The following is a 60,948-nucleotide window of genomic DNA, read 5'->3' on the forward strand; positions in this document are numbered from 1 at the left end:
CTGTGAATAGTCGCCTACTTTCCTCGTAAGGCCACACAGCGCTGCTGAGGAACGCGCTGAGTTTTGTCGGTGATTCTGCTGCCAAAACGCAGCAGAATCACCGAATTAAACGTGTGTTTAATTTCACGGGAATTATAAGGTCCGTCCATTGACGCTGGCTCGGGGTTTTAATGCGAGCGGAGGCATTGTTTCTTTAGGCCACCCAAAAAAACTCTTTCCAACTAGACTTTTGCCCGTCCAAAGACGGGTGTATTGGCGTTGTTGTTGTTGTTGTGTGTGTGTTTGTTGTGTAGTTTCTGGCGTCGTCCACAGCACAGGGGCACGAAGCGTTCCCCTTCACAGCCACGGCCGGGTCCCAAATGCGTCGCTGCGCTCTCGCCCCTCGTGGCGGCGAGACGACGGCACGCGGCGGGAGGGGGGGGGGGCACGTGGCGGTGACTCTCAACTGGGGGGGGCACGTGTAACCCTGGGGGGTAGGGGGGGGCACGTGGCAATGTCCTAGGGGGTCACGTGAGGTGATTTATAAACGCGATAAACTATATAGTGCACGAGAGTCATTGGTGAATGATCACGTTGTATGAAGTCTGTCAATATAAAATAACTACGATAACATTTTAATCCATACGGTAGCCTAAAACGATATAAATTAACTTTCTAAACTCGTCGATCGTGAACAATGCGGGTTTCCAAGGGTAACCAGCGAGCGAGAACACCTTACCTCACGCTTGCAGTGACTTAGCTAGATTGTAAATGTTGTGGCTTGGCTCTCCAAAACACTGGTGTGCTGTACTAGTATACTACACTATACACTACACTATACATTACACTATACACTATATACTACACTATACACTAGTGCTGTACTCGTCATGAATTGGCACGTTTTGTTTACGTGACAACCCTTACTAGTTGGCTGTGTCGGGTGGTGGCGGGTTTAACGACACATTTGTATATTTACGCGATCTAATCCCAAAAAACCTCTATTATGGATGATATTGGTCGCGAAGCCTCCTCCTGCTACTGCTGCTGCGTGTTAAACTGACTTAGCTAGTGAGGATACCTCACAAATGGACAACTTGTTAAAATACTGAGGTCCTTTAATTCGCACATTTTATTTCTCAGAACCGTGTTGGGTCAGGCAGGGGGGGGGGTACTCGCTGGAAACAAAATGAAACAAGGGAGCAACAGTAGCAGCCAACACAGATGGAGAACTACTGCGCTCTGTCGGACACACGCGGTGATGAAACAATAAGGATAAGTTGTACCCTTTCCGGCAATAACACAGGAGGTGTTAATATAGTTGTGAAGCTTTCGTGACTGCAAGGATTCATACTCTTTGGTTTTTTCCGTAAAGTCACGTGGGTAATAAAATAAGCAATAGTTCTCTCGCTGTGGTGGTCCCCACCTGAGGACGGACGCTTGTGTTGCGCCCGAAACGTCGTGATTTTATTTAGTTGTTTTCATTTTTTTTACCTACGTGGCTTTACCGAAAAAAACAAAGAGTAGGTTTTAAGATGTTTAAACACCAAATAAACACTTTATTACAAATGCATCGAGTCTGCATTACGTACTAGTGACACAAACATGCGTACAAACATGCCCTGATCATTGTTATGTACGCGTTCCCTTGGCAACTGGTCGTGCTGCTTTGCCCTCGGTATGCCGGTGAACTCCTCGCCGAGGATGAGGTCAACAATTCCAGTTGCGGATTCTGCAGTGAGGCCCTGCTGGATAACGTCGGCGCAAAGAGCCTCGCCTGTCTATTATTGAGTGCAAAACGTGGTGCAATTAATGTTTTGTTTTTCGTTACTTAATTATCGAGTTACATGAGAGGGCGGTGGCGTGAAGTGGTGAGCGCACTGCTGTTGTCTATGAACCTGGCGACCCGAGTTCGAGTCTGGCCACGGCCTCCATCCCGTGGCAAGTGATGACCCGCACTGACCAGCTGCAGGGTGAAGTTCGGTCAAACAACCCCTCGTGACCAAGCACGTGCGTGGCGAGGCCTTCGTCCAGCAGTGGGTTGACAATCGGGCCGTGCGCGGGGGTTCAAAGGCCGCCACCTCTGCTCCAGCAAGCGCCGAGCGCTGCGGAGCGGATCGCGTTTGTCAGCCTGGAGCCGGCGCTTGTTCACTCCGCGTTCGTTTGGCAGCGGCCAGTCTCTCCAGAGGAGACCCGCGGGTTCGTTCACGCGGGATTCGTGGACAATTTCCACGCGCAAACAAAAAAAACGATGGTGCCAAGTTGAAACCTTGCCAATGAAATCTCGAATTCACGACCCTTCTGAGTGTGTGTCAAGCACTTTAGAGCAGCAGCGCTGGGAAAAGTTTCTGGAATACATCAATTCCGCGAAAATATATATACACCGTACGGTGTTTCCGATAGTGGCGGCTGAGAGTTCATTACATGCCTCGTCAGCAACGGATTAAAGATTTATGACATCAAATATTTAGCGACGGACGGACTGTCTGCCCGCCTGTTCAGACAGCGTGCACGCAGGCGCATGTACTCACACGCACGCACTGCCCCCATTTCACCTTACTGACTGATGCAAACACAAAGATCCCCCTGATGACCTTAACAGATCATCATTGCACCTCCTGTGCCAGTACCTAAATATAATAATTGGGGTTTTCCCATTTTGTTTTGGCAACAAAACTGAAACCTTTTTACTAGGAATCATGTCTGCATTACCCACAATACTTGTGGTCAAAATGCAAACAAAAAACATACTCTGATAATATATGCATTGTCCTTGAAACTGATTGGTCCACACCAGAGACGGCTTTCTTTTGAGCCTCGTCTCAATTGGTGCGTCCTCTGGTCTAGCAGAGGTTGGTCACGCGTTGATTTACTCTCCAACGCATCGGTGTGCTGAAGTAACGAATTGGCACGTTCTGTTTACGTGACAACCCCTTACTAATTGGCAGAGGTGGGACAAAGTCATTGTTATGCAAGTCCAAGTCGAGTCGCAAGTCATCAAATTCATGACTCGAGTCTGACTCGAGTCCAAGTCACATGACTCGAGTCCACATCTCATAGGTGGGACAAAGTCATTGTTATGCAAGTCCAAGTCGAGTCGCAAGTCATCAAATTCATGACTCGAGTCTGACTCGAGTCCAAGTCACATGACTCGAGTCCACACCTCTGCTAATTGGCTGTGTCGGGTGGTGGCGGCTTTAACGACACATTCATATTTACGAGATCTAACCCAGAACATCTTTATTATGGATAATATTGGTCGCAAAAGCCTACTGCGTGTTAAACTGGTGGTGGTGGTGATAGGGATTGGGCTAGGCCTGGTCGGGGCAGGGAGTAGTAGCAGCAGTTGGATAGGCGAGATAATTGGATACATTTTTGTCCGTAGCTTATCATTTGCAAAAACAAAACATGGATAGGTGGAATGTCTGTATTGCAGCTGTTCATGTTATTCATTGCATCTTCGCCACGGATAAGCAACACACTCCCAATGACTTCCAGGGCACGACAAATTGCCACATTTTGCAATTCCCCCCGAGAAACTTGGCGTGCCAAGTGGCCTCGAACTCCAACCCGGCACCTACGTTTGTGAAAGCTGCCGCGCGAATTGGGTTCGATTCCCCCTCACGGTCAACACCGGCCCTCCCCTAGGTCGACTCAGCCTCAAATTAGTACCTGGTGCGGTGTGTAAACATCGCCACGGGGGAGACAAAGGCGGCCGGGCGTGGTGCTGGCCACCCACCCACTCGTGTGCCGTGCCCGCAATCTTTGTCATTGTATTTGCAATAGACGGTCACACGAGGACACTCAACTCACGAATTGTCTCCTCTCCCCAACCCTCCTCGCTTCAGCCACAGCACACAACGACCACGAAGCCCCCGAGTGTCGGTGAGTTGGCGACGGTTGTGTGGTGGTGTCAATGCCCGGGTGGTCGACTGAAGGTGGACGATAGGCACGTGACATAAAGTCGGCGACATCTGCCGCACGGGCAGGAATACGGCTGTTTGAGAGATCACCGCGGCGCCACCGGTCACCGCGCTACGAACGTGGCATGACCCGGACTGTCCGAGAAGTGGCATCTGTGTTCGGGTGACAGCACTTCATTTGTACTGAGATCTGATACCGACATTGCGTTGGTGAACGTAATTGCAGTGGATTGCAACGCATTGACGCACCGGGGCTCACTGAGATACCCGTATGGGTGAGGTCTGTGGAAAAGGTTGCAACGGCCCATGGGAAGCGGATATCACTGATCTTCTGAGGTTCCCCTCTGGTACATCCAATAAGAAACGGAACTTTCATACCCGCCCTCTTAGACAGAATCAGTCGAATCAATATTTCTAAACTTCAGAGTTGGAAGTGAGCCAAGTCAAGCATTGAATCAAATATAACCGATTTTTTTTGAGTCACGCGTGGGCAGTCTACGACCGTGAACTCGTGACACTTGGCAACCCCGTTTAAACACAGGCAGCTGAAGCCCTCTCTCTGGTTTCAAACCCAGGAACCCAGCCGCGGCTTACATCAGTGGGCAAGTGATGTCGCCTGGGTGTCTTCGGAGTTATGGCGCTACGTAAAGGGAGAGTAGGACCATTATTAGTATCATATCTTAACCGGTCCTGGATCCGCCAATTTCACCAACCTTTCACAGAGCATCACGGTGCAGTATGGTCGAGCGATCCTCATGACTTGGCTCCCCATGCCACCCGCCCCCCCTCTGCACAGTGGTTGTTGTTGTTGCTGCCACTCACAGTGTGGTTGTTTAAGCGGTGGCCACAACCAGAGAGGGGTGCCTGGAACCGGGGTTCCTCTGAAAACGCGGTCGGTGCAAATCGGCGGCAAGCGTTTAAAACCCACAGCACACGCGACTCGCGAACAACAGGAGAGGCACTGTTCCCACCCACAACACGCGAGACGCCTTTGTTGTGTTCAGTTTGTTGTCCTTCCCCTCACTACACCCGATCAGCACGGTCGGCTCCTGTGCGAAAGAAGTTCAACATACGCACATACAATGCCTTGCATGCACGCCGCGTGACCGCCACATTGCACGGACAGTGCTCTCAGCCTTGCCTAGACCACCAACTCGAAAGAGCTGACGGTGCGGCTGTTTTATTTCTCAGGCCACCAACTCAACGAGGTTGACCGTCCCTTCAGGGAAGGCTGAGAGCATTGTTTGCTTGGTGGGGAAGCCGACAGTGTGTTTTTCGTATGGACAGACCTGCCTCTGCCACGGGAACGTGGAATTTCCACAATTGGCTTCCACAAATGAGCAGGAAATCGCTTTGACTTATAACGGCTCAACTCGACTGCAGTACTGCACAGTGAGATGTAGTGCAGGTATTACTGCAGGTGTGGAGTTGCTTTATATTATCGTACCAACTTGGATATAAAAACAAATTTGCCAACATGATCGGTGGAGGAAAAAAACATCACCGCGTTTGCTCCTAAATGACACATTTCGAACATTCCGTGTGTCAGACTATGGCATGTTTGGAATGTTTATGATTTACTGATATTTTCCTGGCACCCGGAGAGCCAGGCTCGGGGCATGCATCACGGTTCAATGTTAATTCCCGACTTGTGAAAAGTCACAAACAATTAATTTTCAGTCTCGTTACACAAATTCGTATTTTGATCAAATTTTTATTTAGTTTTTCACGATTTCCAACTCGGGGTCACGCGTTCAGCTTTGTCTGTGTCTCGATTCCCCGTCTGTCTGCTGCAAGGTGGCGACCTGGTATCCCGTAAGGTCAATCCAACACGAACGACACTTTATTGCAAAGTTGTGTTGCCATGAAGGACTCGTCCAGGAGAAAACCGGTTCAATCCATTCCAGAATGACTCATTGCGAAAAACTTGGCGATGATAATGTTAACAAAATCATTGCTAAAAGCTGTTTTCCTTCTCCCATTCCACGCAATGGCATCAACACGTTCGCACACCCCCTCACGGTAGCGTCACTACGCCGGACGTCATCTCGCTGTGCGGCCCGGGAGGTAACATTATCATCGCTGGTTCATGCGAACGTCGGCCCGCGTGTCGGACAACAGTGCCGCGTCCATGCGTGTGCATGGTTTTTTCTTCCTTGTTGATAATGAAGCGGCAATTGCCATGCAAGTCAGGCATAAAACATCTGTACGTTCAAACAACGAATGGGCCGATTCGACCTAAACAGGGTGCTCAAAAAATTATGACGCTTACATGGGACTATCGTTTTTAATGGAAAAATAATGGATAATGCACTGCGACATGGTAACCAATGTATGTTAGTAGCTTCAGAAAGTCAAAGAGTCTCCACTTGTTCGCCATCGTTGTCAACACATTGCCTGGAATCTTCTCCAGGTGGTCTCCAGAGCCCGGAGGCACATTGCTCGTGGTGTTGTTGCAAATTCTCAGAGGTGTTCACAATTTTTTGAAACCGCCACACATTTGAAACCATTGGTGTTTTTGGAGCACCACGATGATGATGGGGTGCGTCAGGGGCCGCACTAAAGGCCACCAGGGGCCACCAGTGGCCCCGCGGGCCTCGCAATGAAGAACCACTGCTACGCAGAGTGACCACGTTCTTGATTGCTCACGGAGATTATAAGCTCACGCGACTGACACATGAGAGACATTCGCCGGGGATGACCCATCGACTTGGATTAGAGCCCACCAATACCTCAAGTGTAATCGGCTTGACCCACTGATCCGCTTCTTAGCACAAATCCTCAAGAGGCTGGACACCCCTTTCTACGAGAGTGCATTCGTGTACACGGAGTGGCGGTGACGAGCGGCAACAGGCGCGACGTCGCTAACTTTGTGTGCGCCCAGACAAAACTGGCGGTCGATAAAACCAGGAAACAAAGGCCGGAAGGCGACAGTCGTGACTGTGGGGCCCTGGCAATGCTGGAGGTCCTCATGGAAGCACGGCTAAAGCTGGAACATGCAGACTATGGTCATACTGTAAATAATGCACTCCACTACGCGTTCTGATTCCCACTCCCACCCCTCTCTCAGAGATGATGCCCGGTCATGCATAATGAACACATTTGTGTTGTTGTTGTTGACGTTACGCTTCGTACGAGTGTACTGTCACTGGTTGCTGGCATTGACGCTTCTAGAATCAATAATATTGATTTGAAAAAGTATGTCACTCTCTCTCTCTCTTGTTTTCTCTCTCTCTCTCTCTGTTTCTCTCTCTGTCTCTCTGAAGCTCCGAGGCTGCAGGAACGTGCCCCTCAAGAGTGCCCCAAACACAGCGCTCTACACGTGCTGTGTCAAGGCGCTCTACACGTGCTGTGTCAAGGCGCTCTACACGTGGCTGTGTCAAGGCGCTGCATTCTCGGGACCTGGCCGACCTACCGGACACAAAATGGAGAGACCATTTCTCTCCCCTCATTGCGGCCGCCCCCAGTGGAAACAAATGTACAAGTCTCCCCCTGTAGCCAAACGCTGCGGTGACCTCCAGTGGAGGTTGGCACACTGCACGTTGCCATCGGCCGTGTGGCTCAGCCGAATCTCGCCGGGGGTAACAGACTTTGTGCATTCCCTGCGGTGCCAGGGAGGATCTGCCCCACCAGTACTTGCACTGCCAGTGGCTCAAACCAATGTTCCGCCTTTTGGGGGACATCTTCAGGAAACTGGGGGTACCCTTCTACAACAGCAGCTTCGTATATGGGGTGGTGCCTTACCTGGCTAACAAGTGCCATGACCTCGCCAAGTTCGCCTGTGCTCAGGCGAAGATGGCGGTGTACAGAACGAGGAAAAAGATGGTGGAAGATGACACTGACGGCTGCTCTGTGCTTCCAGTGTTCAGGGGCCTGCTTAAGGCGCGGCTCTGGCTGGAGCACGCGTACCACACACGTGTCGGTGATGTGCACGTCTTCTTCGAACGCTGGGGAGCAGGACAAGCCCCTCTCTGTACCAGCGTGGACGGCACCCTCGTGTTCACCTTCTGAAGCGCTCGCTCGTCACCGTGGCGTGCGCGATGACCACCACCACCACGTGGCTTTTCTTTCGTGTTGTGCGCGGTGCTTTTAGCGCCACATCGCGTGGATTTGTAGCGTTTATTTTCATTTGTTTGCTGGTGACTTTGTGTATTTCATATCGGAATCGCCTCCAGTGCTGTTGCTGCTGGCGGCAATAAAAGTTGTTTAAAAGTCGTCTCTCTCTCTCTGCCTCTCCTCTCCGAGCAGTTCATTTGCGCGCTCGTGTCCTGACTGTAAACGACGTTTCGTTGACGTGGTGCCGGTTCGTCACGAGCTGCTTGAACTCCGTGAAAATCCGTGAAAAAAGAGCTTCATAGCTCATCAGATTCCCCCCCCCCACCACCTCCAGTATGAATTTATATTCTGATTCCGATTATCTTGGTCGGGAGTTTGCGATTCCAACCCCCAAGAAATTCTCGGCTGTTTGCCGGCTCAGCGTTCCAGACGGGAGTGTATTATCGTCAGGCCTTGGACTTGAATGTTGCAGGTCCTCTGAGCCACGCCGCTACCTCCAATGTGGTCTCCCGCAAGCCGCGCGAGCCACGGGCTGCACGGCCCCAGCTGCCCTTCTTGGCAGCGGTGTCTTTACATGTCTTTTTAACTAAACAGATTTTATTTTTTATTTTACCAGGTAAGGCCCACTGAGCTCTACAGCTCTGTTTCAGAAGCGACCTGGCCACAAACGGTAGCCCAACCAGGTGGCTGAACGCGTGGAAATGTACAGCAGCCAAAAACTCTAAACGCGTGGTGATGTTGATTGTAAATGTGGAGAGAATGTTGCAGGTCGCCGAAGCCACGCCGCTATTTTTTTGTTTGTTGTTTTGACGACTTTCGCGCCGCGGATATGATTTTGAACCCCCCCCCCCACACACAAACACACAAATGTTCTTAGGTTTTTTCGGTAAAGTCACGTAGGTAAAACATTAAAATTAATGAAAGTAAAATAAAATAAAAATCACGACGTTTCGGAGGCAACACAAGTCTCCGTCATCAGGTGGGACCGTCACAGCCAGATTTGCTGCAACTCTAAACACACAAATGTGCCCGCGAAAGGGCGCGCTACGGTGGCAAAACGTGAGACCAGCACGAACGAGACGAGGCATTCGGATAGAACGACGACGTTGACGCTTTCACTTTTGGGGGGGAGGGGTTTCAGAGAAAGGGGGAGAAAAAAAGCCCAAATCGGAAAGTCACATTTTTTTTTGGGTGGAATGGGTTATCAAACTATTTTCGAAAACAAGTGCGGTTTAGGGACGAGAAGTCACGGCGGTGGAAAATTCCCAACCCCCCCCCTCACCGTCTTGTGCGCCCGCCAAAGCAAACATTTACAAATTGCGGCGCTTTATTTATATTTGTTAAACAATTCAAAAATTTGTGGAGTTTTTTGTGCCATTTCCTCGTGGTCACGGTCCTTGCTCCTGTCCCCGAAGGCCTGAAAATCGTCAACTCCACGGTAATCTTCGTTTTTTTTGTGTACCGTCCCACCGTTTAAGTGTATTACTATTCGTTTATGTGTAGACAATTATTTTAAGTGTGTAGTGGTGATACGCGCTGGGGTAGGGATCGTGTGCCAGCGCGTAGTGATTGGCTGTGTGTGTTGGTGACGCGCGCTGACGGTGAAGGATCAGGGGTCAGCGCGGGGTCGGGGGTTATGAGGCAGTGATTGGTTGGGTATCAGTGACGCGTGCTGACAGTGATGGGATCCTGGGGCAAGCGCGCGGGGATTGGTCAACTAAGGGGGATGCTCACGTCGAGGTCCGCATACACTCCGTCTCCCGTGAGCGGGGGCTATATAAGGTGGTGCGCACAGGCGCACGGGGAGGGAGTGACCAGCGAAGACTGAAGACGGAGGAGGAAGAGACAGGGCCCTGCGGCACCTAGTCCCGCTGTCCTGTAGGGGCCGGGGCTCTGTGTGACCCAGAGGCGGAACCCTGGGACCCGGGGCCGAGCGTCCGTGAGAGGACCGGCCCTTGGGACTCAGAGGTTGTGGCCCACGCCCAAGCTGGGGTGGGCCTGTAGGCTCCACGGACGTTACGGGGCGGAGTGCAGTGTGAGCATGCAGTGTGAGCCATAGTAACTACACGTGTCAAGTGAAGTGTGTGTAGTCAGAGGCATAGTAACTACACGTGTCAAGTGAAGTGTGTAGTCAGAGGCATAGTAACTACACGTGTCAAGTGAAGTGTGTGTAGTCAGAGGCATAGTAACTACACGTGTCAAGTGAAGTGTGTGTAGTCAGAGGAATAGTGACCACACGTGTCAAGTGAAGTGTGTGTAGTCAGAGGAATAGTGACCACACGTTGTATCGTGACAAGTAAAGGTTTAATAAAAAGTGTGCTACCCGTCAAGTGGTTTCCTGCCGTCATTCCAATACTTCAAGTGTATACAATTTTTTAGTGTATTACTATTCGTTTAGGTGTATACTTTTATTTTAAGTGCCTGGGAGACAAGACAAAGATCCCCCATGTAACCATAACAGACTGTTGGAACACGGCTCTCCGAACCTCCGAGCAAAGTCTGTGGTAAACCTCCTCATTCTCTGACGTGGGATGCTGTAGACCAGGGGTCCTCAAACTACGGCCCGCGGGCCACATGCGGCTCACCGAGGGCATGTATCCGGCCCATGGTCACTAATTGGGCTGCGCTTGTGAGCACTCATTTGGCTGCGCTGGTGAGCACTAATTGGGCTGCGCTGGTGAGCACTCATTGGGCTGCGGTGGTGGGCACTGATTGGGCTGCGGTGGCGAGCACTGATTTGGCTGCGCTGGTGAGCACTGATTGAGCTGCGGCGGTGGGCACTCATTGGGCTGCGCTGGTGAATGGTTCAATGGGCCAATTGACTGGACTTGCCCCCCAGGCCTAAGGCTGCCAGCCCTCCCCTGGCTGTGCTTGACTGGCTCTCCCTCCCTCAGCTCCCTCACTTGCCCCTCGGCTCCACTCCCAGTGATATTCCTGTGTGCTGAGTAAATGATAGAGGGGTAATAACAGAGTGATCTCTGATCTCTGGAGGGGCTGCCTGCTGTTTTCCCGTGCTGGTCAGTGACAGACAGCCGAGGAGTAGGAAACCCAATTTAAATGACAGTAAGTGCATTTATATTCTGATTGCTATTGAATTATATGAGGTTATATGTTGTATGTTGTGTAAGCCCCGGTTCATACTGTTGCGATCTCTGAGCAGTGCGAGTTCAGCCATATGCTTGTATGGCTGAACTTGCATTAGATTCGGAAGAAAAAAGGCACATGTGCCTTCTTTTTTCCTGCAGTGAATCGCATGGGTCTTCTCCCCCATGCGATCAGATTCCTATGCGAGTTCGCAGATCGCACTGCGATCTGTGAACAAAACTGCAGGTGTAATTAACTTTTTAATGGCACCCACACCAGTGTGAGCCTGGGGTAAAAGCGGAGTTCCCCCAATCAGACTGCATTGATGGGCAGTGCAGTCTGTATGTCTCTGTGTGGGCAAAGTTATTGCTGGTATATTGTTTTTGTAGCGCTGTATATATATTGGTATTTTACTAATAGCAATTTTGACTCCCTAGGAAACAATGATGTCAAGAAAGAGAAAAATTGACTCGGAGTGTAGGATATTCAAAAAACAGTGGACTTATGATTACTTTTTCATGCAGTACAAGGAAAGAGCTGTGTGTCTGATATGCCAGAATATAGTGTCTGTGTTCAAAGAATACAATTTATGTCGACACTATGAAACTCAACATAAAGAAAAATATGATTGTTTGGTCGGAAAAGTGAGAAAAGATAAAATATTTAAACTGAAAAATACATTAACAACTCGGCAAAATACTTTTGTGAAGCAGAAGCAGCTAAATATTTCATCACTGCGAGCAAGTTTGCAAGTTGCCAAGCTAATAGCGTGCACTGGCAGACCATTCGTTGAGGGAGAATTTGTTAAAGAATGCCTTCTTTCTGTTGCCAAAGAGATGTGTCCAGAGAAGGCCGATTTATTTAGTACAGTGAGTCTTTCAGGACCAACAATTACACGGAGGATTGAAGAAATGGGAGACAATTTCCATCAGCATTTGCAAAACTCCACAAAAAAACTTTCCTATTTTTCCTTGGCACTCGACGAAAGCAATGATGTTCGTGATTCTGCACAACTTCTAATTTTTATTCGTGGGACGAATGACTATTTCGAAGTCACAGAAGAGCTTGCTGCACTGCAAAGCATCAAAGGAACAACTACAGGAGAGGATAATCTATGAAAAGGTTTGCCAAACTGTGAATGGTTTGGAGCTGAACTGGGCTAAACTAGCCAGTGTGACAACTGATGGTGCTCCTAGCATGGAGGGGTCTAAGAAAGGAGTAATTGCTCGCATTAACCAAGAGATGGACAAACATAACCATTCTCATCCAATAGCCATACACTGCCTCATCCACCAACAAGCGCTGTGTAGTAAATCACTGAAGTGGGACTGTTAACTTCATTAGAGCTCATGCACTTAGCCACAGACAATTTCAGGAATTTCTGTCTGAGCTAAATGTTGACTATGAAGATGTTCTGTACCACACAGAAGTCCGTTGGCTGAGTCGAGGGAGAGTTTTGAAACGTTTCTATGACTTACTTCCACAGATTACAGCTTTTCTGTTTTCAAAAAACAAAGAAGTACCAGAGCTCAATGATGCAGAATGGAAATGGCACCTTGCCTTTCTGACAGATGTAACAGAGCTACTCAACAGTTTCAATGTGCAACTTCAAGGAAAGGGGAAGCTCATCTGTGATATGCAATCACACGTCAAAGCATTTGAAGTAAAATTAGGCCTCCTCATCTAACAAGTGAAGGAGGAAAACTTCTGCCATCTCCCCACAACTCAAAATCTGTTAGCGGAAAAACCATTGGTTGCATTCCCAAACAAAACATGTGTGGATTCACTGGAAAAATTGCAAAAGGAGTTCCAATTTAGATTTAAAGAGCTTAATCTCCTTGAACAGGACATACAGCTTTTCCGTAAGCCATTTTCTATTGACATTGAAAATGTGGATACAATTTACCAAATGGAACTGGCTGAACTGCAGAATTGTGACTCTCTGAAAGACGCATTTTACAGATGACAAGTCGATGGTCAGTGGACAGATCAGCTCCACGGTCGGTCCTGGTGTCAAGGACATGGGCCTGCATATGCTGTTCCGTCACTATGTAGTCCTGCAGATGTTCTTGCTTGGACCCGGCATGCATCCGTGATGTTGTGTGGATGCGCCGATGACAGGACAAGCCCAAGGGCTGCACAGAAATCTAGCAGCCTCCTACCGTTGCTATTAAGCTGATCTGGCCCATGGCTTCCAATCACTCCAGACCAGGTGCCAGCATCATGACCAACTCGAGTATTGAAGCTAGCACCTGTGACAGGAGGTCATAGAAGGCATCTGACTCATCGGCCTTGCCTGCATCCCTCCACGGATGTTCGTCTTCAGTGGGGGCAAAAAGTAACCACGACCACCACTCCTCGACTTTGGTTGATGGGAAGGAGAGCCCAAAGTAGCCTGGGGCTTACAGCTTCCCACACATACACCACAGTCATACACACACCACTGTCACACACCCACATACGCGCACATTGATGCGTGATGTATACCACTGGCTCACATTGGGTCCACTCTCAGCTGTCACAGCTGCGAGTGTTGTGCGAGTGAGTTTTTATTCGGGCTACAAAGTAAGCAGACGATATGCCTCTCACGAGTGACCGTCCCCACGTAAGAAAAGTCCATTATCCTTGTTATTACATTGCTGATTAAACAACCTGCAGAGCCGCACGGCCTTCCGCGGGTGCCACACTTACAGCGGCGCTGTTTCAAGACAGGCCAAACTCTGTGAGTGCCACGCTTGCTTGAACCAATGTTGACGAATACCGACGTTACAGGCAATGGGGCTCTCTCGCTTCATGCTATTGGGGGGGCAGGGGTGCAACTGTGGTTGGGGGCAGTGCCGGATGAAGCGAGTGCGGGGCCTGTCGCACATCTTATCAAGGGGGCCCTAAATAAAACACGTGAATATTAAAACACACACATTTTTTACTTGCGTAGTAAAGTAATTGTATTTTTTCATTTGCTATACAGCCGGATAATACGACAAATCGCTAACCTTAAACACCCAGTCATTCGTAAAAGTTGAAGGCAGTATAGTACTATAGTAATAGAGCAAATACAGAGTCACTGAACCGGAATTGATAGCTTGAAAGCGTTTAGTGCGGGGCCCTTGAAAGTGCAGGGCCCGTAGTAGCTACTACACTACTACACGTGAGGTAGTGTAGTAGGTACTACACGTGTAGTAGCTACTACTTATATAGCTACTTGTGCTACTGAGAGAATCCGGCAACTAGGTGGGGGGTTGTGTGGCAGCGATTGCGAACACATCGAGGTCCAGCCGGCCACAGCCCCCCCCCCCCAGAATTAACAGATAAACAACAACAACAATGTTAAGAACAATTGTTGCAAAAAAATGTGGCAACAATAATATAATAATATTTCGTCATATTGTCGTGTACGAGTGGTGAAAGAAAAAACACATCCCGTAGCTATTGCAGTAAAAGTGAGTCGGGAGAGAGGAGAAGGTTGGGATGGGGGGGGGCACAGGAGTCTCTTGCACAGCCCCCCCCCCCCCACTGTTGACATCGGTAGCCGATGTCAGTTCGAAGCGCGATTACATAACACGTGACTCACAATAGCCACGAGGGGACAACAGCAGCAGCAGCAGCAATGCGTGCTCGTGATCGGACGAGGCATCCTCATCCTCGATTCTCACGGCCGAGATCCCACCCGCCCCACGGCCCGTGGCCTCGCGCCAGCGGCGGCGACCAACGCGGCGCGAGAAGTGAACATCCACATGACCGGGGCAACATTCAATCATTGACGCGCCTCTCCCCTCGCTCACGACCGCGCGATTACATAAGAGCGAGAGCCCTTTTGGGGGAGGTGGAGGGGGGGGTCCTGGTTGTGAGACATTCTCGGTGACTCGCGTTTCGGGATCCGAGCCGGGTGAGAACCCGAGGACACCGGGCTGAGTCGAACCCGGGATGAGGCTCAGGGGCAGGTTCTAATGGACGCCGCTGGTGTCGGCCGTGAGCGAGAAGTGACCTCGTCTCGCCGGGATCGCGAACCGCAGCGCTGCCGCTACCCGCTGCACGGAGGCAACGGGTCCCCCGTGTAGCCTCGGCGGGCTGTAGGGGCAAGTGCTGTTAGCGAGTAGCACCTGTGAAGGCGAACACGGCGCACGAGGGGGTGGGTGGGTGGCCTGCACCACGCCAAGGCCGCCTTTGTCTCCCTAGTGGCGATGTGTTTACACACCGCATCAGGTACTCGTTTGAGGCTGACGCGACCTAGGGGAGGCCCAGGACCGGTTCAGATAATCGTCACTGGTGTTGGTCGTGAGCGGGAATCGAACCCGGGTGGCCAGGTTCGTAGCGCTAACCGCTACACGACCGCTCCCTGCTGTACACAGAGACACATTCACATACCCCGAGACACACACACAGAGACACACACACAGAGACACATTCACACACACACACACACAGACACACACACAGAGACACATTCACACACACACACTCAGAGACACACACACACAGAGACACACACAGAGACACATTCACATACCCAGAGACACACACACACTCAGAGACACACACACAGAGACACATTCACACACACACACACTCAGAGACACACACACAGAGACACACACACAGAGACACATTCACATACCCAGAGACACACACACAGAGACACACACACAGAGACACATTCACACACACACACAGAGACACACACACAGAGACACATTCACACACACACACTCAGAGACACACACACACAGAGACACACACAGAGACACATTCACATACCCAGAGACACACACACACTCAGAGACAACAACAACAACAACCGCCATTCGCCACTAAGTGGCGGTGACGTCACCACGACGCTTGTGCCAGGCCATGTGCACCTTGAGGCCACGTGAAGTGTCGAACGCCCGCTGGCAGGAGGTCACGGGGCAGACCCAGCAGGTGCCACGGGTCGACTGACCGAGATGACCGAGATGACTGGCTGATGCACCACCTGTGCCCCCTACTGTGCCAACTTGCTGTGCTTTAGCCACCCGGCGCTCCGCTCGTTGTTGTGAGCGTCGCTCCTCCGCCCTCCGTTGTTGTTGGAGGGCGACTGCCTCCAACTGCCCAGTAGCGTCCTTCACGAGCCTCCTCCACTGAGGCCGATCTTGACACCGCTGGTACCAGTCATCGGCAAGTCCACTCAGCTCCACGTCCTCCTGTACCACATCACTCCATCTCTTCTCTAGCCCGTGCCGCGCCCGTTTAGCCCCCTCGATCCGGCCGAACAAAAGCTGTTTAGGCATGCGGTGGCTGGGCATGCGGGCTACATGACCCAGCCAACGCAGCCTTGCCTGCCGGAGGAGCTCACTGATGGGACTTTGCCCAGATCTTTCAAGGACTTGTGAGCTCCTCACACAATCCAGCCTGGTTAAACCCAGGATGGATCGTAGGCAGGCCAGCCTAAATGTTTCCAACCGGCGAAGATGCTCCACTAGGGGGGTCCACGTTTCGCAAGCATAGAGAAGGGAGGGAATGACCGTGGCCGAGAAGACCTGAAGCTTCGTGCGGAGCGACAGACCAGGTAGCTTCCACACAGCGTTACGCAACCGATGAAAAGATATTGCCGCTCGACTGATTCGGAGTGAGACCTCTGCTGATAAACTGGAGCCGGTCATGAGCACACTGCCCAGGTATGGGAAACTCTCTACTCTCTCCACAACTGCCCCATCACCGATTGGGAGTTGTGGGGGTGGAGTGCCCGATGGTACAAAATACCCAGGCAGGTGCTTAGTTTTGGTGGGGCTGATGGTAAGGCCCCACCTCTTAGTGGCACGCTCCAGTCTCAGCAGCAGCGTCTCCAACTCCTCTTCTGAATGAGCAGCTATTACCAAATCATCGGCATACATAACGTGGTTGACCAATAGGGAGCCATCCCTTGATCGCACCCGGGCGTCGATCAGCCTCCCATTGTATCTGTACCAAATGGTAATTCCCCCGGTACAGCTATTGAAGGCTTCACGAACTACGCAGTCGAAATAGATGTTAAATAATGTGGGAGCCAGAGGACATCCACTCAGAGACACACACACAGAGACACACACACAGAGACACATTCACACACACACACACTCAGAGACACACACACAGAGACACACACACAGAGACACACTCAGAGACACACACACAGAGACACACACACAGAGACACATCCACACACTCACACTCAGAGACACAGAGACACACACACAGAGACACTCAGAGACACACACACACAGACACATTCACACACACACACACAGACACACACACAGAGACACACACAGAGACACTCAGAGACACACACACAGAGACACATTCACACACACACACAGAGACACACACACAGAGACACATTCACACACACACACAGAGACACACACACATACACACACACAGAAACACACACACAGAGACACACACAGGGACACACACACAGAGACACACACAGAGACACATTCACACAGAGACACTCAGAGACACACACAGACACACACAGAGACACATTCACACACAGAGAGACACACACACACACAGACACACACAGAGACACACACACAGAGACACACTTGGATAGAGTCCCACTCGCAAGAGAGTGACCCGGGATACGAAAACATTACAAGAGCAATAACAGGAAGTCAAGGTACAGCAACGAAGCAAATATAAATCTACGCAAAAACAAGCACTTGACAAGATGAAGATGAAAACCAACATCCAAGAACAGTGTGTGAAGGGCGACCCGTGCCGTGTAAAGGACACGAATTCTCTGGAGCCTCTCTCTCTCTCTCACGATGTGATGCCAGGAGCGTGATTGTGATGCATTGTTGCGAGGGGAAGACCCAACGACTATTCTAAAGGAGAGAACAAATATATCTGTCAATTGTGTTCAAAAGCGACAGACTACGGTTGCATTAAATATCACTGTGTAACAAAAACAAACTTTGTTCCTGGGTAGTAAGTGCTATTTCCTAATTGCTTATGTCTCAAAAGTACAGGAAATGGCTATTACAATATTCCCCACAAACTTTGCTTTTGTGACCAGGACAGTGATATGTAGAAATGTACCTATTTTCAATGAGAACACGTGGTGTGCATTAGTGTCATTCCTTCACGTAAAGTCCTGGTCACAAAAGCAAAGTTTGTGGGGAATGATAATAGCAGCCATTTTCTATAATTTTTGAGGCATAAGCAATTAGGAAATAACACTTACTACCCAGGAACAGAAGTCGTGTTACATCGTCAATTATGAATGTTGGGAGCCATTCCACGACATCCACGTGGTGGCAACTTGTGTGGAGTCTGCAAGTTCCACGGGACGAGGCGCGCTGGTTGGGGCAGTCGTCACTGAGATCCGCCTGATGGTCTGCACCGCTTGCACCGATGGAGGGAATATCCCACAACACAACTTCTCCCTCCACGTGGCATTTGTTGGCACGCGGCTGGGGGCGGTCCCCACTGCCGTCAGGGCTGCCGAGAGAACCCCCCGGGGTCCATACTCTTTGGTTCTTTCGGTAAAGTCACGTGGGTAGAAAAATAAAACAAAATAAAAATGATATATCACGACGTTTTATTATTACACGCTTTTTATTTAACTCACTCTGTCTTTTGTTGTTGTTGTCGTATCCTCAAATCGTGTAACTCAATTTTAACCCACTTCCCAATGTGGTATCGACTGCAAACTTGGTATACTTATGTCTTACTTATGACAATACTATATTCTATCATTAAAATGTAAAATACATCTTTTTAAACCATCTTTTTAATATGTTCTGTTTCGCCTTGCCTCCACGGTAAACTCACGTTGGCTATAAATCACCAGTCCTATACGTTATGGCAAGCTTCGGGGCCACTTCCTGGAGTCGTGGAGTTCTGCCATTACTCGTTCGGTACATTTCATTAAAGCGTGTTTTTTAAAAAGTACTGTATTTTTTTCATATTACTTATTTTTCTACCTACGTGACTTTACCGAAAGAACCAAAGAGTTTGGATCCCTGCAGTCACGAAAGCCTCAAATCAAGATTGGAGACCCCCAGGGACGTTTCTTGGCCGGGTCTTCAGCGCGGTTCTTGGTTGGGACCCCCCCACCCACCCAGCCACCCCTACCCCGCGTCTCACTCCGGCGTCTGTCACGGGGCCTGTTTGACCCAACAGGAGAGTGGAGCCGCTGTGACCCCAGAGTGGGCGAACTCCATTTCAGACGGGAGCTCGTGGGGATTTGATGTCGAAATGCAGCGGAGGCGAGATTTGGTTCGTCCAGGATCTGCTTGTGCTCCCCCAAGTGTTGCAAGCCTCCCGTGGGATGTTCTATATGCAATATGCACTACGATCTGTGTTTACAGGAGCGTCTACGGCAGCCGATGCGGAGATGAACACGACTCTCTATGCTCATACGAGAATGGAGACACTCTCACTCGACTCTTCAACTTCGACTCTGTGCCACGAGTCAAGGCACCAACGGGAACCCTGAGGCCCACCGGAGCTGTCACGAAACGAGCCGGTTGTGCTTACAAACAACAATAAACAATAAACAAGTTGGGGGGTAAAAATAACAGCGGCAATCGTCGACAGCCCTCCGTCAACCCGCTGACAGATGAAGTCCGTGCTCGCAGTGTCGTCCATTTGGTTGTTTGACCATACTTCACCGCGCTGGTAAGGGGCCATCCATAAATGACGTCACGCACCTAGGCGGGTGGGGTCAGACATTTGTGACGATGTGTGACGAGGGGTGGGGGGTGAGAAATGTGACGTCACATAAAAATGCGCAACTTTAAATAAATATAAACAACACGTTCGACTTAATTAAATAGACTTTTTAATAAATGTTTTCTCCTACAACATCAGAGTGCAGCGCCACATTAAATACGCACTTCAATGACGATAGTTTAAAGCGATTTGAAGCATGTTTAATTTGGGGGAGGGGGGGGGCAGAGCTTTGTGACGTCATACTTGAGGGGGGGTCTGACTTTTTGTGACACCGTGTGACGAGGAGAGGGGGGTCAAAAATCATCCAAAATCGCGTGACGTCATTTATGGACGGCCCCAAAGTGCAGGTCAGTGAATGGGATAACCAGGCCCGGTTCAAATATCGTTTGCCACTGACGGTTGAGCGTTGGCAGGAATCGTAAGCAAGGCACGCATGTTGTTGTTGTATGTACGTCCAACTTATACTGGTAGGAACGAAGTGAACCAGCCTACAATAGATTACATCGTCCGTCCGATGTCCGATTAGGTGTAGCAACATCGCCCCCTACTGCAAACACTTGGCAGGACCCTACAAAAACCTTTAGACTCGGTGAGGCTTTCCTGGCTAAACAAGTGCAACATTCCCTTATAATTCCCTGAGATAGTTTTTAATTCCCTGCGATAGTTTTTAATTAGAACATTTAAATTTAAAATTTACTCACAGCGGCCTAAAGCCTACAGCTAGGCCTAAAGCCTAGAACTAGGCCTCAAACTCTCCCTTCGTATCGTACCCCTGCGTGTGTGAAAGGGAGTTAATGTTTAACAATGTTACATTCCCTGATGTTTTTAAATAGAAACATTTACATTTAAAGCTTTTACATTAATAATTAAAACATTGAAATTAAAAATTAACTCACAGCGGCCTAAAGCCTACAGCTAGGCCTAAAGCCTAGAACTAGGCCTCAAACTCTCCCTTCGTATCGTACCCCCGCGTGTGTGAAAGGGAGTTAATGTTTAACAATGTTACATTCCCTGATGTTTTTAAATAGAAACATTTACATTTAAAGCTTTTACATTATTAATTAAAACATTTAAATTAAAAATTAACTCACAGCGGCCTAAAGCCTACAGCTAGGCCTAAAGCCTAGAACTAGGCCTCAAACTCTCCCTTCGTATCGTCCGATTAGGTGTAGCAACATCGCCCCCTACTGCAGTCTACTCATCATACCCAGTCTACACTTGGCAGGACCCTACAAAATCCTTAACACTCTCTGAGGCTTTCCTGGCTAAACAAGTGTCATAATACATTATGTTTATATTCTTTGGTTATTCGTTCCTACCAGCCCACCCCGCAGGGACCTGTTTTCGCTCCGTGCGTAGCCAACGGCACTAATCGTAGGCGCGGGGGAAAGACAACAAACTAAACACAAAAAGCAGTTCTAAAGAAATTAGCGTTCGATCGAGATTTCAAAGTGCATATCTCCAGGAAGAGCGTTCCAGATGGCCACAGAAACGCACCTGAAAGCGCGTGATGCGGTAACCGGAGTTCGCGAGATGATTTAAACTCCTTGAACTTCTTTCGCACAGTACGTAGCCAACCATGCTGAAAGCCAATACAGCAAAGATGTGGACTCCATCTGTCTGTGCCGCCGGTGTGGAATACGGTGTTTCTCCCTCGCACATGCGGATGTTCTCCCAAAAGTATAAACACTCATTAGTTGCCTGGTGGCATCTTAATAACTAGAGGACTGAAGAACGTGGGCAATTCTTGGCGCGTGGCTGCTGCCTTCCCGCTCGTCGCACCTCCGAGTCGATCTCTCTCGCCCTGCGGGAGCGAGAAAACTCTGAGGAGTGGCGCCTGCAGCACATTACGAGTTGAGAATGAGTCGTCGTCGTCGTTATCATCATGAGAGCCTCCTGCATTTTATTGGAGAGAAATCACTTCAATCTTAGTTTCATGCGAACTTCCATCAAACCGGCCACGCTAAACCAATTTACACATCATACCCAGTCTACTCATCATACCCAGTCTACACATCATACCCAGTCTACTCATCATACCCAGTCTACTCATCATACCCAGTCTACTCATCATACCTAGTCTACTCATCATAACCAGTCTACACATCATACCCAGTCTACACATCATACCCAGTCTACTCATCATACCCAGTCTACACATCATACCCAGTCTACACATTATACCCAGTCTACTCATCATACCCAGTCTACACATCATACCCAGTCTACACATCATACCCAGTCTACACATTATACCCAGTCTACACATCATACCCAGTCTACTCATCATACCCCAGTCTACTCATCATACCCAGTCTACTCATCATACCCCAGTCTACTCATCATACCCAGTCTACACATCATACCCCAGTCTACTCATCATACCCAGTCTACTCATCATACCCCAGTCTACTCATCATACCCAGTCTACTCATCATACCCAGTCTACTCATCATACCCCAGTCTACTCATCATACCCCAGTCTACTCATCATACCCAGTCTACTCATCATACCCCAGTCTACTCATCATACCCAGTCTACACATCATACCCAGTCTACTCATCATACCCAGTCTACACATCATACCCCAGTCTACTCATCATACCCAGTCTACTCATCATACCCAGTCTACACATCATACCCAGTCTACTCATCATACCCAGTCTACACATCATACCCAGTCTACTCATCATACCCAGTCTACACATCATACCCAGTCTACTCATCATACCCAGTCTACTCATCATACCCAGTCTACTCATCATACCCAGTCTACTCATCATACCCCAGTCTACTCATCATACCCAGTCTACTCATCATACCCAGTCTACACATCATACCCAGTCTACTCATCATACCCAGTCTACTCATCATACCCCAGTCTACTCATCATGCCCAGTCTACACATCATACCCAGTCTACACATCATACCCAGTCTACTCATCATACCCCAGTCTACTCATCATACCCCAGTCTACACATCATACCCAGTCTACACATCATACCCAGTCTACTCATCATACCCAGTCTACACATCATACCGAGTCTACTCATCATACCCAGTCTACTCATCATACCCAGTCTTCTCATCATACCCCAGTCTACACATCATACCCAGTCTACACATCATACCCAGTCTACTCATCATACCCAGTCTACTCATCATACCCCAGTCTACACATCATACCCAGTCTACACATCATACCCCAGTCTACTCATATTACCCAGTCTACACATCATACCGAGTCTACTCATCATACCCAGTCTACTCATCATACCCAGTCTTCTCATCATACCCCAGTCTACACATCATACCTAGTCTACATATCATACCCAGTCTACTCATCATACCCAGTCTACTCAGCATACCCAGTCTACACATCATACCCAGTCTACACATCATACCCAGTCTACACATCACACCCAGTCTACACATCATACCCAGTCTATTAATCATACCGAGTCTACACATCATACCCAGTCTACACATCATACCCAGTCTACTCATCATACCCAGTCTACACATCATACCCAGTCTACTCATCATACCCAGTCTACTCATCATACCCAGTCTACACATCATACCCAGTCTACTCATCATACCCAGTCTACACATCATACCCAGTCTGCACATCATACCACAGTCTACACATCATACCCAGTCTACACATCATACCCAGTCTACTCATCATACCCAGTCTACTCATCATACCCAGTCTACACATCATACCTAGTCTACACATCATACCCAGTCTACTCATCATACCCCAGTCTACTCATCATACCCAGTCTACACATCATACCCAGTCTACATATAATACCCAGTCTAAACATACCCAGTCTACACATCATACCCAGTCTACACATCATACCCCAGTCTACTCATCATACCCAGTCTACACATCATACCCCAGTCTACTCATCATACCCAGTCTACACATCATACCCAGTCTACTCATCATACCCAGTCTACACATCACACCCAGTCTACACATCATACCCAGTCTACACATCATACCCCAGTCTACTCATCATACCCAGTCTACACATCATACCCAGTCTACTCATCATACCCAGTCTACACATCATACCCAGTCTACTCATCATACCCAGTCTACTCATCATACCCAGTCTACTCATCATACCCCAGTCTACTCATCATGCCCAGTCTACACATCATACCCAGTCTACACATCATACCCAGTCTACTCATCATACCCCAGTCTACTCATCATACCCCAGTCTACACATCATACCCAGTCTACACATCATACCCAGTCTACTCATCATACCCAGTCTACACATCATACCGAGTCTACTCATCATACCCAGTCTACTCATCATACCCAGTCTTCTCATCATACCCCAGTCTACACATCATACCCAGTCTACACATCATACCCAGTCTACTCATCATACCCAGTCTACTCATCATACCCCAGTCTACACATCATACCCAGTCTACACATCATACCCCAGTCTACTCATAATACCCAGTCTACACATCATACCGAGTCTACTCATCATACCCAGTCTACTCATCATACCCAGTCTTCTCATCATACCCCAGTCTACACATCATACCCAGTCTACATATCATACCCAGTCTACTCATCATACCCAGTCTACTCAGCATACCCAGTCAACACATCATACCCAGTCTACTCATCATACCCAGTCTACACATCACACCCAGTCTACACATCATACCCAGTCTATTAATCATACCGAGTCTACACATCATACCCAGTCTACACATCATACCCAGTCTACTCATCATACCCAGTCAACACATCATACCCAGTCTACTCATCATACCCAGTCTACACATCACACCCAGTCTACACATCATACCCAGTCTATTAATCATACCGAGTCTACACATCATACCCAGTCTACACATCATACCCAGTCTACTCATCATACCCAGTCTACACATCATACCCAGTCTACTCATCATACCCAGTCTACTCATCATACCCAGTCTACACATCATACCCAGTCTACTCATCATACCCTGTCTACACATCATACCCAGTCTGCACATCATACCCCAGTCTACACATCATACCCAGTCTACACATCATACCCAGTCTACACATCATACCCAGTCTACACATCATACCCCAGTCTACTCATCATACCCAGTCTACACATCATACCTAGTCTATTCATCATACCCAGTCTACACATCATACCCAGTCTACTCAGCATACCCAGTCTACTCATCATACCCAGTCTTCTCATCATACCCCAGTCTACACATCATACCCAGTCTACATATCATACCCAGTCTACTCATCATACCCAGTCTACTCAGCATACCCAGTCAACACATCATACCCAGTCTACTCATCATACCCAGTCTACACATCACACCCAGTCTACACATCATACCCAGTCTATTAATCATACCGAGTCTACACATCATACCCAGTCTACACATCATACCCAGTCTACTCATCATACCCAGTCTACACATCATACCCAGTCTACTCATCATACCCAGTCTACTCATCATACCCAGTCTACACATCATACCCAGTCTACTCATCATACCCTGTCTACACATCATACCCAGTCTGCACATCATACCCCAGTCTACACATCATACCCAGTCTACACATCATACCCAGTCTACACATCATACCCAGTCTACACATCATACCCCAGTCTACTCATCATACCCAGTCTACACATCATACCTAGTCTATTCATCATACCCAGTCTACACATCATACCCAGTCTACTCAGCATACCCAGTCTACTCATCATACCCAGTCTACTCATCATACCCAGTCTACACATCATACCCAGTCTACACATCATACCCCAGTCTACTCATCATACCCAGTCTACACATCATACCCAGTCTACATATCATACCCAGTCTAAACATCATACCCAGTCTACACATCATACCCAGTCTACACATCACACCCAGTCTACACATCATACCCAGTCTACACATCATACCCCAGTCTACTCATCATACCCAGTCTACACATCATACCCAGTCTACTCATCATACCCAGTCTACACATCACACCCAGTCTACACATCATACCCAGTCTACACATCATACCCCAGTCTACTCATCATACCAAGTCTACTCATCATACCCAGTCTACTCATCATACCCAGTCTACTCATCATACCCAGTCTACTCATCATACCCAGTCTACTCATCATACCCCAGTCTACTCATCATACCCAGTCTACTCATCATACCCAGTCTACACATCATACCCCAGTCTACTCATCATACCCTGTCTACACATCATACCCAGTCTGCACATCATACCCCAGTCTACACATCATACCCAGTCTACACATCATACCCAGTCTACACATCATACCCCAGTCTACTCATCATACCCAGTCTACACATCATACCTAGTCTATTCATCATACCCAGTCTACACATCATACCCAGTCTACTCAGCATACCCAGTCTACTCATCATACCCAGTCTACTCATCATACCCAGTCTACACATCATACCCAGTCTACACATCATACCCCAGTCTACTCATCATACCCAGTCTACACATCATACCCAGTCTACATATCATACCCAGTCTAAACATCATACCCAGTCTACACATCATACCCAGTCTACACATCACACCCAGTCTACACATCATACCCAGTCTACACATCATACCCCAGTCTACTCATCATACCCAGTCTACACATCATACCCAGTCTACTCATCATACCCAGTCTACACATCACACCCAGTCTACACATCATACCCAGTCTACACATCATACCCCAGTCTACTCATCATACCAAGTCTACTCATCATACCCAGTCTACTCATCATACCCAGTCTACTCATCATACCCAGTCTACTCATCATACCCAGTCTACTCATCATACCCCAGTCTACTCATCATACCCAGTCTACTCATCATACCCAGTCTACACATCATACCCAGTCTACTCATCATACCCATGTCTACTCATCATACCCAGTCTACACATCATACCCCAGTCTACTCATCATACCCAGTCTACACATCATACCCAGTCTACTCATCATACCCAGTCTACACATCATACCCAGTCTACTCATCATACCCAGTCTACTCATCATACCCAGTCTACTCATCATACCCCAGTCTACTCATCATGCCCAGTCTACACATCATACCCAGTCTACACATCATACCCAGTCTACTCATCATACCCCAGTCTACTCATCATACCCCAGTCTACACATCATACCCAGTCTACACATCATACCCAGTCTACTCATCATACCCAGTCTACACATCATACCGAGTCTACTCATCATACCCAGTCTACTCATCATACCCAGTCTTCTCATCATACCCCAGTCTACACATCATACCCAGTCTACACATCATACCCAGTCTACTCATCATACCCAGTCTACTCATCATACCCCAGTCTACACATCATACCCAGTCTACACATCATACCCCAGTCTACTCATAATACCCAGTCTACACATCATACCGAGTCTACTCATCATACCCAGTCTACTCATCATACCCAGTCTTCTCATCATACCCCAGTCTACACATCATACCCAGTCTACATATCATACCCAGTCTACTCATCATACCCAGTCTACTCAGCATACCCAGTCTACACATCATACCCAGTCTACTCATCATACCCAGTCTACACATCACACCCAGTCTACACATCATACCCAGTCTATTAATCATACCGAGTCTACACATCATACCCAGTCTACACATCATACCCAGTCTTCTCATCATACCCAGTCTACACATCATACCCAGTCTACTCATCATACCCAGTCTACTCATCATACCCAGTCTACACATCATACCCAGTCTACTCATCATACCCTGTCTACACATCATACCCAGTCTGCACATCATACCCCAGTCTACACATCATACCCAGTCTACACATCATACCCAGTCTACTCATCATACCCAGTCTACTCATCATACCCAGTCTACACATCATACCCAGTCTACACATCATACCCCAGTCTACTCATCATACCCAGTCTACACATCATACCCAGTCTACATATCATACCCAGTCTAAACATCATACCCAGTCTACACATCATACCCATTCTACACATCACACCCAGTCTACACATCATACCCAGTCTACACATCATACCCCAGTCTACTCATCATACCCAGTCTACACATCATACCCAGTCTACTCATCATACCCAGTCTACACATCACACCCAGTCTACACATCATACCCAGTCTATTAATCATACCGAGTCTACACATCATACCCAGTCTACACATCATACCCAGTCTTCTCATCATACCCAGTCTACACATCATACCCAGTCTACTCATCATACCCAGTCTACTCATCATACCCAGTCTACACATCATACCCAGTCTACTCATCATACCCTGTCTACACATCATACCCAGTCTGCACATCATACCCCAGTCTACACATCATACCCAGTCTACACATCATACCCAGTCTACTCATCATACCCAGTCTACTCATCATACCCAGTCTACACATCATACCCAGTCTACACATCATACCCCAGTCTACTCATCATACCCAGTCTACACATCATACCCAGTCTACATATCATACCCAGTCTAAACATCATACCCAGTCTACACATCATACCCATTCTACACATCACACCCAGTCTACACATCATACCCAGTCTACACATCATACCCCAGTCTACTCATCATACCCAGTCTACACATCATACCCAGTCTACTCATCATACCCAGTCTACACATCACACCCAGTCTACACATCATACCCAGTCTACACATCATACCCCAGTCTACTCATCATACCCAGTCTACACATCATACCCAGTCTACTCATCATACCCAGTCTACTCATCATACCCAGTCTACTCATCATACCCAGTCTACTCATCATACCCAGTCTACTCATCATACCCCAGTCTACTCATCATACCCAGTCTACTCATCATACCCAGTCTACACATCATACCCAGTCTACTCATCATACCCATGTCTACTCATCATACCCAGTCTACACATCATACCCAGTCTACTCATCATACCCAGTCTACTCATCATACCAGTCTACTCATCATACCCAGTCTACTCATCATACCCCAGTCTACTCATCATGCCCAGTCTACACATCATACCCAGTCTACACATCATACCCAGTCTACTCATCATACCCCAGTCTACTCATCATACCCCAGTCTACACATCATACCCAGTCTACTCATCATACCCAGTCTACTCATCATACCCCAGTCTACACATCATACCCAGTCTACACATCATACCCAGTCTACTCATCATACCCAGTCTACATATCATACCCAGTCTACACATCATACCCAGTCTACACATCATACCCAGTCTACACATCACACCCAGTCTACACATCATACCCAGTCTACACATCATACCCCAGTCTACTCATCATACCCAGTCTACACATCATACCCAGTCTATTCATCATACCCAGTCTACACATCATACCCAGTCTATTCATCATACCCAGTCTACACATCATACCCAGTCTACACATCATACCCCAGTCTACTCATCATACCCAGTCTACACATCATACCCAGTCTATTCATCATACCCAGTCTACACATCATACCCAGTCTACACATCATACCCCAGTCTACTCATCATACCCAGTCTACACATCATACCTAGTCTATTCATCATACCCAGTCTACACATCATACCCAGTCTACTCAGCATACCCAGTCTACTCATCATACCCAGTCTACTCATCATACCCAGTCTTCTCATCATACCCCAGTCTACACAACATACTCAGTCTACACATCATACCCAGTCTACTCATCATACCCAGTCTACACATCATACCCAGTCTACTCATCATACCCCAGTCTACACATCATACCCAGTCTACACATCATACCCAGTCTACTCATCATACCCAGTCTACTCATCATACCCAGTCTTCTCATCATACCCCAGTCTACACATCATACCCAGTCTACACATCATACCCAGTTTACTCATCATACCCAGTCTACTCATCATACCCAGTCTACTCATCATACCCAGTCTTCTCATCATACCCCAGTCTACACATCATACCCAGTCTACACATCATACCCAGTTTACTCATCATACCCAGTCTACACATCATACCCAGTCTACACATCATACCCAGTCTACACATCATACCCAGTCTACTCATCATACCCCAGTCTACACATCATACCCAGTCTACACATCATACCCAGTCTACTCATCATACCCAGTCTACTCATCATACCCAGTCTACACATCATACTCAGTCTACACATCATACCCAGTCTACTCATCATTCCCAGTCTACTCGTCATACCCAGTCTACACATCATACCCCAGTCTACACATCATACCCAGTCTACACATCATACCCAGTCTACTCATCATACCCAGTCTACTCGTCATACTCAGTCTACACATCATACCCAGTCTATACATCATACCCAGTCTCCACATCATACCCAGTCTACTCATCATACCCAGTCTACACGTCATACCCAGTCTACACATCATACCCAGTCTACTCATCATACCCAGTCTACACATCATATCCCCCGTCATGTACAATAAAAAAGAGAGAGGCAGGTGGATGCGAGAAGAATAAGTATAACCCGTAAAAACAAAGTTTTTCACTATAAATCCTTTATATGCGCGGCAGCGAACTTAATATAAAGGATTTAAAAATATATTCGCCTGTGGAGGACGTGGGGATCGATCCCGCGACCTTAGGCATGGGAAGCGAGGGCGCTACCAACTGCGCTACTCCGCCACGGCCTGTGGAGGGGTTACGCTCTGGGCTCTTATATTGTGAATGAGTTCTATTTGAATATATGTAAAATAATTTTTTTTTGCCTAAAAAGTGTCAAATTTTGGGATTTTTTTTTCACGAACATTAATTGTCTCGCACAACGAGTCTGTGTGGAAAATGTCAGCTCGATTGGATCACGAGAAGTGGGTTAAAAAACGACCGAAAGATTTGCACGGTCGTAAGCAAGCACGCAAGCAAGCAAGCAAGCACGAAAGCAAGCAAGCGAACTTAATATAAAGGATTTAAAAATCGAATTCCACCTTCACATTTGGGCGGTTTTAAATGAATCAATAAAAATCCCCCCGCGGCCTTTGGTGTCTCGCGCCATCCCGCCTGGCCCCGTGGCCTGCGAGCGAGTGAATGATTCGTTCGCCATCCAAACTCCGCGGGGCCTCTCCCGCCTCATCCCGGCACGCCCCGCGCCTCCCACACCGCCACCACCGCCCCCCCCCATCCACCCCGGGGCAGTGATTCGCGCATAAATAAGCAGCTGAGACTCGCCTTGCTGCAGCTCAGTCCGCGCCCTTCCCACCCACTCCTGTCAGCAAGCAGCAGTAGTAGAAGCAGCAAGCAGCAGTAGTAGCAGCAGTAGCAGCAGCAGTAACCATGCAGTCCCTCCTCTTCCTTTGCCTGTGTCTGGTGGGGACCGCCCTGGCTGCGCATGGACACCGTATGTATTATCATCATCATCGTCACCACCACCACCCTTCGCACGCTGTTGTCATCGCTGCAGTGGGGTTAAGACTGATACGTCCATGCCATGTCGGCTTCTTTGAAGGCGCTTCGCTAGCGCCTCTCAGCAGTCACGGCGTTTGGTTGATACATTTTGTAATTTTATACTCGTGGCAATACTCCACCCCCGGTGATCCCTTGAGATGGGACCTCTCTCATTCGCAAGTGTGTCCGGGCTGTCAGAGGATCCCCCCGTGAACGCTTCGAGGAGTTGTGGGAGCGAGGGATGCGGGTGACGAGCAGGGTGGGACGTGTGTGCATGGCAGTGTGTGTGCATGGCAGTGTGTGTGTACATGGCAGTGTACATGGCAGTGTGTGTGCATGGCAGTGTGTGTACATTGCAGTGTGTGTACATGGCAGTGTACACGGCAGTGTGTGTGTACATGTCAGTGTGTGTACATGGCAGTGTGTGTACATGGCAGTGTGTGTACATGGTAGTGTGTGTACATGGCAGTGTGTGCACATGTCAGTGTACATGGCAGTGTGTGTACATGGCAGTGTGTGTACATGGTAGTGTGTGTGTACATGGCAGTGTGTGTACATGGCAGTGTGTGTACATGGCAGTGTACATGACAGTGTGTGTGCATGGCAGTGTGTGTGTACATGGCAGTGTGTGTGTACATGACAGTGTGTGTGTACATGGCAGTGTACATGGCAGTGTGTGTGCATGGCAGTGTGTGTACATGGCAGTGTGTGTGTACATGGCAGTGTGTGTGTACATGGCAGTGTACATGGCAGTGTGTGTGCATGGCAGTGTGTGTACATTGCAGTGTGTGTACATGGCAGAGTGTGTGTACATGGCAGTGTGTACATTGCAGTGTGTGTGTACATGGTAGTGTGTGTGCATGGCAATGTACATGGCAGTGTGTGTACATGGCAGTGTGTGTACATGGTAGTGTACATGGCAGTGTGTGTACATGGCAGTGTGCGTGCATGGTAGTGTGTGTACATGGTAGTGTGTGTACATGGTAGTGTACATGGCAGTGTGTGTACATGGCAGTGTGTGTGCATGGTAGTGTGTGTACATGGTAGTGTGTGTGTACATGGTAGTGTGTGTACATGGTAGTGTACATGGCAGTGTGTGTACATGGTAGTGTGTGTGTGCATGGCAGTGTGTACATGGCAGTGTGTGTGTACATGGCAGTGTGTGTGTACATGGTGGTGTGTGTGTGCATGGTAGTGTGTGTACATGGTAGTGTGTGTACATGGCAGTGTGTGTACATGGCAGTGTGTGTGTGCATGGTAGTGTGTGTACATGGTAGTGTGTGTGTACATGGTAGTGTGTGTGTGCATGGCAGTGTGTGTACATGGCAGTGTGTGTACATGGCAGTGTACATGACAGTGTGTGTACATGGCAGTAGCGCTGCGCTACGACCAACACCACCAGTGACGCATATCTGGACCGGTTCCTGGGTCTCCCTTCGAGTACCTGGTACGGTGTGTCAACATCGCCACTGGGGAGACAAAGGCGGTCGGGTGTGGTGCTGGCCACCCACCCCCTCGTGGGCCGTGCCGACCTTCATCGGCGCTCGCGAACAGCACTTGCCCCAATAGTCCGTTCCAGGCTATACGGGGGATCTTTGTCTTTGTGTGCGTGTAGAATGCAATGAAGCAATTTGCTACCAGTGTAGAATTCTTCTTTCATTAACACGACGGCGTACGCCTTTGTATTATTTATATTGCCCGTACGTTCGTACTTAGTGGTAAGTATAGATGTTTATATATACACACAACACAGCCGTTCTCTGTGGGTCTTTAAACAATTGGCTGGCGGTCCGCTGATGGCAGTCGTTTGACAGTAGAATGACAGACCGGATTAGTAGCAGCAGCAGCACCATCACCATCACAAGAAGATCAATCTTCACTTTAAAAAGCGCCTTGATTGTCGGAATATCTCAAAGCGCTGTAAATATCAAGAATATAAACGACACTGACAAGTCTAGATTCGATTATACCACTGGCTCAGGGCTAGAAGGAGAGATTTAGAGATTGGGCGCTGAGAAAGGCTCATTGGGAAGCTTTGATTTATTTTCTTAAAAACACGCCACGAACAGCTGTCGATCGCTACGATTGCGTCTCCATGCGATGGTGAACGCTGTGTTGCGGCGGCTTTGCGCCGTCCCATTCACACAGCAGGGCGCTGATGCCCCCCCCCCTCTCTCAGGGGCACAACTATGGGGGGGTGGGGTGACCTGCCCCCCCCCCTCTCTCAGGGGCACAACTATGGGGGGGTGGGGGGAGTGACAGCGTCACGTGACCCACAGAGGCCCAGTCGGCCCCAAGGAGGACCCCGAATCAACAGAGTACAAACTTGTTAAGAAAAGTTATTCCAAAAAAATGATTCCAACAATTCACCATGAATGCCAAAGCAAATATTGTTACAAATGAAAAGTGACATTTCCGAAAAATATACGCAGCGTAAAATATCGTGGCGCTCCTGCCGGTCTTTGTTACCGAACACCAGGGATTTTTGCCGACATGTGCATGAAAGTAAGACGCATGATAACTTCATTGCGAGTATTGTAACCTTTAAATCGTTTAAATCGTTTGTTTTAATACTGCCACTGTGAGACAGTCTTCCTCGAAACCCCAATACATGGTGCTACTAAAATAATATAAATGCATATTGTTGTATAAGGGTTTAAAATAAATGTATGTGGCTATGTGAGTAACAGCGAGTCGCATCTTGCATCGCCTCCCACGCCGACATCGGCCACTTGCTGCGCCTGCGGTGAGAGCTGCCACGGGGGGGCTGTGGGGGGGGGGGATATGCTGACTCACACCACCACCACCACCACCCCACCCAGTTCAGTGAACAAAGCACACGCGGGGCTTGCATCATGGGTTCAGTCGGCGCCGTCTCCCCCGTGACCTCTCTTTGGGGGAGGGAAAAAAGGGGCTCGGTTCATTAAATTGGCGGGGTCACCGGCCACGCGGATCCGGGGCTGCACAAAGCACACACTGGACATCGTGCTGCAATATCGACTGGGTTCTTCTCTTTCATTTGGGGTTAGATGGCGAAAATATAAATGTGTCGTTAAACCCGCCACCACCCGCCACTGCCATTTAGTAGGGTTTGTCACTTCAACCAAATGTGCCAATTCGTTACTAGGACAGCAACACCGAGGTGCGTTGGAGAGCAAAGCCACTGGAACATTTACGATTCGAGTAGCGTGACGTTCCGCCGGTGATGACAGCAACCAGCATCATCAGGCGACAGACAGAATTGTGGAGCGATCCTCCTCCTGTTTCGGTCTTAAACAGAGGGATACATGTGATGTCGTCACTTGGGAGCCATTCGCGCGACCTAACCCAAAAAAAAAGAAACCTTGGCTATCGATAATATTCGTCGCGAAAGTCCACGCGTTGAATCGTTCTCTCTCGTTTCCTCCTCTCCAGTGAGTGCAATGCGGTTGTTGGGTTGTCACCGCTAACTCACTGGAGCGTGACTTACTTACAAGAGACGAACAATTGGGCCACTCTCTCGCAGTGCCGTGGTGCGAACGTGATTCGTGTCTCAATGGGCTCCCGCGTGGTTTTGCTTACAGAGATTAATGAATGCCTCGGACACCGATCCAACGCTCTAAGCGTACGTTTCATGAACGGTCCTTTATGTCAATGCACTGCAAGGTCAAACCGACTGCTTTGTCTGCCGACCCAGTGAACGTGCCAACGTTGCATCAACGTTGGCGTGCGGTTGGAACCGTTGGCCCAACGTTGCGTCAACGTTGGCGTGTGGTTGAAATCGTTGACCCGACGTTGTTCCAACGTTGGAGATAATGTTCCATGTGGTGTATTCATAGCCTTGTTCATTTTAACAAATGCATTACGGAAACGCGTGGTTGACACCGTGAGTGGGCGTACTGCTTGCTTAAGGCCACTTGGCGTTTTGGGGCTGTGCTCGGAGAAAACGCAGAGAGTTCAAAGTGACTTCTTGCTGCCATGACCACTGAGGGCGCTGCTCATCTTCTTTCAACAGCGAGCGATGGGGTGAAAAAAATCCACATTCCCATGGCGAGGGCAAGTCTATCCGCAAGGGGACAGCGACAGTTAACATCCTCACAAAGCGGTACTCATCTTTAACAGCCGTGGAGGATGGACTGGGTCACCCCCCCACCCCCACCACCGCGGCGTAGTTGTCATTCACCCGCACCTCCGATTAGGGGCCATCCCAAATGCGTACGCTGCGTATGCGGGGGGGGGGGTCTACTGACAATGTACGCATATGACACGGGGGTGGGGGGTGGGTGAAGCCTCGATAATAATTTGTCTACATTGGCCTTCAAATTACTCTTTGGTTCTTTCGGTAAAGTCACGTAGGTATAAAATAAAATAAATCACGACGTTTCGATTGCAACACAAGCAATCATCATCAGGTGGGAAACCCACAGCAAGAAAAACTTTTTTTTGCTGAAGTGGGAGACATGCCGATTGCTTGTGTTGCAATCGAAACGTCGCGATTTAATTTATTTTCTACCTACGCGACTTTACCGAAAGAACCAAAGAGTATGGATCCCTGCAGTCACGGAAGCTTCAAATCTGGCCTTCAAATGAGTTCGACAGTCCGGCGGTGGACTCTCTGTTTGCTTAAACACGTTAATGATTAATCCGTGATGTTTTCTGCGTGGATTACATTTCGGCCGTTCTATGATTGGGGGGGGGGGGTCAGGCGTACGTACGCAGGTGGGGAGGGGGGTAAAAAGTCCGCATGCGTACAGGGAGGGGAGGAGGGGTCAAGTTTTGATAGATTTTTGCGTACCTTTGGCTACGTACGGCGCGACAAGAGTTTAACATGCGAGCGTAGAGCCAGCACGTGGCCTCCTCTCTCGCTCGCGCTGAGCCGGCTGGCAGCTCGGCCTGGGCTCGGTGACAAGAGTCGTACTAATGCATACGCAGTGGGAGGCTGTATGGAGACACTGACCTTGTGAACGACTGGACATCTATGAAGAAGAGCTTTAATGCTCATCGGATTCCTCCAGTATCAATAAATGCAGCATTCCTCGACTTACGATCACTCGCACTTACGAACATTGACGCACTCGCACTTGCGAATGGAACCACTTTGTTCAGCTGAGCTACCCTCCGCGAGATGTCGTGAGTCAACCTCGTTCTGGGAGTGAATGTTTGTGTGTGTGGGCAATTACATACAGTAGATCACTGTGTTCCGACTTACGAACCGTTCGACTTACGGACCGGTCGACTTACGGACCGGTCGCAGGAAATGATTGTGTTCGTAAGTCGATGATTCTGACTGTGAACCATCTCGTGCTCCCCACCCCCTGCGACCGTCGGCTACCCCGCGGCACAGCCAAGGACTGCAAGCTCCCTCACGTCCCGCGCAACGGAGGCCTCACGTGCGTCACGGTGAACAGCACCCGCTACTGCAAGCCGATGTGCAACAAGGTGAGCGAGGAGGAGGGGGGGGAGGACAATCCACCAGCACCACCAGCAGCAGCAGCAGCACCACCAGCACCACCACCAGCAGCAGTAGCAGCAGCAGCAGCACCAGCACCACCACCACCACCAGCAGCAGTAGCAGCAGCAGCAGCACCACCAGCACCACCAGCACCACCACCACCAGCAGCAGTAGCAGCAGCAGCAGCACCACCAGCACCACCAGCACCACCACCACCACCAGCAGCAGTAGCAGCAGCAGCACCAGCACCACCAGCACCACCACCACCAGCAGCAGTAGCAGCAGCAGCGACTTTGCGACGGTCGCCTCCACATGGCACTCAGTGTTGATGACGGAAGATGACGGTTTAGAAGTACGGTTCACCTCATCACGTGTTTGGTGTTTTGTAAGTACTGTACTGTAATGCGATACAGTCTAGACAACTATGTGAACTATACTCGTTGGTTCTTTCGGTAAAGTCACGTCGGTAGGAAATAAAAGATCACGACGTTTCGACTGCAACACAAGCGACCGTCATCATGTGAGACAATCACAGCAGGGAACCGCCTGCTTCAGCAGTTTCCCTGCTGTGATTGTCTCACCTGATGACGGTCGCTTGTGTTGCGGTCGAAACGTCGTGATCTATGATTTTCTACCCACGTGACTTTACCGAAAGAACCAAAAAGAATAGATTCCTGCAGTTACGAAAGCTTTATATCCAGCAGCCCAAATACTCTCAAAGCATGTTTCTAAAGGTAAGGGTGTAGGCCCAGAGGGATCTCCAGAGAGCCCCTCGATCTCGAGGCTGCTTGGACTCTTCTTCCACGCTGACCAGACGTCTTGGAAGAGGTGGGATTGCCCACACTTTACCCCCCACCACACAACACCTGTCGGTCGGCTGTGGTGGGGGATTTAAGAAACTTTCCCATTGGTTTCACTGCCGCAAAGGGTGCTACGGTGGCGAGATGTTAACGACCTCACCTGGTATACAGGAGGTCGTGGGTTCAATCCCGACCATGACGCCTGCTGTATATTTGGAGTTTGCATGTTCTCCCCGTGATCGCATGATTTTTCCCTCCACGTTTAGAATCAACACGCGTTTAGAGTGAGTGGCTGCTAGAAATGTCCACACGACAAGCCGTTTTCATTGAGCTCTCATTTGTGGCCAGGAGGTCGCTCCTGATAAAGAGCTATGTTGCTCAGATGGGCCTTACCTGGTAAAATAAAATAAAAACGTTTTCTTTCATAGTTTAGACAGGATCGAACCGGTGACCTCTGGATCGCAAGTCCAGTGTGCCGACCATTAAACCACGGCATGTAATATGACATCGTAATAACTTTCACGATTGCTTTGAATTCATTTTCAAATGTCAGACTTAGGCAATGATTCTGGCTTACTCCTTGCAAAGGGTAAAGTCATCCGGTGTTTTGCTGCTCGAAATTTTCCACGTGATAAGCCACTTCGTCGAGCTATCATTTGTGGCCAGATCGCTTCTGAAAAACAGCTAGCTCAGTGGGCCTTACCTGGCAGAATAAAACATATACAGTTTAGTTTGAGGGCAGACAACGCGTTCTGCCATTGCCTCACGGCAATCTCTCAGTGGCCGTAGTAGGGATGGAGCTGGCCGCCTTCACTCGCAAGTTGCCCGTCACAAAAAACCCAACGCACTCGTCAATAATGCCGCAGCCCTAAATGTACCACATGTTGAACTTCAATGGAAGCCACTCGGTGGTGCGTACCTTTAAAAAAGTTAGCCTGCAGTCCGCTAGGTTCAAACGCCGACTGACCCCAGTCGAGCAGGTCACGCATCATAGGGGTTTCGTCAACACGCGCAATGTCAGGCTGAAGCACAGCAGCGTCAGCAAGATCCACAGCGTCGCTGTCGTGATCATCATCATCATCATCCAGCTTGTGATTGCTCTCGCTGTCAGAAGACTCAGCAGTGTGAATGCGCTGGTGTCGCAGCTAAAACATTGAGCAGTCTGCAGCGCGGCCAGATTGCAGGATGTGTGATCCATGGGGCAGGCCGCGTCAGACCATGTCCGACTCACTGCTGAGCTGCGTGATAGCTGCAGTCAGGGGTACGGTGGCACACAAAGTGACACCTCTCCCACAGTCCTACTTCTCCCCGTAGGATTTGTCTGACAGCTGAAGAAACTGAACTGTGGCTTATTTTAAGGTCAATGTCGCCAAATTATTATCGAGGCTTCACCCCCCCCCCTCCCGTTTCCTATGCGTGCATTGTGAGTAGACCCCCCATACGCAAGCGTACACATTTGGGTTAACTCCACTCCATGCGTACGCACTAAATGGATGGCCCCTTAAGAGGGTGATGTTTTTCGCAATGATCTTTGCTAGGTACATTGCCCAAAACGTCGGCCATAATTGTTGTTTTTTTTCTTTCGATGCCGCAGCGTTATTGACCAATGAACTTGATCTTTTTTTTTATCTGTTATATTCTTGCCCCACCACTGGCAGAATGACCAAAATGTTGTTTTTATTAAGCTGGCAAAGTTGGCTAAATGTGATCGCACTGGCCACTGTCGAAGCGACTCGGCCACTCGTAAACAAAATATGTTTTTAAACTCTCCTGGGGGAAAGTTGGATTTTTCTGAGAACGTCTTTGAGGATGTGATTACAGCGCGTGCGTCACGGCTCGCTGTCTTCCGCCTCCCGGTTGCGATCAGCTTTATTTGAACAGTGGCTTTTCTTGCGGGCCCGAGTTGTTAGTTTTTAAAGAATTCCCAGAGGAAACACGTTGAGAAAACACGTTAAAAAAGCACGTTCATAATGAAACTCGGGTGCGGCCGAGCACTTAAACCATTTGTGCGTAGCTCAGCGCCATGTAGGCCCTGGTTTGTTAAAGTGTTGAAACGTGATTACGCTGCTGGACGATTGTAAGCAAGATATTCCCCCAGCTTCTTATCGACCGGAGCTTTGACTTATGTTTAGTCTCGCAAAAAAAAACCCAAGGGCGAAAAATATTTGCTTATTTATTTTTGACTGATATTGCTTCGTGATTGCAAAGTTAATTGAATGATGAGTCATGGATTAAATCAGGTCAGAGTGCATGCGTGCTCAAAGAGGCAAAGCAGAATGCGCGTCTCAATTGTGAGCCTTGAGCAAGTGGTAAACATTCCACATTGTTATGAAACTAAAATATAAACTATTTTTTTTATTTCACGAGGTAAGGCCTAATGAGCTACACAGCTCGTTTTCAGAAGCGTCCTGGCCACAAATGAAAGATCAACGACGTTGCTTACCATGTGGACATTTATAGCAGCCAAATACTCTAAACGCGTGATGTTGATGGGAAAACCGGAGGACCCGGAGAAAAATCCATGCGACCACGGGGAGAGAGATATACAAACTCCAAAAATACAACAAATACGTCGGGATCGAACCCCCGACGTGCTGTATACCAGGCGAGGTAGTTAACAATCTCGCCAACGCAGCGAGACGTTAGCAGATCGTGACAACGCCGTTTGTGTTCGTGTAGCGTCTACAATACAAGTGCATCCCAAGACTCTGCACAATAGCACGCACGTGTAAGATAGAGTGCTGTTGAATAATTCATCGAGAAAAGACGGCAAGGAGAGTGTGGACGGAGAGGGAGACCTTGGGCTTGGGTTTCAATGGGGGCAGGGAGACAGCACAATGGATGACCAGGAAATAACATTTGGATAGCAACAGGAGCAGAGGAGGAGTGAGGCTGACGAGTGGTTTTGACAGCAGTAGGCCACTCCCGCTGGAGGGGAGGGCATTTTGAGGGGAGTACGAGAGAGAAGAAAGGGCAGAGGCAGGCAACGGACAGTCCATGTGGTGTGTCGCAGACGGTGAGTGTAATCTCGCAATCTGTCCCCGGATTACGGTGGAAGCCAGCGGAGGGATCGGAAGATTGGGCGAATTTCTGTCTCCCTATACGGGGTGAGATGGAGAAGTCTTCCGAAGCAAACCTGCAGCGGGATTGATTCTAGGAGAGGCCACGATCTGTCAGGGAAGAGAGGGGGGAAATTCCGCAAGCAACTCACAAAAATCCCACCGTGTGTGTTGTGTCGGGGGTCCCTGCACTCACTCGGCACAGTTCTTGTCTGGCGGGCGGGCGGGCGAGTGGGTGGGTGGGTGGAGCTGCGCGTGCATGCTGGGGGTGACGCGTGTAAGACGTATGATGCGACTTGTATTTTAATGGGGGGGGGGGGGGGTGACGCGGCTGCAATGATTCACGAGCAGTCGGATCAATCGGCCAGAAGCACTGATTTCCTAGAATCAGCTCCCAGCGGGCATGCGTTATTTAAAAACAATATTTAAACTATTTTTTACCTGTTAAGGCCCACTAAGTTACATATTGCTATTTTTCAGAATCGACCTGGCCACAAATGATTATTCAACGAAGTGGCTTATCGTGTGGAAATTTAAAGCAGCCAAATACTCTAAACGCGTGATATTGATTATAAATGTGGAGGGCAAAACCAGAGGACCTGAAGAAAATTTCACGCGGCCATGGGGAGAACACGCAAACTCCAAATATACACGTGTCATGGCCGGGATTGAACCCACGACCTCCTGTATACCAGGCGAGGTAGTTAACATCTCCTAGCCACCATGGCGCCCCTATTTAATCGTGGTTATCAGGTGCCAAGGTGGTCTCGGCGCAGTCAACGATGACGACACAAATCACGCCTCCGATGAGCGTGGTTGGCTGTGTACGGTGCGAATGAAGTTCTACATACATAGTTTAGGTTTTCACTTAGACCGGTGTCCTGCGGGGATTGGCAAAATCGGTTTGATTGCACAACAAACGTCCTTACGAGGCATAGGCTTGTGGTGGCGCTTGCCTTTATAGGTGACAAAAGGGTTGTATTCATAACAAGACATCAGAAACAGCAGCACAGAGGCATTTCACTGGGGAAGAGAAAAATAATCATCTTGACCATTTTCCCATTTTTTCCATTCAATGCACACAGTACCCTCACGTCTTTCAAGGCCTGAGTGTCTCCCGGCTCAAATGAGCCATGAGGTCTCACTTCCCTCTGTTGGCAGTCTGCGCCAGATGTGACAATTCCACATTCCCGTGGTGGAAGCCAGTCTGTCCACAGGACGACTGCTGTTGCGTTTCTGCAAAGTTGGTACGAGGTCGCGTCATGAACATAGCCGCCCAGTAATTGCCGTGGTGAATTGGCTTGGCCACCAATGGGCTATTAAACGTGGGCCCATTAACAAGATAACCAACGTCATTTGCAAGCGTAGGACTCTGTGTTCTGTGTCGTGGCCCAAATATAACATTTAAATGCTGCCCATGACTCAATCTTGAAGAAAAAAAAGAGAGTAATGTTGCAACTACATTCACAGGTGTCCCTTGCTAAACATTCGATCTTGTCGAATGTTACACGAGCCACCGCCAAACCAGGAGGAAAGCCTCACCAAGTCGCAAGACAATTCGGGAGCATCCCGCTCTGAGAACAATTCCCCGTTGAGTTTGTGTCGGAGGGTTTCCACTAACACGTACGAAGTGCATACCCTGAACCTCCACACCTATTACAGCCTGCTGGACACCAACTCACTGCCTCCACAGGCATTTAAAGGCGGCGAGATGTTAACTATCTTGCCTGGTATACAGGAGGTCGCTGGTTCGATCTCGTCCCTGACGCCTGCTGTATAGTTCGAGTTTGCGTGTCTCTCTTCCCGTGGTCGCTTGGATTTTTCTCTGGATCCTCCGGTTTTCCCCTCCACATTTCGAATCAACGTGCGTTTAGAGTATTTTTGCTGCTAAACATTTCCACGTGATGATGAGCCACTTCGTTGAGCACTCCGTTAGGGCAAGGTCGCTTCTGAAAAATAGCTACACAGGGTGCTTCAACAAACAGGTCCCTGCGGGGTGGGCTGGTAGGAACGAATAACCAAAGAATATAAACATCATGTATTATTACACTTGTTTAGCCAGGAAAGCCTCACTGAGTGTAAAGGTTTTTGTAGGGTCCTGCCAAATGTTTGCAGTAGGGGGCGATGTTGCTACACCTAATCGGACGATACGAAGGGAGAGTTTGAGGCCTAGTTCTAGGCTTTAGGCCTAGCTGTAGGCTTTAGGCCGCTGTGAGTTATTTTTTTATTTAAATATTTTAATTATTAATGTAAAAGCTTTAAATGTAAATGTTTCTATTTTAAAAAAACATCAGGGAATGTAACATTGTTAAACATTAACTCCCTTTCACACACGTGGGGGTATGATACGAAGGGAGAGTTTGAGGCCTAGTTCTAGGCTTTAGGCCTAGCTGTAGGCTTAAGGCCGCTGTGAGTTAATTTTTAATTTAAATGTTTTAATTAAAAGCTATCTCAGGGAATTATAAGGGAATGTTACACTTGTTTAGCCAGGAAAGCCTCACTGAGTCTAAAGGTTTTTGTAGGGTCCTGCCAAGTGTTTGCAGTAGGGGGCGATGTTGCTACACGGACGGACGATATAATCCATTGTAGGCTGGTTCACTTCGTTCCTACCAGTAAAATGTTAACGCTTATATGGGAGTCTCGTTTTTAATGGAAAACGAACAGATAATACACCGTAACATGATAACAAATCGATGTTAATAGCTCAAAAGTCAGTCTACACTTGTTCGCCATCGTTGTCAACACATTGCCCGGAATCTTCTCCAGGTGGTCTCCAGAGCCCGGAGGCAGCACATGTCTCGTGGTGTCGTTGCAAATTCTCAAAAGTGTTAGAACATTTGTTTTGCAGCACCCTGTACAGCTCCGTGGGCCGTCACTTGGTGGCCTGATCCCTGTGTGATCCACCAACTCAACTTTGCTGGATGAAAGAGAGAGAGAGAGTGCGTGTACCCACAAGTCAGCCGTTTGGAGGAAGGGTGAGCGGATGACCGAGACAGCAGTGAGTATAAGACACTCAGTTGGAGGAGACAGCCAAGTAGAGGGCAGGAGAGCAAGTAGGTCGCTGCTCTATGTATAGTTCGGATCGGGGTTTCTCCGAGTTCAGCAGTTGACTCTTCACGTGCGCGAGATACTCAATAAGGGTCCTGGCCATGCATGTCCAGCACAACGCTCCCGAGTGCATCCATGTTTGCTGTGCTTCGTTCGCGCCGTACGTAGCCAACCGTGAATAAGAGCCTCGGGACTCTACGAAGCCTCCCGGATAAATAAAGGACGTTAGTAGTAATATTATTATTAAATGGCATTTCAACTTTGAGCCGTACCACTATATCTACATGGTGGCATCCACTTGACCACGATGATCTGTTGGTCTCGATATCCGTGTACAGTAAAACCTTGGATTGCGAGCATAATTCGTTCCGGAAACGTGTTTGTAATCCAAAGCACTCGTATATCAAAGCACTCGCATATCAGTTGCGATCACGTGACGCTCGGCAGACAAAGCGTATACAACGTACTACTCGTATTGCAAGACCTCGCTCGTTTATCAAATTTATATTTATTTAAAAAAATTGCTCGTCTTGCAAAACACTCGCAGACCAAGTTACTCACAATCCAAGGTTTTACTGTATTTTGTTTTAAATACGGATCCTGTAATGTTATTCGGGTGGCTTTACTCTGGTACACACAACCTGCCTCTTGTCCCGGCACGTGATTGCCGCTGAGCCTCCAGCGCTGCACGAGCAGCGTCATTGCAGAGGCGGGGACGATGGCCAGCGCACGAGTCGCGCACGACGGAGCCGCGATATCTCGAGTCGGAGATTTTATCGATTCTGTGTCGGAGAGAGCAAAGGGATGCAAGGGATGCCGGTGTTCCATCTTGGCCCAAATGGGCGATAATCGCCCGAGAGCTATGAAATCTAAAGTGGCCTGACTGAATATTACCGTAGCGTGCAGTTTGTTCCATTTAATGTATTTATTTGTTTGGCTATTTATCTATCTACTATCTATTTATCTGTTTCTTTATTTTTTGTTCCTCTATTTATTTGTTTGATTATTCGTTTATTTATTGTTTGTTTATTTATTTGTTTATCTATTTTCTCCATTAAATGTGTTTATTTACAGCCCTTTGTCAATGCACCGCTGGATGAAGGCCTCCCCTCGGGCACTCCTCGTAAACAGAGACACGGGCGACGTCGCCATCGGCATCCCAGAGCCGAGGGCTTTGAATTCCACGTTCCCATGACAGAGGCCACTTTGTCCATGGCGTGACCAGTGTTGACTTCCCAACAGAGTGGTACAGTAGAACCTCTGGTCACGACCATAATTCGTTCCATAACTTTGGTCGCAACCCGATTTGATCGTGACTCGAACCTAATTTCCCCCATTGGATTGCGTGTAAATATAATTAATCCGTTCCAGACTCCCACGAACTGTATATAAAAAAAAAAAAATTTAAGCACAAAAATAGTTAATTATGCCATAGAATTCACAGTATAATAGTAAACTAAATGTAACAACATTGAATAACACTGAGAAACCCTTGAACAACAGAGAAAACTAACATTGCCGCGTCAAGGTTTAGAATCGTTCAACAAGATGATTGTTTCGTCTGCTACATCAGTCCGTCGATTCTGAAAGAGAGAGAGAGAATATTCGTATGAGCAATTAATGTTTCTATTGAAAGTAAGTTAACAGGAATATTTGGGTACAGTATTGTTTTTGGAAGCATTCACCGTAATATCGTATGAACGTTTACTTCACCGCATCATCGTATGAATGATGCGAGAAGAGATTAACGGGTTTGTATGTTAGCGATTTACGTACTCAGCGCTTTCACTCTCTAAATTACGGCTTGAATGAGGGGGGAGGGGTATGACTACACTCACAAAATTAATATCTTACTAGGAATTTTATATACATAACTGTTACGCTTTGTGTAATTCAACAACAACAAAAATGGCGCAGAAGGGGAAATCAGCTGCGGCCGTGTTTGATCGCCACCCGAGTTTGTGTTCATGACCAGATTAAAAAATGTTGTGAATTTTTTGGTCGGAACCAGATTTGGTCGTGGTCAGAAGCGTTCGTGACCAGAGGTTCTACTATACTCATTTTTATTTCACCCCAGAGGAATGATAGGTTGTGTCAATCCCTGCCTTGAATTGGAACTCGCAACCATCCACGTCCAGGTTGAGTGCCGCCCAGTCTGTGATATAAACACATGGGTGCCGCGGTGGCGAGATGATAACTACCTCGCCTGATATACAGGAGGTCGTGGGTTTGATCCCAACACTGACGCCTGCTGCTGTATATTTGGAGTTTGCGTGTTCTCCCTGTGGTCGCGTGGATTTGTCTCCGGGTCCTCCGGTTTTTCCCTCCACATTTAGAATCAACATCACGCGTTTAAAGTATTTGGCTTCTATAATGTCCACATGGTGAGCCACTTCGTGGAGCTATCAAATGTGATAGCCAGGTCGCTTCTGAAGCTGATAGCTCGATAGCTCAGTGGGCCTTAGCTGGAAAAATACAGAGTTTAGTTTTTAACCTAGTTGATTCAACAAACTTGTTTTTGGTCAACAGAAGAGTTTCTGTGTAGTGGACTCAGCATGGTAACAAGGTGACTGTATTTAAATCCAGGTTTAATGCCAGCCAAAACCGGAAACATTTCTGCATCATTAGCAAAGACGTGCACTAAAATAGACTGCGGGCAATATTACACTCGTCTAAAGAGCCTGTGTATGGGGTCTTAAGTCACAAGTCATGAATGGTGCATGGGCATGATTCCTATGGCTATGAAAGGTTGTCATTCTGCCAGGCGTTGGCAGAGTGACAGCTGTTTTTGCAGAAAATCTCCCCTCAGCATTTTTCAATTCACAGCGGGCCAAGTTTGGGCCAAAGTGAGGCCATTCCACACCACGAGTGTGATGCTGCAGGATGAGCGACAGCACCGTCATTCATACTATAGGTTTTTGGGCTAGATTGCGTAAGTATAAATGTGTCGTCACCCTCCACCACCCCACAGAGCCAGTGAGGTTTGTCACGTAAACAAAACGCGCCAAATAGTTACGACTTCAGCCCACCGGTGTGTTGGAGAGTAAATCCACAACATTCACAATTTGAGTTGTACGACGTTTCGCTGGTAATTACATCATCCAGCATCATCGAGCGATTTGCCACTATTCTGGCAAATCACCCATAAGGGAATTTGTCATGGCTGGTGAAGAAGTCGCCCTTTGCTTAGTCCTACAACTCTGTACCTCAGGGGGAGGCAGAACAAGTCACACATACGGAGTGGTTTGCGTGCGGTGTCAGATACAAATCAAGTGGGAGTGTAGTGGTTAACGCACTGCGCCACTAACCTGGCAACCCGAGTTAGACTCCCGCTCATGACATATAACAGTGGCGAATGTTTGAACCGATCCTGGGGCTCCCCTATGTCGACTCAGCTTTAAATGAGTACCTGGTGCGGTGTGTAAACTGGGCAAGACAAAGGCGGCTGGGCGTGGTGGTGGTCACGCACCTCCTCGTGTGCCGTGCCGACCTTCATATAAACTCGCCAATAGCACTTGCCCCAAAAGCCTGCCAAGGCCCCAAGAGTCTACGTACACGGGGGAGATCATCGTTGTCGGACGGAACTCGGTTGGCCGGCTCGGTCCGTTGCCGGGGAGAGCGTTGGCTGAGGTGAGCGCCCACGCCTCCCCCCCCCACCGACACGCCGATTGGCTCTGAGGTTTTTTGGTAGAGTCAGGCCAAAACCTTGGAATGTGAATTTGGCGCAAGCATTTGCGCGGAATTTCCACTTATCAGCAAATTCAGAATCAGAATATTTATGTTGCAGGAATCCGAGGAGCTTATGAAGCTCTATTTTACAGATGTTCAGTGGGGGCGGGTCAGAAACGTTACAACAAACAACACAAAACATGACAGGAGTGTGAAGTATAAAAAAGGTAAAAAAAATCACTTAACAAAAATATGCAAATTAAACTAAACTTTTTTTTTTATCTTCCCAGGTAAAGCCCACTGAGCTATCAGGTATTTTTCAGAAGCCACCTGGCCACAATTGGTAGCTCAACGAGGTGGCTTGTTGCGTGGAAATCTTGGAACCAAAACCCCTGCATGAATCGGGTCTTACATCTCTGTGCTTAGCATAACGATCATGCAGTGAGCAACTCCATTGGTCACTCTGATCCAGGTGTGGACAATTCCACATTCTCACGTTAGGCTGCAGTACATCCACAGAGTCGCCAATGCTGGCATCCAACAAAGTGGAATGGATTGTATTGATCACAAAGACACGATTGGGCTGGGTGGACCCCCGCAACCAGAGTTTAAATTCACAACTTTCTCATTGCGAGACAAAAAGCCGCCACAGCACCACCAGAACACCAGGGCATTATTTTGGGTTATCTTGTTCACATTTCATTCAATTATTAACCCTTTCCCATTCCGAGAGGTCTGCAAGTTGCCGGGTGGGTGTCCCATTTACCGGTGAATCTTGGAACACACAAGCGGTTCAGCATTCATTTTATTTAGAGAGGCGTAGTAGCGCCATTGCTTTCAAAGACATTGTACTCACCACAGAGAACTGGAGCAACACGATCGCACTCTACAATAGCTGGCGCCAAACTGTACCTCACGCCCTGCCGCGTGGCCTTGTGGGAGCCTGAGAATCGATTTAAAAAGTTTACTTTAGTTTTACAGTTCTATGACGTGCATTTATGCCATCGGAACGGAATTGGAAGGAAAACTGATGGCATACATGTCTGTCATCGGAACAGGAAAGGATGAATAGTGTCTATTACCTGGTCAACCGCATGATGAGAGGCGTAGTAGGCCTCTCAAGGTGGTGATCGTCATGGACATTCCACCACAAATTTGCTGACGCTACCAACGAGTTTGTTTCCCCGCTCTGTCTGTTGCCGCTTTAGGATCACGACTTTGAGTTCCTGCGCCGGAGCCGCCTGTTTGAGAAGTGTGGCCAGTCGACCGGCTACCATTGGACTACCCAGTACATCGGCGGCCTCCGCCTCGCCGATTGCGCACGTAAGTCTCGCAGTTGCTACCAACGGCAAATAAGGGTCATTTAAAGCCCCTTTGTCGATCCGCTGCTGGATGAATGGGGGAAAACAAAAAGCGACGTGCCCAGGGAAAGCCCACATGTCTAAAGGGGATGATATGCAGATGCCACTTCAAACTATCTGCTGTACTGCCATCAGCTGGGAAAACTGGTTTCTCGGTGCATACAGCTCATATATTAAAAACAAGGGACGTTCTGAAATTTCCTGCGAACATGATGATCCCAAATCTTTGTCTCCGTTAACCAGTTTTGCCAGTTGAGCCCCAGAGCCAGCCTCACTGTGCCCAGCAAGAGAATACGAGTGGATCATAAACATCGTGACCACACACCGCTGTAGCCACTGCTACTTTCAATGCTCAAATCGCAGGCCAGCACAGAAGCACAACGAAACTAGGAGCAACACAAACCTCGTGCGAGACACACTGGCTCACTGGCTCACTGACTGACTGGCTCACTGGCTGACTGGCTCACTGGCTCACTGGCTCACTGGCTCACTGGCTGACTGGCTCACTGGCTCACTGGCTCACTGGCTCACTGGCTCACTGGCTCACTGGCTCACTGGCTGACTGGCTCACTGGCTGACTGGCTCACTGGCTCACTGGCTGACTGGCTCACTGGCTGACTGGCTCACTGGCTCACTGGCTCACTGGCTCACTGGCTCACTGGCTGACTGGCTCACTGGCTCACTGGCTCACTGGCTGACTGGCTCACTGGCTCACTGGCTGACTGGCTCACTGGCTCACTGGCTCACTGGCTCACTGGCTGGAGCGGTGGTGCTATGGTTCACGCACGGTGCTATAAACCGAGTTCCGTTCCTGGCCATGGCTAACATCAGCGTCGAGCTTTCGGATGCGCTTCTGCGGCTCTGCATTCTAATAGACGGGTTGTGACCTGCAGTGTGGTGAGTGGGTGAGTGAGTTGTTGTGACCTGCGGTGTGGTGAGTGGGTGAGTGTGTTGTTGTGACCTGCAGTGTGTTGGGTAGGTGAGTGAGTTGGTGTGAACTGCAGTGTGGTGAGTGGGTGAGTGTGTTGTTGTAACCTGCAGTGTGGTGAGTGGGTGAGTGTGTTGTTGTGACCTGCAGTGTGGTGAGTGGGTGAGTGTGTTGTTGTAACCTGCAGTGTGGTGAGTGGGTGAGTGTGTTGTTGTAACCTGCAGTGTGGTGAGTGGGTGAGTGTGTTGTTGTGACCTGCAGTGTGGTGAGTGGGTGAGTGTGTTGTTGTAACCTGCAGTGTGGTGAGTGGGTGAGTGTGTTGTGACCTGCAGTGTGATGAGTGGGTGAGTTGTTGTGACCTGCAGTGTGGTGAGTGGGTGAGTGTGTTGTTGTAACCTGCAGTGTGGTGAGTGGGTGAGTGTGTTGTGACCTGCAGTGTGATGAGTGGGTGAGTTGTTGTGACCTGCAGTGTGGTGAGTGGGTGAGTGAGTTGTTGTGACCTGCAGTGTGGTGAGTGGGTGAGTGAGTTGTTGTGACCTGCAGTGTGGTGAGTGGGTGAGTGAGTTGTTGTGACCTGCAGTGTGGTGAGTGGGTGAGTGAGTTGTTGTGACCTGCAGTGTGGTGAGTGAGTAGGTGAGTTGTTGTGACCTGCAGTGTGGTGAGTGAGTAGGTGAGTTGTTGTGACCTGCGGTGTGGTGAGTGGGTGAGTGAGTTGTTGTGACCTGCAGTGTGGTGAGTGGGTGAGTGAGTTGTTGTGACCTGCGGTGTGGTGAGTGGGTGAGTGAGTTGTTGTGACCTGCAGTGTGGTGAGTGGGTGAGTGTGTTGTTGTGACCTGCAGTGTGGTGAGTGGGTGAGTGAGTTGTTGTGACCTGCAGTGTGGTGAGTGGGTGAGTGTGTTGTTGTGACCTGCAGTGTGGTGAGTGGGTGAGTGAGTTGTTGTGACCTGCAGTGTGGTGAGTGGGTGAGTGTGTTGTTGTGACCTGCAGTGTGGTGAGTGGGTGAGTGAGTTGTTGTGACCTGCAGTGTGGTGAGTGGGTGAGTGAGTTGTTGTGACCTGCAGTGTGGTGAGTGGGTGAGTGAGTTGTTGTGACCTGCAGTGTGGTGAGTGGGTGAGTGAGTTGTTGTGACCTGCAGTGTGGTGAGTGGGTGAGTGAGTTGTTGTGACCTGCAGTGTGGTGAGTGAGTAGGTGAGTTGTTGTGACCTGCAGTGTGGTGAGTGAGTAGGTGAGTTGTTGTGACCTGCGGTGTGGTGAGTGGGTGAGTGAGTTGTTGTGACCTGCAGTGTGGTGAGTGGGTGAGTGAGTTGTTGTGACCTGCGGTGTGGTGAGTGGGTGAGTGAGTTGTTGTGACCTGCAGTGTGGTGAGTGGGTGAGTGTGTTGTTGTGACCTGCAGTGTGGTGAGTGGGTGAGTGAGTTGTTGTGACCTGCAGTGTGGTGAGTGGGTGAGTGTGTTGTTGTGACCTGCAGTGTGGTGAGTGGGTGAGTGAGTTGTTGTGACCTGCGGTGTGGTGAGTGGGTGAGTGAGTTGTTGTGACCTGCAGTGTGGTGAGTGAGTAGGTGAGTTGTTGTGACCTGCGGTGTGGTGAGTGGGTGAGTGAGTTGTTGTGACCTGCAGTGTGGTGAGTGGGTGAGTGAGTTGTTGTGATCTGCAGTGTGGTGAGTGGGTGAGTGTGTTGTTGTGACCTGCAGTGTGGTGAGTGGGTGAGTGTGTTGTTGTGACCTGCAGTGTGATGAGTGGGTGAGTGTGTTGTTGTGACCTGCAGTGTGGTGAGTGAGTAGGTGAGTTGTTGTGACCTGCGGTGTGGTGAGTGGGTGAGTGAGTTGTTGTGACCTGCAGTGTGGTGAGTGGGTGAGTGAGTTGTTGTGACCTGCAGTGTGGTGAGTGGGTGAGTGAGTTGTTGTGACCTGCAGTGTGGTGAGTGGGTGAGTGAGTTGTTGTGACCTGCAGTGTGGTGAGTGGGTGAGTGAGTTGTTGTGACCTGCGGTGTGGTGAGTGGGTGAGTGAGTTGTTGTGACCTGCAGTGTGGTGAGTGGGTGAGTGAGTTGTTGTGACCTGCGGTGTGGTGAGTGAGTAGGTGAGTTGTTGTGACCTGCGGTGTGGTGAGTGGGTGAGTGAGTTGTTGTGACCTGCAGTGTGGTGAGTGGGTGAGTGAGTTGTTGTGACCTGCAGTGTGGTGAGTGAGTGAGTGAGTTGTTGTGACCTGCAGTGTGGTGAGTGAGTAGGTGAGTTGTTGTGACCTGCAGTGTGGTGAGTGAGTAGGTGAGTTGTTGTGACCTGCGGTGTGGTGAGTGGGTGAGTGAGTTGTTGTGACCTGCAGTGTGGTGAGTGGGTGAGTGAGTTGTTGTGACCTGCGGTGTGGTGAGTGGGTGAGTGAGTTGTTGTGACCTGCAGTGTGGTGAGTGGGTGAGTGTGTTGTTGTGACCTGCAGTGTGGTGAGTGGGTGAGTGAGTTGTTGTGACCTGCAGTGTGGTGAGTGGGTGAGTGTGTTGTTGTGACCTGCAGTGTGGTGAGTGGGTGAGTGAGTTGTTGTGACCTGCGGTGTGGTGAGTGGGTGAGTGAGTTGTTGTGACCTGCAGTGTGGTGAGTGAGTAGGTGAGTTGTTGTGACCTGCGGTGTGGTGAGTGGGTGAGTGAGTTGTTGTGACCTGCAGTGTGGTGAGTGGGTGAGTGAGTTGTTGTGATCTGCAGTGTGGTGAGTGGGTGAGTGTGTTGTTGTGACCTGCAGTGTGGTGAGTGGGTGAGTGTGTTGTTGTGACCTGCAGTGTGATGAGTGGGTGAGTGTGTTGTTGTGACCTGCAGTGTGGTGAGTGAGTAGGTGAGTTGTTGTGACCTGCGGTGTGGTGAGTGGGTGAGTGAGTTGTTGTGACCTGCAGTGTGGTGAGTGGGTGAGTGAGTTGTTGTGACCTGCAGTGTGGTGAGTGGGTGAGTGAGTTGTTGTGACCTGCAGTGTGGTGAGTGGGTGAGTGAGTTGTTGTGACCTGCAGTGTGGTGAGTGGGTGAGTGAGTTGTTGTGACCTGCGGTGTGGTGAGTGGGTGAGTGAGTTGTTGTGACCTGCAGTGTGGTGAGTGGGTGAGTGAGTTGTTGTGACCTGCGGTGTGGTGAGTGAGTAGGTGAGTTGTTGTGACCTGCGGTGTGGTGAGTGGGTGAGTGAGTTGTTGTGACCTGCAGTGTGGTGAGTGGGTGAGTGAGTTGTTGTGACCTGCAGTGTGGTGAGTGAGTGAGTGAGTTGTTGTGACCTGCAGTGTGGTGAGTGGGTGAGTGAGTTGTTGTGACCTGCAGTGTGGTGAGTGGGTGAGTGTGTTGTTGTGACCTGCAGTGTGGTGAGTGGGTGAGTGTGTTGTTGTGACCTGCAGTGTGTTGGGTAGGTGAGTGAGTTGTTGTGACCTGCAGTGTGGTGAGTGAGTGTGTTGTTGTGGCCTGCAGTGTGGTGAGTGGGTGAGTGTGTTGTTGTGACCTGCAGTGTGGTGAGTAGATGAGTGAGTTGGTGTGACCTGCAGTGTGGTGAGTGGGTGAGTGAGTTGTTGTGACCTGCAGTGTGGTGAGTGGGTGAGTGAGTTGTAGTGACCTGCAGTGTGGTGAGTGGGTGAGTGAGTTGTTGTGACCTGCAGTGTGGTGAGTGGGTGAGTGTTGTTGTGACCTGCAGTGTGGTGAGTGGGTGAGTGAGTTGTAGTGACCTGCAGTGTGGTGAGTGGGTGAGTGAGTTGTTGTGACCTGCAGTGTGGTGAGTGGGTGAGTGTGTTGTTGTGACCTGCGGTGTGGTGAGTGGGTGAGTGAGTTGTTGTGACCTGCGGTGTGGTGAGTGGGTGAGTGTGTTGTTGTGACCTGCAGTGTGGTGAGTGGGTGAGTGTGTTGTTGTGACCTGCAGTGTGTTGGGTAGGTGAGTGAGTTGTTGTGACCTGCGGTGTGGTGAGTGGGTGAGTGTGTTGTTGTGACTTGCGGTGTGTTGGGTAGGTGAGTGAGTTGTTGTGACCTGCGGTGTGGTGAGTGGGTGAGTGTGTTGTTGTGACCTGCAGTGTGGTGAGTGGGTGAGTGAGTTGTTGTGACCTGCAGTGTTTTGGGTAGGTGAGTGAGTTGTAGTGACCTGCGGTGTGGTGAGTGGGTGAGGGAGTTGGTGTGACCTGCAGTGTGGTGAGTGGGTGAGTGAGTTGTTGTGACCTGCGGTGTGGTGAGTGAGTGGGTGAGTGTGTTGTAGTGACCTGCGGTGTGGTGAGTGCATGAGTGAGTTGTTGTGACCTGCAGTGTGGTGAGTGGGTGAGTGAGTTGTTGTGACCTGCGGTGTGGTGATTGGGTGAGTGAGTTGTAGTGACCTGCAGTGTGGTGATTGATCACAGCGTGGAAGAGACAAAACAGTCATTCTGGGTAGACTGAGTCCTCAGTATGGATGGAGGCATCATGGTAACAGCAACCACGGTAGTAGCGATAGTAGCATGATAAGGAGGTGACTGACCGTGAGCGAGTGAGTGGAGTGATTCGGTGAGTGCTGGATACTTCAATCACCCCTACTATGGTTTCACTTTGAACTTTATCCGCTGCAGCAGCGAGGTAGGATCTGGACGCTCCAGATCTGGACGCTCCAGATCCTACCTTGTGCACGCTCACTCGCCCGCACATAACCATCGCCATACCCTCGCCTCGTCCCCTACAGGCAGCGCCGTGCGGGTCAGCGGGCAGCCGTCCGCCTACTTTGCCGAGCAATGCGTCCGCGACAACAAGAAGGTCTACGAGGAGTTCTGGAAGGAGGTGAACAAGGCGGTGCTGCGACCCGTGTCCCTGCACCAGGAGTGCAAGAAGCCCCACTGCACCGACCCCTTGGTGCGCTGCTAGTGAGGTCCTCCCTCCCACTTAACTCAGGGCAGTGGGAATATTTAGTGGGCGATTTGAAAGGGGAGTGAGTAAGCAAGTTAAAACAAAATGTGTTACATCCCCTCGGGGGTAATTTGTCGTCTTTCCCAAACGTGTCGCGGTGCGTCGTTCGTCCTCCTGCTGTCTACCCCAATGTGGAAGCCACGAGCCACATTCGACGAATTTTGAAAAGAGTGTTACTTAAGCCCTCGGAGCGATGGGCAGCTGGCCCTGGCTAGTAAACTGCTGTCGGATATCGTGTTCAGACAGCGACGCGACATCTCTTCGATCTTTCTTTTGGATCGTACCACGGTTTGCTCCTTTTCCACTGTAGACCAAATCCAGACATATTTCTCGTCAGCACCAGTTCTATTATCAATACTGTGCCACGGTGGCGAGATGTTAACTACCTCGCCTGGTATACACGAGGTCGTGGGTTCGATCCCGACCATGACATCTATATTTGGAGTTTGCGTGTTACTCCCGTGGTCGCGTGGACTTCTCCGAGTCCTCCGGTTTTTCCCTCTACATTTAGAAGCATGCATTTCCAGTATTTGGCTGCGAAACATTCCCACATCGTTGAGCTACCATTCGTGGCCAGGCCCCTTTTAAAAATGAGATATATTGCTCAGTCGGCTTTACCTGGTAAAATAAAAAATATTTTTAGTTTACAGATCTCGGCCAAAAAGGGACAGGTGGCAACCCTACATTGTACCACGTGTCGATCGGCACGTCATCCCGACTTCAGTTCGTGAAGAAGTTGCCTGCAGCACGCGGACCGAGATGTCGGACACCATGCCGAATGACACACGGTGGTGGCGTGTGTGCCATAGGGCAGCAGCAAAGCCATCGGCAAGGATTTGTTCACTTCCAAATCAATCGAGGAGCAGAGGCATTCCGCTCGTGCTGCGGGGTTTTTTCATTGGCTTGTCGCTGTCACGTGATCACAAGACTGGGGAGCCAATCACAGCAAGGCGACTAATTCCAACGTGGCACCGCGTGGTTTCCTAATTGCTCGAGCGGCTTCATATCACCACTTAGTTCAGTGCTCCCCCCACGTGCATTCCAATGTCGCAATGAACGTGTTTATGTACTCCTCTCTCTTTCTCTTAGCCTGTGCTTGCAAATAAGACGTACTTCAAAGAGATACAGCGTTAAGCTGGGCTCTTAGCAAAGCTCTCTCGAGTCTGGGGAAAGATCTTTTGCTTTTAGGCCCCACTTGAGGCAATGCTGCACATCGCTATACCCGGGCATGTGTGCATTTCCTGCAAGGCGATATTAAAACAAACTACTTTGCTGTGCTGTAGTGACACGTTAGCCAATGTATCAAATGCTTTTCAGATTTTAAACTTTGATCGTTTAACGCGTAGACTTTCGCGACCAATATCCATACTAGAGGTTTTGTTGGGTGACATCGGGTAAATATAAATGTGTCGTTAAACCCACCACCACCCGGCAGCCAATCAGTAAGGTTTGGCACGTAAACAAAACATGCCAATTCGTTACTAGTGCAGGACACCAAGGTGTGTGGGAGAGTAAAACCCACCACAACATTGACCATTTGAGTACCGTGATGTTTCACTCGTAATTACAACCAGCATCATCAGGTGACAGCCAGAATTGTGGAGAAATCCTCATGTTTCGTGTTCAATGACACATTTATATTTATGCGATATAACCGGTGGTCATTGGGGGGTTAGCGTTAAAAATGTGGTCACAACATTTCATGAGTTGATAAAAAGCGTACAAAATGCATAATGACCATTCTGAAAACTACAAACCAATTTATTTCACGTGATAAAGTACCGGCGTTGGCAGTGGTGCATCAGCACAAACAACAGCACTACTCCACGCATCCGTTCACAATGAGCCTTAACAGGAAACGCATAGAAAATAAATGTTTCGGGCATAGCTCCTGATCTGTGCTACGGCTTGACTTGTTGCTGTGGACACCGGGAGATCGTCGACCGATGTTCGGCAAATCGCCGGGGTCGGTGATGGAATCGGCCGAGACTTACTCAACAGAGTGCAACCCGCGAAGGTTGCCATCTTCCACCTCCTGTGCGCTCACGAAGAACGACGGCCACTGGCCCCAAAACATCTGCCACGTGTTTCCTGTCGGGGCCACGCCGTTATTGACGGACGCGTGGGGAGTTTTCGTTATTCCGCAACCCCCCCCCCCCGTCCACGCGAGCGTTGCACTTAACGCTTTGGCGATGGTGAAAGATCCTAGATCCTGAGGTTGTGAAGAGTTGACACTTACGCACATCCTCTAAAATAGCCGCGTGTGTGTATTTTTTTGTATCCGTTTGTTCCATGTCCTTTTAAAATCGTGGACCTGTGAGCGATGTACCATTTGTTGCTCTCTCTCTCTTTCTATACAACTTTCTATATGTTAGGCATAGCAGTGTTTAAAAATGTTTCCACTTAAATAAACCAATGAACCAATTAAAGTTAAAAGAATGCTTGTTTAATTCTGTTGTGACAAAAACATTCACCTGGATGGGAAAATAAATCTTGCATTCCATACAAGGGTCTGTCTTCTCAGCCCCTTCATTGCTCCACAATGTCCGATGGAGAGACTGGTTCCTGCCATAGTACCGTGGAATTTCCACTGTTGGCTCTGGAGATGAGCACGTGGAGACTTTTGACATTATCTTTTGTTAATCACGGTTGTTGAGTACGTGCTGAAAACATCAAGCAGCCAGAAACAAACAGCACCGTTAAAGTTGTAATAGTGTATTGAATTGAGCGAGGTCACTACTGCTAGTCACATGAATGAATATGTATTAATCGAACACTATTACGACTACTAATCTTATTTCTCTATTACTCCAAAGATAGATGTTCATTTGATGGAATGACGATGACGAGTTATGCAGAATGCAAGATAAACTGCAGCGAGCCAGCCGGCAACCACAGAGACCTTGAGTTCAAATGAGGTCAATTTCATGACGTGACACAATGCGATGCACTGCTCACTGCAAATGGCAATGTCATCTCATGAGAACACGACACCAATGGCACAATTGGAACACTGCATGCTCTATATATGCAGTGTAGAATTGGAGGCTCTTACTGAAATGTATGGCCAGCGTGGAAGAGTAGGCCAAATGACCCTCTGGAGGGGGGCTCTCCACAGCTCTCTCTCGAGCGGAGGTGGTTCCGCCAGCAGCGGTGTGTACAGGCAGTTGCAGGGCTGCGCCTTCATAACTGGGACTGGGGTAAAAAAACTCAACAGTTAAATTCCTGCTCCAGTTGCATGTTTGTTTGTGCCCCAAATTGCTCAAAATTACCAAGGCACAATAATCCCCGTGGCACCATGAAAATGACAATTGCATACTCTTTGATTCTGTCAGTAAAGTCACGTTGGTATAAAATAAAATAAATCACAGGACGTTTCGGGCGCAACACAAGCGTCCATCATCAGGTGTGAAAGCGTGGGCCGCTGCTGAGGCAGACTGTTTGATGGTGGACGCTTGTGTCGCGCCCGAAACGTCGCGATTTATTTTATTTTCTACCCACGTGACTTTACCGAAAGAACCAAAGAGTATGGATTTCTGCAGTCACGAAAGCTTCAAACCAAGATAGGACAATTGCAATTGCGTGCTGCTGTAGTAGCCCATTTATATATATAAAATGTAAACCCTCATCATCATCATCACAAGTCGCCGTCTATCCACCGCTGGATGAGACCTCCCCACGCCGCCGCCGCCGCCACCCCGCCCTGCGCCTGGCGCGGCGGGCTGCGCCCCGGTGCGAGAAGACGCCCGACGCGCGGACAGGCGAGGGGTTGAGGGTATCTCGGCCTCGCTGTGCGCTGCGTTGCACCGCTAGTTGAGTAGTGTGTTCAATAAACCCTCGGAGCCAGGATGACCGTCCAACTCCGATCGTCATTTATTGATTGTAACAGGTAAAACTGGTGAGAAAACACAGATACAGCATCTGTTATAATCCGGAAACACCCACACAATGAACACCACAGCATCAGAACATTGTCTTAGATAACAATAGATCCTGGAAGGACCAGGCCCCCACATTACCCTGAACAACTAGACAAAGGCACAAGCTGGTGCGTTGCATACAGGCACATAGTGTATTCATCCCACTGCACCCCAAATGTACAGCATTACACTTAACACTAAACTGTGGATGAGATGCTTCGTCATCACTCTCAGGATCGCAACATAGGCACAAGTCTGACTCGACCTACTAAATCACAAGTAACATCCACAATAAGGAAAGTCACAGGCTTCGTTACTAACTAGGCCTCGTATTTACTACAACAACTTAATGGCACCGTAAAGGCATTTACATTGCTATAACGGTCATTCCAACATTACAACAGCATTTCCAATATTATAGGAATATAAACAACTTACAGATAATGCTTCTTAAGCTCCCACAATGGACAAGTGCGGCTGTGGTCTCACTGAGATGCGATGCGTGCCGCCATCTTGACTTATCTGTGTAATGGCTGACGCCCGCGTGGTACAGTGGAAATCTAACATCGTCACTTCCTGGTCACGTGACCAACATTAGCATAAAAAAACAGGAACTTCCTGTGAATGCACGCTCCACATCTGCCGTGAGGCAAGACAGAGGGGTTGGAGCGTGACGCCGGCACACGACGGCCGACTGCTGCGAAGTTGATGTCCATCCCGAGTGACGTCCACTCGAGTGACGTCCACCCGAGTGACGTCCACCCGAGTGACGTTAACATCTCGCCACCGTGGCTCCCATCTCCACAACATAGCCATGCACTCTGGTGGTGGTGGTGGTTGTTGTTATGATTTACAATATTTCCCCAGTCCACAAAGTGATTCCGACACGGGTGCCGTACCAGCCACTGTCGTCTACAAATCCCTCCACGGCCTTGCCCCACCACCACATCTCGCTTCTCTCGACTGCTCTGTCCCATCCCGCCCTCGACGCTCCCAGTCTCCACCGTCCCTCGCTGTGCCTCCCTCGCCCTGCTGCGCCCAGTCTCGCTCCGTCTCCCTTCTCGCTCCCCTTCACCAACTCCCACTGCAGCACACGGAGCAACCATCTTCACCATCACAACAACAACCATTTTCACCATCACAACAACAACCATCTTCACCATCACAACAACAACCATCTTCACCATCACAACAACCTGCATCTTCACCATCACAACAACAACAACCATCTTCACCATCACAACAACCATCTTCACCATCACAACAACAACCATCTTCACCATCACAACAACAACCATCTTCACCATCACAACAACAACCATCTTCACCATCACAACAACAACAACCATCTTCACCATCACAACAACAACCATCTTCACCATCACAACAACCTGCATCTTCACCATCACAACAACAACAACCATCTTCACCATCACAACAACAACAACCTGCAGCTTCACCATCACAACAACAACCATCTTCACCATCACAACAACAACCATCTTCACCATCACAATCACAACAACAATCATCTTCACCATCACAACAACAACCATCTTCACCATCACAACAACAACCATCTTCACCATCACAACAACAACAACAACCATCTCCACCATCACAACAACCATCTTCACCATCACAACAACAACCATCTTCACCATCACAACAACAACCATCTTCACCATCACAACAACAACAACCATCTCCACCATCACAACAACCATCTTCACCATCACAACAACCTGCAGCTTCCGTTCATCCCCTTGAAACAACCCCCGTCTCTTCTCCCCTAGCCCATCCTCCTGCTACTCCCTATCACTACCCCAACCCCTATCACTACCCCAACCTCTATCACTACCCCAACCCCTATCACTACCCCAACCCCTATCACTACCCCAACCCCTATCACTATCCCAACCCCTATCACTACCCCAACCTCTATCACTACCCCAACCCCTATCACTACCCCAACCCCTATCACTACCCCAACCCCTATCACTACCCCAACCCCTATCACTACCCCAACCCCTATCACTACCCCAACCCCTATCACTACCCCAACCCCTATCACTACCCCAACCCCTATCACTACCCCAACCCCTGTCACTACCCAACCCCTATCACTACCCCAAACACAATCACTACCCCAACCCCTATCACTACCCCTATCACTACCCCAACCCCTATCACTACCCCAACCCCTATCACTACCCCAACCCCTATCACTACCCCAACCCCTATCACTACCCCAACCCCTATAACTAACTCCGACCCTCACCCCTCCTGAACAACTCCCACCCGTCCTCCTGTCATCGTAACTACACCACCATGTTTCATAAGAACCCCACTTTTTGCTTCAACCACTGTTCAACCGTATGTACATCTTTATAATTGAACCTTATGGCGGGACCCCGGGGTCCCAAATAAACGGAAGTCAAAATCATAAAATTAACGTATTTATTTTGGCCGACTCCGTCCCACCGCGCACATGAACGCCGCGACCCGCCTGGCGCGGTTCGTTCTGTCATATCGTGTCGTGTCCAAACGCAGCAGCAGCAGCAGCGAGGAGGAATG

General features: G+C 49.0%; 1 protein-coding gene across 2 annotated transcripts; it reads left to right on the forward strand.

Annotated features, from left to right (window-relative positions):
- Positions 1–31,062: 31,062 nt before the first annotated feature.
- LOC144732189 (uncharacterized) lies at positions 31,063–56,959 on the forward strand. Of its 2 annotated transcripts, XM_078613547.1 has the most exons (5): positions 31,085–31,240; positions 35,282–35,371; positions 36,611–36,705; positions 48,503–48,617; positions 54,231–56,959. In XM_078613547.1, the coding sequence occupies exons 1-5, from the start codon at positions 31,177–31,179 to the stop codon at positions 54,407–54,409; spliced, it is 543 nt and encodes a 180-aa protein (XP_078469673.1). In that variant the 5' UTR covers positions 31,085–31,176; the 3' UTR covers positions 54,410–56,959. The 2 variants fall into 2 exon arrangements, with proteins under 2 accessions (XP_078469674.1, XP_078469673.1); XM_078613548.1 differs by lacking the exon at positions 35,282–35,371 and having other exon boundaries at positions 31,063–31,240.
- Positions 56,960–60,948: the final 3,989 nt, after the last annotated feature.

Source organism: Lampetra planeri, chromosome 41 (assembly GCF_965212315.1).
Source record: "Lampetra planeri chromosome 41, kcLamPlan1.2.h2, whole genome shotgun sequence".
NCBI lineage: Eukaryota > Metazoa > Chordata > Hyperoartia > Petromyzontiformes > Petromyzontidae > Lampetra > Lampetra planeri.

Coding starts and splice junctions, on each gene's coding strand:
- LOC144732189 (XM_078613547.1), top strand. CDS start 31,177: ATGCAGTCCCTCCTCTTCCTTTGCCTGTGTCTGGTGGGGACCGCCCTG. Junction 35,372..36,610: donor GTTAACATCCTCACAAAGCG/GTACTCATCTTT, acceptor CCCGCGGCACAG/CCAAGGACTGCAAGCTCCCT. Junction 48,618..54,230: donor CCGCCTCGCCGATTGCGCAC/GTAAGTCTCGCA, acceptor CGTCCCCTACAG/GCAGCGCCGTGCGGGTCAGC.